This window comes from Cryptotermes secundus, unplaced genomic scaffold (genome assembly GCF_002891405.2).
Source record: "Cryptotermes secundus unplaced genomic scaffold, Csec_1.0 scaffold261, whole genome shotgun sequence".
Lineage (NCBI taxonomy): Eukaryota > Metazoa > Arthropoda > Insecta > Blattodea > Kalotermitidae > Cryptotermes > Cryptotermes secundus.
In genome coordinates this window covers 212,371-273,318 of record NW_019738959.1, presented here as the reverse complement: position 1 = coordinate 273,318, position 60,948 = coordinate 212,371, and the positions used below count along the sequence as shown (strand labels likewise).

General features: G+C 41.7%; 4 protein-coding genes across 6 annotated transcripts; 3 read left to right on the top strand and 1 right to left on the bottom strand.

Moving 5' to 3' along the window:
- The first annotated feature begins 2,300 nt into the window (after nt 1-2,300).
- Nucleotides 2,301-17,168, top strand: LOC111871409. Its single transcript, XM_033754242.1, has 10 exons — nt 2,301-2,452; nt 5,344-5,496; nt 5,732-5,862; nt 6,885-7,017; nt 8,958-9,083; nt 10,306-10,389; nt 11,073-11,228; nt 12,310-12,438; nt 13,305-13,433; nt 17,087-17,168. Exons 1-9 carry the CDS (start codon nt 2,332-2,334, stop codon nt 13,415-13,417), a joined length of 1,146 nt encoding a protein of 381 aa, XP_033610133.1. The 5' UTR covers nt 2,301-2,331; the 3' UTR covers nt 13,418-13,433; nt 17,087-17,168.
- LOC111871419 (prostaglandin E synthase 2) lies at nt 14,387-22,804 on the bottom strand. The gene is made up of 6 exons (XM_023864518.2): nt 22,469-22,804; nt 22,111-22,320; nt 21,163-21,365; nt 20,161-20,272; nt 19,686-19,786; nt 14,387-17,261 (listed from the first exon to the last, which is right to left on the bottom strand). Exons 1-6 carry the CDS (start codon nt 22,796-22,798, stop codon nt 17,000-17,002), a joined length of 1,218 nt encoding a protein of 405 aa, XP_023720286.1. The 5' UTR covers nt 22,799-22,804; the 3' UTR covers nt 14,387-16,999.
- An 89-nt stretch (nt 22,805-22,893) lies between these two features.
- Nucleotides 22,894-39,686, top strand: LOC111871416 (valine--tRNA ligase). Of its 3 annotated transcripts, XM_033754240.1 has the most exons (18): nt 22,894-23,083; nt 23,423-23,630; nt 24,201-24,447; nt 26,384-26,612; nt 28,238-28,417; nt 28,559-28,683; nt 29,013-29,158; nt 29,816-29,932; nt 31,199-31,448; nt 32,661-32,774; nt 33,350-33,457; nt 34,087-34,246; nt 34,564-34,853; nt 35,834-36,043; nt 36,754-36,865; nt 37,548-37,726; nt 38,735-38,884; nt 39,565-39,686. In XM_033754240.1, exons 1-18 carry the CDS (start codon nt 22,933-22,935, stop codon nt 39,646-39,648), a joined length of 3,060 nt encoding a protein of 1,019 aa, XP_033610131.1. In that variant the 5' UTR covers nt 22,894-22,932; the 3' UTR covers nt 39,649-39,686. The 3 variants fall into 3 exon arrangements, 2 of the variants coding, with proteins under 2 accessions (XP_033610131.1, XP_033610132.1); XR_002844018.2 differs by lacking the exon at nt 37,548-37,726 and having other exon boundaries at nt 39,565-39,627; XM_033754241.1 differs by lacking the exons at nt 38,735-38,884; nt 39,565-39,686 and adding an exon at nt 37,797-38,311 and having other exon boundaries at nt 37,548-37,751.
- A 3,694-nt stretch (nt 39,687-43,380) lies between these two features.
- Nucleotides 43,381-47,420, top strand: LOC111871408. The gene is made up of 5 exons (XM_023864497.2): nt 43,381-43,417; nt 44,236-44,571; nt 45,353-45,619; nt 46,037-46,356; nt 46,969-47,420. Exons 2-5 carry the CDS (start codon nt 44,244-44,246, stop codon nt 47,260-47,262), a joined length of 1,209 nt encoding a protein of 402 aa, XP_023720265.2. The 5' UTR covers nt 43,381-43,417; nt 44,236-44,243; the 3' UTR covers nt 47,263-47,420.
- Nucleotides 47,421-60,948: the final 13,528 nt, after the last annotated feature.

The window sequence follows — 60,948 nt, the reverse complement described above, 5'->3', positions numbered from 1 at the left end:
GGGGCTTGTGAAGTCAAGCAGTTAGGACCACGGATCTTTAAATAATATGGTCCTGTTGTGTCAACAGCAGCTGATGATAATACACTGTTACATCTTAGGAATGTTGTGCTATGTTGTTCCCCTATTTCTGAGTACTGGAAGTGGGGAAAAGTTTTAGTACATCATTAGAGAGTTTTTGTTGCTGCAGAAATAGGAATTTGATTATGTTTCATATGCCTACTTTGGAGTCACATTCCCAGCATATGTATTGGCTAATCCATTCTTCTTGCTCTTAAAAATATTTAAAAGAGACCATTTTAAATTTCATTTATCTTTTCTATGCCATTTAAATAGCCTGACTGAGCAGCACTTTATAAAAAATAAGGCAAATGGTAAAGTTGTTCCTGGGATTAATTAATTAAGCACCACGCCATGAAAACCTATGGAATAGTGGAGGTATGACTCCACCACTCACGACCTCAGCACTAGATGGAGGTGAGTGGACAGATTCAATCTTCTACAGCTTTACTCCCAAGGAAATGTCCACCAGTACTCATGAGATAGGAGGCTGAGTGGGCCCAGAGCCAGTCTGGAAGCTGTGGAAAGAGAAAAATCTTGCTCCTGCTAGAGACTGAGCCAAAATATTAACCTCACCAAGAATGCATATAGACATTGTGTAAGACTTGAAGCTTTTGTTATGGATAAATGCACCATAATCTCCTCACAAGATTACCAGTGTGTTGAAGTTGGATTTAAAGCCAACATTTTGAGAATAAGTTGCTGATACATATGTAGTTCAGTCACTATCTTCCCCCTCTTTCTTACTGATTCAAACTAGGAGTGAAAATGCTCTGACTCTGCCTTCCTATTGCCTAGTGCACCAGTAAGGAAGAGGCACTGCACTGACTGAATGATGTTTCAGGAACTGATAGTCATTCCCTACATTGGCTCTAATAAACAAAGCAAATCTCTGACATGTTGGTTTTAAATTCATCTTTGATGTAGCTAATAGGCTGAGTCGATTTTGATACATATATGGATATTATTACATGTAGTTCTGTGTTCTGTATTGATTTGGGATGAACAACTGTGAGTTTGCCCAAGAACTCATACCACTGCTGGGCCCACTGTGTGGCCCTGATCTTACTAGGACTCTTCAAAAAGCTCTCCCTCAGTGCTAGATCTAGAGCCATTCTGTCTGAGGCCCTCATGTTTTCTGTTGGCTCCAACCATACAGAGGTTAAGATTTCAGATCTGTACCTAGCTAAAGCATTCACAAATTATGTGTCAGGAGGGCTGCTTATCCTGTCTATACTTCCTGTGCATGGCACTATCTGAGAGGACCATAATGCATAGGTGCTATCTGAGTATACATACTGGATGTGATAAGAATCTTTCAGTTGATGAATGTATGCTCCTTATCAAATGACTTCTATCTTTCAAGCATTATATGCCATCAAAGCAACAAGAAAAAAGAAGCATAAACATTTGTCACTGTAATACTAGCTATATGCTACAGTGTAACATGTAAGCCTATACTGGAAAATGAGTAATTCTTGTTCCTCGCGTTCCTAATGAATTGAGTCCACACTTTCCCACCATGTTCTCTTTAAAATCAATTTTAATATTCTCTCATCTTTATTATTTGCATCCTATCATTTTAATAGCATAACAGTATACAGTGGACCTCTAATTCTATGGAGGACTTCTAGAGAAGTTGCCAGTTGCTCAGCTACTCAATTTCTGAACATTTTATGGAAACTGAAGGTTCATTACCATGTTCACAAAAGCTATCCCCTCATCCCTCCCCTGAACCAGATGAATCCTGTCCATATCACACAATCCTGTTTCTCTAATATCTATTTTAATATTGTCCTCCATCTACATTTACATCTTCCTAGTGGTCCTTCCTCTCTTTCCCATCCAAACACTATTCATACTACATGCCCTGCCCATCTCATCCTCTTTGACTTTATTATTCTAATTATATATGGTTAACATCTATACAACAATTTACTTAACAATAAGAATACAAATATATCAATATTAATGAATTGTGGTTAGACTATACCACTACCTGTTTTAAACAATTATCAGGTGAATTCAAAATAAGCAAATACAGACTCGCTGAATTGCAGGTTAACGTTAACTATTTCTGCTGCGCTTAAAAGGGTTGATTGTGTTAGGGAATGGGGACACCTTGCAGGTTAAGGTACAGTTATGGCCACTTAAGCAGAGATAAAAAGAGTTTCAGTTATGCCAATTAACAAGGATGTGTCAAGAGGTGTAGGATATATGTGGCAGTGAACTGGATACTTCGTTACCATTCTGTCTACAATACCAGAGGCTGTTATGTTGTCTTTCTTGAAGTTGTTTGTGCTCTGTAGCGCTGCCATAGGGCAGGGCCTTGAGGGGCCAAACTGGACAGACAGAAACTTGAAAAATGAGGCTGGAATGAATCGTGACAACAAGTGTAAGTTGTGTTAAACTTTAAGGCAAATATTTGTAAATATGGGAGTACACAAAACAGGAGCTTGTTGATATAGCGGTAATGCTCCAAGATTAACTTCTACCTATGCAGTGTATTTAAATAGTCTGTTTCTCACAGTAAACAACGAAGTTTCCTTTAAATAGCATTGACATGTTGACTTTTGAAGTAGAGATCTTGTGTGTTTCCTGTGAGGTATGAACTTAATTTTCATATATTATGTAGAATGAAGAATGGTCTGTAACAGAAAAAAATTTGCAGTTTCTTGTAAGAACACTTGGTTCAGAATATTTCTACCTAGGGACCCAAAATACTAGGCTTTCTTCCTGTCAATCTGGTGAAGGAAACAGAGCTAATTAGGAACTGTAGTGGTTTACAATAGCTGGACTGATGGACAGAGTCCAAAAGGATAGTTGTAATCATTGAGATCGCATATTTTCTTTGGTTTGTCCATCTATTTATTCTAGTTCAGTGTTTCCAAAAAATTGCCTTCAAGCATGTTGGTGTAAGGTGATGTATTTTGGAGGTGCTTGGTTCGATTCGTGGTTAGTACATGGGCTACTCTGAATTTTCCTTGATTTTCCTTAGTTCCTTCAGGAATACTGGGATAATAATTCAATCAGGCCACAGTCACTTCGTTCCAAATGTATTCAAATTTATCAGCCTTATCTTTCAATGCTACATGTTTAAATACTAAGAGCATCATAAAGTAACTCACAGTGAATGTCCACACATTCTCAATCTCGGCACTGGGTGGACATGAGTGGTTAGCTTCGTTTCCACTTCACCCGTAAGGGAACGCACAACCAGAACCGACTGGATTCAGCGCCTTCTGCTGCATTTGTTGAGTACCATGATATTGTCACCTGATTGAATATGATTATACATGGGGTTTTAATTGGCGATCCAATTTTTTGGACTCTTAAAGAACGTGTAACTATAAATAACTACAACATTCTCGCTGAGTTACACACCCCAAAGATCATTGTAAGTACAGTGCACATGAAGTCTTCTCAGTCTTCACTAGCCGTTGCTTGGTAGTGGCTTCCAATGGCGAATGTTCCCCGTCTTCTGGATTCCTGAACTGTTCTGGCCTCATACCAGCTTCTGACTTCTTACAACTACAATTCTCAACTGATTAAATAACTACTAGTTATCGTTACATCGTCCCGGCACTGACTGCACAGGGAACGTCTCTTCCATTATTGTGTTCTTCTCTCATTGCCGGAGAAACGACATGTCCACAGAGCTGTTCCCTAGTAATGGCTGTTGTACTATACCCGTTTACACAGCTGTTGCTTGGCAATGCGTCTACATATCACAATATGTCCAGCAACTACTCTTTTTGACTGTTATGAGAGTGAAGAGGGACAGGTTAAGCCATTCCTCTTTTTTCCCTGAAGATGATGGCAACACTTTCTGCAAGACATGTGTACCTGTCCATCAAATGACATGGCATCACACCACAGAAATCCCTGATTTCAGTACTCATTTCTGTGGGGATCTCAGGTCCTTCTGTAAGTATAGAAAAGTATCCTGACAGTGAGATTTATCATGGTGATATAGGGATCATGCAATGGACTGGACGACCAAGGAGTTGGGGTTTGGGTCCCAGTAGGGGAAAGAGATTTTTCTGTTATCCATAACGTTCAGAGCGGCTATGGGGCCCACCCAACCTCCTACACAGTGGGTATCAGGGCGGGTGCGGCATAAAGCACCAGAGACACGAAAATGACAACTCATCTGCAACTAATGCTGCAGTTAAGAGTGGTGTAGCTTCACCTCCACACCTCCATGCATCTTCATGGCGTGGTGCTTAATAATTAATCCTAGAGATAATTTTACTTTCTATTACTCAGTTCCAGGTTACCATAGCAACTAAATATCGAGCATTAAAACGTAGCATGAAGACAAATTATGTTCTAGGTCATGAATTAGCGAACAGGCTTTGGTTTTAATGTATTGTGTTCATACCTAGATTGCTGATATATTTCAATGTGTACATGTAAAGTGTAATATAATGCATAAAGGATACAGTTTACAGTTGGCTATTTGTTCATTTATTGGTGGTAGGGAGTTTTCAACATCAACCTTAACATATCATGTTGTAACATGTAGGACTGGAAAGACAGGTGGGTACTTATTCTCCATTTAATCCTACGCATTGATTTGCATGGGCGTGGTTTGATGGATAGATTTATTTAAAAAGTTTGTCCCCTTTATATCTTAGTTCCAGATCTGTGCATCCTTTATCGCAATTTCTATTGCATATTTCCCTTCGACAAAGTCTACTCTCAAGCATTTGTATAGCTGTAGTTATACTGACATGGATTGTCCAATGATTGAAGCTAGGTCTTTCTAAGGGACCCAATGTAGTACGTTTTTCCCCCTCACCTGAGAATGGAAACAGATCCAGTTTCTGAAAAGTTGTGTTCTCTAGTATTTAGAATACCATATGGTCGACGTAGTCCAAAAACCCAGTAATTCTGACCTCTAGACTAATTTAGAATGGCACAGGCCACGACCACTTCCACACTCTTCCCAACATATAATTCATAATAATTTAATGCTATATAAAAAATCACATGAGAGGTTTTCTAGAATAAACCAAGAAGCAGTATGATGCAGGATTTTTAAAATTGTTTCCTGGTATTACTAATAATATTGGTTATCAATTTTGATGGAATTCATGTCTGTGGTATGTATGTATTATCAAGATTATTTCTTGTAACTGAATATATATGCATGTCACAACAATTTCTTTATGAATTTACTAGCCAAAATATGTCTGATAGTGATATTAAAAATAAATTGTTGTGATCAAGGTAGACGGCCAATTACAAGAAATAATTTTGATATTTTGTTTGTGTTTCAAGTCTTCCCATTCTTCAGTGTGATCCGTTTCAAGAACGTCCAATGTAGTGGAACAAATGGCCAGTTTGGGACATGCTTCTCGAGGAAAGCATGTTCTGATGCGGGAGGTGTAGCATCTGGTAGCTGTGCCCGAAACTGGGGCACCTGCTGTATTAGTAAGTACACTGGTGTCTATCAGGTGATAGAAGAGAAATACACTGATGTAATTGCCATCTGTCTGCTAATTGTCAAAATAACTTTTGACTAAATACAAAGTTGATTTATGTTTGTACTTTTGAAGCATGAGACCAGGCATTGCAATGCCGTTCTTTTCAGCATCCTCTGTGCTTAACTGCTATTTGGCACATAATGTTACTTAAGAGGTGTTGTAGCTTCTCAATGTCTTTGCAGTTCAGAAGTCCTGTGGCGCATCCACCCACGTGAACTGCACATATTTCACTAACCCTAACTTCCCTGGGGCGTACACTGGCAGTGGACGTTGCAACATTGCTGTCTACAAGTGTAATTCTAACATTTGCCAGGTAACAAAAGAAGAAAAAACCAAATAAAATCTTCTCCCAAAAAACACACTTTGATGATTTCCTTCTGTTTGACCTGAAATAGATCAATCAGGTGACAGACTTAAGCTAAATTTTAATGTTTCTAATGATAATGTGTTATAATAGCCATGGTCATTATCTTAGGGCCGCGCCATAGTTCAAGCTGTTAGTCACTGGCTTCCCACCGTGGCGGCCCAAGTTCGATCCTGGGTCTGGTCAAGTGGGATTTGTGGTGGACAAAGTAGCGCTGGGGCGGGTTTTCTCCCAGTTCTTCGATTTCCCCTGCCAATCTTCATTCCACCAAATTCTCCATCATCATAATCACCCAGGGCAGGTACAATAGGCCAATCAGTGGCTACTGTACCGAGTGGACGCAGCTGGACTCCACCCCCACTAAGTGAAAAATGGTCATTATCTTGGACAGTGTCCTTCTATATATTTTCCAATGCAGTTTCTTTGGAAATTTCATCTGTTTCCCACATTAGATGAATGGGACAAAAATATTCCGGGTGGTTGTCATTGTCCTGTGACTAATACTGACCTTTCTGATGGGCCAAAGTGAGTGGGAACATTTCCTGCTTTACAGCTGACAACAGAAACAGATCTAGACCATGTCCAAAATGCAGGTGCTCCTCAAATTATGCAACAGTGGTAGGATCTGAGGTTTACACAGTAGTGGTTAAGAAGAGTTCTCAGATATAGTGCCTTATATTCCATTTAAAGTCAACTAATATTTTGCAGCAACATGTTGCCTACAGATTGCTACCTACTTCATGCTGGTTTCTTGCTTGATTTATTCTTCAACCCTGAAGATGCAGGTAACACGTTCCTCTGAAACATCAGTTTATTTTCAGTGGGCCTAATGGCATTATATACCAAAAGATACAACGCTTCATAACCACCACTGTGAGTACTTCAAATCCTGCAATAATTATGAAATATTGCAAATTTGTTTTTGATTGTTGGAGCAGTCTGTATGTAACATCTGCCTTTCTCTTAAACAGCTACGTATTGATTTACTTGACTTTTCTGTGTCTGAGCCGGATGCCAATGGATTCTGTATTAATGATTACCTTGAAATAGCAGGCGGTGCTACCTCAGTGCCTCGTATCTGCGGCGAAAACACCAATGAACATGGTAAGTTTGTGTACTTGTGAGAATGGAAAACTTATGCGTGTTCTTGTTTATCCTGAGAAAATTTGAATTCAATTAATTTTATTTATTTATTTCTTAATTTGGCTAATTAAGAATGCTGTCAGAATGCAGGGCAAAATCATGATATAAAGACAGCTAACAGATGTTTTGAAAAAGTTGAACAGTTCAAATATTCGGGAAAAACAGTAACAGATCAAATTTTGATTCAGGAGGAACTTATGAAGAGATTGATTTTGGGTAATGCTTGCTAACATCCAGCCCAGAACCCTTTGTCTTCTTGTCTGCTGTCTAAAAACATAAGAATTTGAATATACAAAACCATAATTTTACCTCTGGTTCTGTATGGGTGTCAAACTTGGTATCTAACATTAAGGGAGGAACATAGACTGAGGGTGTTTGTGAACAGGGTGCTGAGGAGAATATTTGGACCGAAGAGAGATGAAGTGACAAGAGGTTGGAGAAAACTGCATAATGAGGAGCTTCATGACTTGTACTCTTCTCCAAGTATCATTAGAATGATCAAGTCAAGGAGGGTCAGATGGGCGGGGCATGTAGCACGAATAGGTGAAAAGGAATGCAATTTGGATATTGATGGGAAAGCCACAAGGAATGAGACCAGTAGGAAGACCAAGATATAGTTGGGTGGATAATATTAAAACGGATCTTAGGGAGATAGAATGGGGTGGTATGGACTGGATTGATCTGGCTCAGAATATGGACCAGTGGAGGGCTCTTGTGAACATAGTAATGGACCTCTGGTTCCATAAATTGCTGGGAAGTTCTTGAGTGGCTGCACAATTGGTGGCTTCTCAAGAAGGGCTCAGTTCCACAAAGTTAGCAAGCATTAAGACTGTATAGTGTCAGATGACAGGATGAATAGCAAGTGAAGAGCAGAAGGTGGAATGAGAATTGGCAGGGGAAACCAAAGTGTTTGGAGAAAATTCGCCCCTCCCATCATAAATCCCATATGACAAGCTGGGATTGAACCCAGGCAACTGTAGTGAAAAGCTGATAGCTAACTGCCTGAGCTATGGCATGGTTTAATGGTTTGGTCTTGTTGTTTGTGACACCATGCACTCTGGCAGGTGGGTACCAGTGTTTCGGAGAACCGTGCTGTTTCCATCTTTGTACTAAATGAAGGTAGAGTCAGTATGTTCCTCCAAAACATTTGTAATCTGCCAGGCTACACAGTGTGACAGTGCATAAGGACATGGTATGACTCTTCACTGTTGCAGAAGTCTCAAATATAAAAATGTGACATACTTCTTCCTGCTTCTCCTCTGACTGGCTCTGAAATCACTACCTTTGGGTCGCCTCAGAGCACAAAGTGAATACTGAGCAACTGATGTAATAGATGTTCTTATATGTAAGAGGCCAATGCTTGTTATTGTGTTGTTATGTATGTTAAAAAGTCAGAGTTGGCAGCAGTGAACAGCAGACAGGATAATACTACAGTTAGGCCATTATCACTTCCAACCAAATGCTTTCCAATTCATCATTCATCACTCATCAAATCTGACACTATACAGATATATATATACTGACAGCATAGTTAAATAAGTCACAAAATAAATAAATAATAAACAGACAACATTGGAAGATATTCTTGAACTGATATACATCTTTACTGAGAAGCATTCATATCATTCCTGCCAATAGTAGTACTTCTTATTTCATATTATTATTCTATCAAATATACTCGTAGTATCTTAGTGTAAATGTTTTCTTTCCAGAATTCTTCAAATTATTGAGATTAGAAATTTTGTGGTTTTGTATTTAGGCAAGAAATGTTGCATGCGCATGCTAACTGCTTTCTCGGTATATTTTATGCTCTAAATTCATTAATGATGTTGATAACTGCAACACTTTCCTATTGAAATTTCTGTGGTAATAGAATAAAAAGCAGAGCTTCTTTGTTTCAGTGTATGTGGACTTCCTCACAGATAACACACCAATTCAAGTGAGTGTTCGAGTTGATCCCTCAGTATCTGTGAACCGCATGTGGAACATTAAGCTTACTCAGATAGAGTGCACTAGTACTGAGCGAGGTATGAACTTGAATACTGAAGTAAAGAAATTATGTGACTATTTTTAAGCTTTGTGCTGCAGAATTCTGTATGAAATGCTGATTAATTCTCATCATCATCATCATCATCATTTGTTTACATTCCATAAATCCACTACATATAGGATAAGGAATTAGTCATTGATAATACAAATAACACTACATAGAAATAACAATATAAGACTCATAACATTATTCAACACCATAACCATAATTATCTTTGATTTGAATATCAATTCTTGTCTCTGGATTTTTGTAAGTGGAGTTTTATGTGTGATTTGGATTTTGGACATCATATAGAATGTTAAAAGGTTTTCCATTTCGACAAATATTGTGGTTCCAATCCTCAGGGTTAATGCCTTTTGGGGGTTTTAATAACTGTTACATACATAGCTATAAATAGATATAAAACTTGGTGGTGGGTCAGTGGTGAAGCTGTAATTGGACAGAATAGATATGTGGGGTGCTATCCAACAGGGGCAACCATGTGGTTATTGAAAAGAGGTTATAAAAAATGTTTCAGTGATCACATGGTTACATTTTTCATCACCTGTTTTCATTAACAAGATGTTTCTTTTTGCTACTGGATAACACCCTGCATCTTTATTTTGTCCAATCACAGCTTCATCTCTGACTCACCACCCACAGTGAGATCTATGTAGCAGCTTCCAAAATCCCCCAGAGACTTACCTATGAAGGTGGCAAATGCAGTGCTTGCCAAAATGCTGGAAAACCTAAACATTCTGCATGGTGTATTATGAAAAGTGTAAGTCACACATTAGAATCTGAATTTATAATGTGACAGTGGTTTCTCATGATGCCCTCACACACATAACTTTTGATAAACCAAATTTTAGCAGAAAAGAAAACAGGACAGTGGAACCCTCACTTAAGGTTTCTTTGGAGAGTAACAGATATGAGCACAGGAAAATCTTAAATGGAGGAAGTTTAGCACTGATATCATTGATTTGATATTACTGAAGCTGACATCCAGCAATGCTACTGATAATTACAGTTTCCTCTTGAACTCTCTACAGGCTTTGTGATGTGAAATTTATAAACTCAGAATAATTCTTGTTATTTAACTGTCAGACATCATAACCCTGGGATAAGTAATTATTTCCGTAGTGCATCAGTACATGGAACTTCAAACATGAAAGAAACATATTTACGTCTCTTGATATTTGTATGTTTGTTTTTTACAGCCCCAACTGGTTGCCTGATGTATTACAGAGATTTAGAAGGCAGTGTGAAGAGCTTTAACTATGGCCCTTCTGGTAGAGGCACTGGTGAGTGAAACATCACTTTCTTCTGCAGACATGTGACATAAGGACTGAGAGCTGTATATATTATAATTGCTAGTGCAGGAACCAAGAATGGTGGAGCTATGCCTCTACTCACCCATATATTTTTATGGTGTGATATTTCATTAATTAAGTACAGAGACAAATTTACATTTTTACATTTACAAATACTGTCAAAGTAAGCTTCAATGGTGAATTTTTATGTCACTGATATTACAAACTCCTGATATTTCCAGTGCAAGATAGCATTGTTGCTAGTAGCATGGGCAAGCCATACCTTTCTGCCATGTATGCCTGCTGCATACTGGCCTAGTAGAAGTAACATGTGACATTGAGCAGGGAGGAGCTGGGATAATTCAATCAGCACAGTGACTAGGCTAAGGTCTGAACAACTGGGTTGATTCCCAACCGGGGCAAGAGTCACATATTCACTTCATTGTCATCTCTAATAGAACACAATCTGTTCTATCACAGTCTCTCATTCATTTTAAAAGTTTAAACATGATACAACAGGATGCTGAAATACAAAGATGTTTCTGTGAACTCTGCCAAACAAAATGTACAGTGTTCATGTTTGATTTTGAAACGTTTAGCCTCTTTTCTTGAGAGTAAACTTTTTTGAGGGTACAGACAAGACATTTATCTTCAAATACTTTATTACTCCTCAGACATGTATGGGACCCGACAGCTAGCCAACACAAACTATGGAGTATGTGTTCGGATGGCACAAGGATACTGTAGCATACAATGGCAACAAAATCCAAGTGATCCATACTCCTTCACTGTATCAGGAGACACAGATGGTATTGATCCCACATTACTTGGTAAGTACAGTAGTCATACAGCTTGTCCAGAACATTTCTAAGGGTAGATCATAATTTAAGTATGTAATTTTACTAACAAAGAGTCCTTTATGTTCCGTGAGGCCTCTGGCATGACAAGTCTCCTTCACACCATAGTTGAAAATAGAATGTAGTCACTTTCTAATGAAGGCATAAGGACATACATCACTATCTGATGGTGGCATAACCTCAAAGATATTTTAGGCAAAGAATACAGGAGCTTGGATAAGTGTATAGACACTTCTTTCTTCATCTTTCGTTCTATCTTCTCTTCCCCCTCCTAGTATTCTCTTCATGTTATAAAGGTCAATAGAAGAGGTCTCTGATCTCTTGTTTCTTCCTATAATATTTCCTTTTTGATTTCTTCACAGCTCTTTCCTCTCTTCTTGAGGTGTTCCAGTGTCTGACTGTACCATATTGTGTGATTAAATTTCAGTTTTAATGCACATTTCAGTATCCTTGTTCTATTCATTATTTTACACTGTCATACGATTGTTGTTATTACTCTTTTATTCTACTTACAAATTTTAAATTCTAATGTCTCTGAAAGTTTCTTTTCTAACTCTGTCCCAATCTGTTTTATGGTCAGTACTTCACAGAAATTTAATACCCATTGCTTGGATCTTGACCTTGTTTCCCCTTGTGAGTGTCCATCAGTTTAAATAAAATTCTAGAGGTCACTGACCAGCATTGTTTTGGGAACCTTGTCTTGTTCTGAACTGCTTTAAAAGAGAGAAGTTCTATCACCTGGTACATCATACCACGTAGTCCAGGGGAAGTCATCTGATATTTTGGAGGGACACACCACCTGCATCTTCAGGGTCACAGAGTAAGCCAAGCAAGATACCAGTAGACACCAAGCAGAACATGTGCTGATGGTGTAGGCAGTGCACTCCTCTGAAATGTCGATGCACTTCTGCCAGATTTCAAGGTGTCACATCTCAGGAGACAGCACTCTCTTATGGCCATCACTGTGAGAACCTCAGATCTGGTTTACCTCAGAATGTGCAGCATCAATCACATGTAAACTGGAGTGTCCTTAAACTCTGTGCTTTTCTTACAGGAACTGCTGCAGTAGCTGAGAGTGGCGCTGTGTGTACCACCGATTTTATTGTAATACCAAATCCTTCCCAGAATTCAATGAGCCTAAACACTGACAGGTTTTGTGGCAATGCATTGGTACCAACCACAAGTAAGTATTATGTACTCACCAGCCAATTGATGCGCTGACTCTTGCCTAGCAATGAGCTATAAACATTTGCCCTATAGTTGAGTGCACTTATGTGAGATGTTTATCATGCCGTTGCCTATCTATACACATTACAGTACATTACAAACATTACTGAAGTACTTATATAAAGGGCATGAGTTCCTTGGTACTGCGGCCTCAAATGGACCTACTGTAACAATCTCTGATGATGCAGTTGTGGCGTGATAACTGGCAGGGGAAAACTTATGTGCTTAGAGAAAAATCTGCCCCAATGTAGATGTCCACTACAAATCCCACATGAACTACCCAGGGATTGAACTCAGTCCTCCACAGTGAGGAGCCAGTGACTAACCTGAGCTATGGTGTGACAGATCTCTGATAAAATTCCCTGTGTGCTCACCCTTCAGTATGATATCCCTGTAAGACACTGTCTTAATAAGAATTAAAATATTTCTCTACCCAGTCTTACTTCATTAAGGGCCACACATGGCTCATGGATTTCTTTTTATAGCCCTTCCCATATAATGAGCAAAAGTATCTAACCTTCTCACAGAAGAACGTGGTTTTAACTAAGACTGATTTTGTGCTTGTGTATTAACCATTTGAAGCCTGGCATTCATCTGAATAATACATAATATATCAGTCCTTACCTCACAGGTAACACACTCTGTCTCCGCTACAACGCCCAACCGGTTAATGCTGTTTAGGGCAACAGTCACTGTTTATTGTAAGAATCATGCAGAACACATAAACACACTGTGTGGGCAGAATGCAGAGTTCTTAGGGTTAAAGCAGGCGGTACGTACAGTAAATTACGGCGCTGTAATGGGCATTTATTTATTTTGCAGCCTCCTCCAAGCCGTTTGTTTTGACTGTGGTAACAGACGACGCTGAACTGACTAACGGGGATGCTGGCAACAGAGGGTTCTGTCTCACTTATCAGCAGATACCCTGCATGTGAACTACAGTTCCTGGAGGTGAACACATTCAAAACTATCCTTACTTACAGAAGGTCCGTGCTTGCGATTCTGTCATCAAGAATATCACAGTCAGAGTTGAGAGTAGTTACAAAGGGAATCAGAACATGGCAGCAATGGAAGATGTTCTAGAGTTAGTATTGCGGTCTTCAACTTTCTCAAAAAGATGTTACTCTAGACAACAGCCGTGCATACTGTTATCTTACCAAGCTTAGTTTATTAGTATAAATGTTGATTATATTTCCGGAAATCTCCCAATTGTCGACGTTAGGTATTTTTTTTAATTAAGTTTGTTTTTAACAATCTTTCATTCAAATTTTTAGGGGCTTTGTGCTGATAAATAATGAATTGACATTAATTACAGTGCACCTGCCTGCAACTAATACAGGGAGAAAATTTCAAATGTTCCNAAAAAAAAAAAAAAAACTTTAAAATCTTCTGGTAAGAAAACTCATAAAGAGAGAAATTCTGTGAGTTACAGAGTAAACCTGACAGCACCAGGTTTCCCTACATGCAGTGCTGAATTTCCTGTATATGACAAAAACTTTCACTATTCTTCCTTATTTATTGTCGATTTAACAAGGGTATCATAGCTCGAATATATGGCATATAGTGGCAGACTGATCAACGAATAATGAATTGGAAAGGATAGGGAAGGGAGTGGCTATGGTTTAATTTCATATATTGTCCCAGTTTTTACATGGGGGGCAGAGTAAAACCACGAAAACCTTAGTCAGGGCAGCAGGTCTCCAGTCCAAGGTTTGAACTGGGACCTTCCAGATAAAAAGCAGGAGGACTGTGCACTTAGTCATGATGTCTGACATGCTTCCCAATGTCTGTGAATTATATAAGAACAAGGGACAATCCCTGGTGGCATGATGCTGGTACCACATTTAATGAAAGTCAGTCAGCTGGCCAAAAACACAGATGTAAAAGAAATGAAGAAACGCAGGTTAAAAGTTTTAATATTTTCTCTTTATTTTTTTTGCTACAGTAAATTCTGTACATTAATTTAATAATTTACTATACAAAACTTGTAAACATAACTCTCCACTATTTCTACACCCATTAATCACATAATATCATCAGCAGTAAAGGACTTTATATCTCTCGAGTAATACGTGGTTGGTAACAATATTTTAGCTTGAGGGTTATTGGTATTCATAACGAAATAATGCAATACTCAGCCAGCTGCACTGTCACATGTGCTGCTGCAGTGCAAGCCCAGTAAGGATTAGCAACTACTTAACTGAGCTTTAGAAATAAATATGAAATGTCTACTTAAAACTCAAATGGACAGCACATAAGGCGTAAACGTTTGTGACGGTGGTACATTAATAGAAATATTATGTTTCTGGACATTATGTGTGATCCTGTTTTTATTTAAAAACACGTTCTGGCGACCTACTCAGTTGGGTCCAGAATTAGTCCCCATCTCCGGGAATCCAGAATCCAGTTTCTGAAACATTGCATTGATGGATAATGTCCAGAAACATAGTATTTGTATTAAATAGATGGGATTAAACACTTTGCACATGCTTCCAATGGAGAGACTACAAGTGAGGATTATGTTAGCGGCAAAGCTTGTGGCGGAATTACAAGCAATGTGAAAAGTAAATGCATCATCATCGGTCTCTCATTCTTAGGAAGCCCTTCATGTGCTCATGCTTTTGGATGAGCAGTGCTGTCTTGTGAGATGTGATACATGGACTCCGGAAGGTGTTTACTGATGTTACACGGGAATGTGCTGCTCTGTCTTGTGGGCAGAAGAGTGAACCAAGGAACTGTGCTTCAGTGGGAACGACAGGAACACAAGCAGTGGCCCTGCTTTCATGGTTTGAAGGCTTCTGCATCTACATACATTGCACAGAGTAATATCCCTATACAGGATACCTCTTCTACCCTGAAGATGGAGGCAGCATATTCCTCTGAAACAATGGTAAAAATCTACTAGACTACTTTGTGCCACATCTCAGGAGACAGTGATCACTATAGTCACAGATATGAGAACCTGACGGAGCGGGACAGGATACCAGCGATACTCTTAGACTCGTATTCGAGAGGTAATCAGTTCGATTCTCAACTAGGACACCTGCTATCTTGACTGACATTTCTCATGGTTCTTCTCACTTCCTCAGGTCATTACTGCTTCCTTCCAAAGTTCATCATTTATGAATCACCCCACATTTGAAGTTGACAGTACCGTAAAATAACCCACAAGAGAAAGTGAGAATGTCAGATCTCACATAGTTCTTGGTTGGCAAGAGGCCAGTTTTGGAAAACTGAAGGCTCGTTATTCTAAGTATAAAAGCTGCTAATGAGCCCTGTTCAGAGCCAGATAAATTATATTTTTCTTTTAAGATACATTTCAGTCTCACCAGGTTGCATTGCATTACTGGAACAGCGCACGTCGTCCAGCTAACCAAGAATTTAATTTTTTCCAATACTAATAACACCATTACCCCAAGGTTAAATATGGCCAGCAGCCCCATAATACCAGGGGATTAGAAATCCCCTATTCCCACACAACAATCTGTCACCTCTAACTTAATAACTGCCTGCAAGCCCCTTAAAATTCAAAATTTTCTGTTCCTAGATGATAAGGATTAGTATTGTCCTCCAATTTATGCCTAGATATCGTAACTGGTCTCTTCCTATGTTTCCCGATCTTTTTATACAAATTTCTGTTCATGCTTTACACACACTCATTCTCATTTAATCACTCTGTTCTTTTAGCTGAATACTGAAAGTTATAGTTCCTTCTTATGTAATTTTCTCCATTCTGATATCATACTTCAAGTACAATTACTGCAGTTAAATCAGTGATCATTAGAAATATGGAACCTGAGAAACAAAAAATGCAAACTATATTAGTTAGGAAACAAACCTGTTCGAAAGCAGCCATCAGTATTACAGAACGAAGTAATGTCGATTGCATCAAACTGGTTCAGGACTGGAGTCAATGATATACTTTCCTGTCAGCTGCAATTAACTTTTAGCACAGTTTAGCCCTTTATTAAAATCAAACTGCAAAACAGCATGTCAACCACTAGGCAAGTGTGAGTCTCAAACTATTAAGAGATCCAACTGAGAAAAGAATTCTAATCTTGGTTTGAAAACTACTTTTGCTTTGCAAAGTAGAACGCAAATTACCTGATGCATCATAATCATTATGGTTGGCAACACTTACATGAATTAACTTGTCAGAAAAATCTTCTTCCCTCTTCTTGCCCATGACAAAAAATTACATGGCACAAGAACTTATTTTTTAAACATAACAAATTTTGAAAAAAAAGTTTCACTGGAAAAGCATCTGATATCAAAAAGGATGGGTAGAACACTAATGCAATGTTAAAAAGCGTACAAAAGAAATTGGTCTAGCAGAGAAAATTCTTGTTCTCATCCCAATTCTTACAGATTTTCATTTTGAAGCAAAAAGCCGTTCTCACACATGCCTGTGGGTTACCATGAATGTCAACTGTCAGTTTCTGACCATGATACAATGGAACTTGAGTCTTCACAAATTTTTAACAAGAACATTATCTACTGTGCTGTGGGATGTAGCTTCAGCCGTTCATGGCGCTGCACCCACTGTGACTCTGAACGCTCTGTTTCACACTGTAGTACCACGTTCCTATGGATGTGTGTTCCAGTGCATCCTGGAACGCATTGCAACCCTCAATACTGTTCAGGACACCGTACACAGCCAAGTCTGAGAGGTTGGGGGACTCTCCGCCCATGAACTTGGTCCCCTGCATCTTCACGGACTTCATCCAGTGATTGCAAGCGTCATACAGGGAAACACGGACATCGTCCTTCAGGTTGTGCCTGTAAAGTAAAGCAACACAGTGGTAAGAACTGTGTCTTCATTTACATTTTCACTCCAAGCAACTCTGCTGCTCCAGGCTTCCCGTCTAGTCCAGACATTTTTTGTTGGAGACTGTTTGTGATAAAAATCGCATAACAGACAATCTACAACGGAACCACCTTTTAATGTTTCTTGATTTAAAGTTTACCTTCACTTAACGCTCAATTTCAATGATCCCAGGTCAATAACCTAAGCGTCAAATTTCCACCACTTACAGTTTTTATCGACCACCTCTGTGACTACAGTTCCTGGCTACAGATCCAGAGGTCCCAGTTTCGATTCCCGGCACTACCAGATTTTCTGAGAAGTAGTGGGTCTGGAATGGGGTCCACTCACCTTTGTGAGGATAACTGAGGAGCTACTTGAATGAAAATATAGCAGTTCTGGTCTAGAAAACCGAAATTAATGGCCATGGGGATTCACTGTGCTGACCACATGACAACCTCTATCCATTAAAGTTGGCACTAACTTCGCTGAGAAGTGGCGGTCGCTTGGTTGGTATAGTGCACTTGCAGACTAAAGCCATGGAGTTTGTTTTGTTTGTTATGGTTTTTATCAGTTTAGTGTTCAAATCCACCAGCCCAAAAAGAAATCTTAAGTATCAGTTTCATTGTATATATGTCAAAGAAATTGGAAGGGATAGCTACATGTTCCACCTAGTGACACCGGAAAAAGAACTATGCGTTCAAAGTGTGTTCTGGAAGAGACATTTTTTGTCTTGTGATGATATGTTACTATCCGGCCTCCACTGGATTTGACAGTCTGGGCAAAGAACCAATAGATGATCGTAGGGTGTGAAAGGGTTAATTGTATATAAAAACCTTCTCCCAGGTTGCAAAGTAGAACAACGTCCTTCAGACTCATCAGAAAGACACTTCTTCCTCAGGAATTGATAATATTCAGATATTTAATAAATTTTGTGTTGTCACAGCATTAAAGCAGTGTCTACACGAGGGCACAAAATGCATCCGTTGTAATGAACATTGTGCGTCCATTGTAGGAATAAACAAGAGAGGTGAATGCTACGCTTTCTTCTCGATCCATTGCAGATAAAAACTACACACCGCATTCTGCAACTGTATGGTGTCCTCAACAAAGTATGTTCATTACAACAGACACATTTTGTGCGCTCATGTAGATGCTGCCTAAAAGGTTTTTTGTCACTGTAAAAGTTGACCGGGTACTTATGTATTAACTGGTGACCCAAGTACCTTTAAAATTTGCTGCCATATTGTCTCCCACATCAGCACAGCCAACCTTAGAATTTATCTCTAAAAACAAGACCCCCAAAACCTAACCTAAGAATTTGCCTCCAACATCAAGTCCACAAGGTTTAGGTTTTTATTTTTAAAAGGTTAGCCCTTTGTTTCTATTTTGAAAAGATTAGGCTTCAGGTTTCGTATTTTACAAACAAACTTCTACGGTTGGTGGCGGTAATGTGGCAGACAATATGGCAGTAAATTTTGAAGCTACCAGGATCATCGGTTAATAATTAGATACTGCTGACCATCTGAACTTGTAGAATCCAGTTCATATTAAAGTCCATATCAATATTATATTCCCATTTTGAATATTTTCTAAGTGGCTTCTTTCCATTCCTGCTACGTCTGGTTTGTTTTAACTTTCTTGATGTAGCACCTGCAATAATTGTATAATATATTTTTATTTAATGACTCTTTCAGTAACCCAGGTTACAGAGTGTCAAGTGGTAGAATAATCAGTGAATAATGAATTGTAAAGGGTGTGCTTGTATGCTAATCTGAGGTGCCTGGCATTTGTGCCTGGAGGAAAAACAGAGAAGCATGAAAAATCTCTATTGTAACATGCTGTTTCCTGCGCAAGAATCAAACTGGGTACATCCTGAGATGTTACAAGTGAATATGGTACAAAGATGAAACTTTTCCACCACATAATTTTCTTGATTTTGTTGTCAGTTCATCCCTCTCTGTAGCCACTAATATTGTCATGAAATTTTGTTCAGGGGGCATTCTGTGGCACCCTTGTTATGGCAGGTAATGAATGAAATTATGTTTTCATTATAAATGTATTCCACACTTGGCTTGGACTGTGTGACTCTGGCCCTTGAGACTAGGCTGTGTTGAATGTTGAGGGTTTTCCAATGTTTCCGCAGCTATCACACAGGCAATGTATCAGAGGTGAAGTTGTGATTGCATCAAGATGGCATCTGCAACGTTTGCTGAAAGATAAAACCTTCAATGTTCAACTTGGGCTAGTCCCAGAAGCTGAATCCAGCACTGACCTCCAGCAGCAAAGAAACTCAGGAATCTTAAACTTACTGCATGTCCATAGTACCTGAAATATGACTTGTAAAGACAAGTTTTACTGAAACTATTTTCATATGACAATCGCAACCTGTCACTCACCTTTTCTTTAGTCGCTTCCCAATGATCCACATGGCGTAAGCTCCAACATAGATGACGAGATACCTCTCCCAAGTCGAAAAATGTTTCTCCCATTCTCCGACCTACAACAAATACAAGTGAACATCTGAGGAGTACTGCCTTTTGAGGTGTGATATTACATGAACTGGTAAAGTTCACACGTTTTGGAGTAAGACACTGCCTCCATGTTTATGACTGATGAGTACGTCACACAAACCACCAGCAATCAGATTGCTGTTAGCTTCCTAAAGCTCACTTGGCTCACTCTTCAGACCTGAAGATGGAAGCTGTATATTTAGCAATCTACATGGTGTCGCGTCTCAGAGGACAGTACTTTCACAGTCACTGCTTTGGAAACCTCAAATCCGAGTCCAGAACAAGACCTGCCAAATGCTGAGCTTCAGTGTCAACCGTCTGACCCTGACATTTGGTATTTTGCAAAACTGAATTTCCTTACTTGTGAAAACCAAGTGAAGGCCTGTAGTGCCTCTTCTCTTGTTCGATACACGTTAGGAGACAGCATATGAACCAGCACATCATCTACCCACTTTCGCCATTTACGTTCTTCCCTGCAAGCAAGACAGGATCATAAGGTTAGATTGAACATACAAGCAGTTTAAATAGCAATGTACTCTTCTTTCAGGGGTACAGGATTTCAAACACAAAAATAACACCGTCTAATGTGACTATTTAAGTTTTATCATTTAAAGACTCATCACCCTTACGTGTTTCGATCCCTATGGATCATCCTCAGAGGGCATCAATACTTTTTTCGGAAACTACTATTACAATAAATGTTAATTATATACATATATAATGTCTGAAATGCAAAATGTACAGTGTTCAACCTTTCACATTCACAGCAGCCTTCCTGGTCTTAAAACTTTTTAAAGATTTTTTTTTAAACTTTTTTAAAAACTTTCTAGTTCAAGCTTAAAATTTATAAACCATACAGGTTCATGTCAATTCTCCTATTGTTATTCTTGGAGGTGGCTGATCCTGTGCCGCCCGTCTATCTTGCGAAAGGAGATTCTTAGTATTTCCGTGTTTATTCGTGGCCTGCTGCGTTGTTACTTGTTTACTCAAAATACTAGGTTTCATGCCCAATATTATATAGCTGCAGTATATATACTATCATATTTTTTTTTTATTTATCTTAATATTGTCGAGCCAGGAAAGCGCAGTCAGTATAGCGACTAGCTACTGGCTGGATGACTGAGGGGTCGGAATTCGAGTCCCAGTGGGTTCAAGAATTTTCTCTTTTCCACATCCAGATCAGCTCTGGGGTCCATCGAACCTCCTAACCAATGGGAACCACGGGCTCTTTCCCTGGGGGGGAAGAGCCAAGGTCAAGAAAATGTGGATCTATACATCCACTTCCCTATACTCCTTCATGGCATAGTGCTTTTTTAATTAAGTACAGGGACAACTTTACATTCATCTTGTCACAAAAACTTACAATATTGCTTCCTTTGTTTTCCCTTGCGGAATATTTCCTTGGTACATTAGAAAATAACGGTTCAAAATCTCATTTTTTAACTTTCCATCATCGTCAGTGAACGATACGGTGGGATAACACTTCACAATATCAGTCAGCCCTTGACCTCTATCATGGAGATACGATGCTAAGGCAGAGATGATCATGGAACTGTCATTCATTTGCTGAAAGGAAGAAAGTGTATTTAATGCATTTTCTGAAGAAATTCATAAAGCCTTGGACTTCCAGTCACCCGCTGTATTATTTTGCAATTCTTTACTGTAACAGAATAACATTTCTGTTCTTTTTTATATGATAAACGTCTATAAATGAACAAGCATTTACATGCTTAACAGTTCAGGTTATTGAAATGCACTTTGTTCATGTTCTTCTAAATAAAACTTCTATGTTTTGGAAATCGGTTCCATTTCTGTCTCCTGACAGAGAAGACTTGAACAGGTTTCCAGTCTGTTGGTTCCCTTGGTGCTCTTGTACCCTGGTCGAGAACCCATTTCCAAAAAGTAGTTTTATATAAAAAAATTGGTGCAGATATTGGGCGTATTTCCTTACATATGCATTTTTTTTAGGGGGATCATCTCCATAAATTATTCAGATTTAATCAAAATCATCAGACCTATGTTTGAGGAAATCAAAATTTTGTTTATTGGGGCTCATCTTAAGAACTCGCTTCCCTTTTTAGAGTTAGAATTGATATATAAGGCCCTGACTTGTGACATATAGACTCTTAAATAGTAAATATGAATAAAATGAATTGGGTATCATTTAATATGCGACTTGTATACTTAATTGTGAACATATCCCTGTATTACATGGCCTAACATACAGTCACAGGCATTTACACCTTCATGTCTACAAGATTTCATACATGATCCTCGTTATATGGAATAATTTAAACTGTCAGTTACTTACTTGATAAACACCGTCAACGTTTGCAAGAACTATTGGAACCTTCTTGTATTCAGTCCACTTAATCTGTTGCCTTAGAACTGGGTTCACTTCGACTATATTGTAAGAAAAACCATAATAATCGAGAACCGCTCGAACCTTGCAACAGAATGGACAAGTGGCATACTGGAACAATGTCAGCTTCAATCCAGTATTGTCAGAAGGTGCAACAATCTGAAAATAAACACGAAAATATATGTTACTAAATATGCTGTTACTGCATAATGCTATGAATGGTAAAGTGACGTAAAACAAGTTTACGTGTTTACTGCTGAAAACACGCGCAAAAATATGAGTAACAGATCAAGCATGGAATGCTCGCCTCTTTAGAAATCTGAATATCTGGTGGAGTTTCCAGTACAGCATTTGTTACGCCCACATTTTTATTTAATACGGCGGAAGGTTGCGTTTGTGTCTTCTTATAATATGAATAACCGGCACCAACCAATGCACCCATGCTAATACCTAGGACTCCAAACATTAGTGTACTGCTCTTTTTCGAATCAGACATGTTTGTCGCTCTACGACTCGATAATAGTCGTACACTTGTAAAATCATTTCTGCCTAAACTATAAACTTCTCTTGCTCTATAAGCACAGAAACCTGCGTTTCTACAAGCTCGAACACACTTCGTCAGTTCCACGCCTGCCATGTTACCACGGACCGCCACGGACTACCAACATCGAAATGATCAAATGAAGAAAATGCAATCACGGAGATCACGGATATCACGGACGATCCCACCATCCCACAGACGTCCGTTGCCGCTACCGTGTGGGAGGGAAAATGGGGTGCCGAGATGTAATTTCAAAATGCCGCATTTTTAACACGTGTAAAGAATATTTGTTATTTAAAGCAGTGTACAAAGCACATGAGTGTCAAATAAGGTATTGTAGTGATCGTTGTGCTACTACAGACACAAATCGGATTGTTAAAGGTACGGGAAAGAAACGTCGGTGTTCTCGGAGTTGCTGTTTTTTATTTATTTATTAACGAATGCAAAACATAAATACTTAATTTAGGTTAGAAAAATCTACTGGCATAAGGCCACTTTTTGGATTTAAGTGGACTTTTTAAAATAAGTATTGAAGGTATGTACTGGATTGAAATTACTCAAGTACATTGGTGGACGTTCAAATAGTCATCACCCCAGAGGTTTTATTACAAAAGGAAATATCTTGAACCACGTAATATCCATCAGAGGCGCGCTCACCATATTTTAACGAATGCGTGATTTTCTGTAACAAATTCGAAGTGGTGTGTATTTTTTTTCCAGGTGCAAGCTCAAGATTTTCAGCAGTGTACAATCCAAAGGATGTTGAGAGTAGCTGGTACAATTGGTGGGAGAAACAGGGCTATTTCTTACCGAATACAGCAGCCACAGCAAAACCATATAGCATGGTTCTTCCTCCTCCAAATGTGACAGGCAGTTTACACCTTGGTCATGCCTTAACATGCACGATACAAGATGTGCTGGCACGATGGTAATTACAGATACCTTATCATGCATTTTTGGACATTTAAGATTATGTTGTTCTGGTATACCCTGAAGTTGGAAGCAGTGGGTTCCTCTGAAATGTTGGCAGATTACAGGGTGCCACACCCCAGAAGGCCATAATTATAATACGTTTGGTTCTCAACAAATGAATGCATGACTTATGAACGTATGTACGCACAACTGGAGTAAGAACTCCTTCCTATAAGAAATAATTAGAGTTTTTCCTTTCAGAACAGTGAACTTGCTTGAGATACATGAACTATGAGCTCATCTCATGATGAGAGAAGTGTTTTGAGGCTACAAGGAACAGTGAGTCACTCATCGGCAGTATGAGGCTCACTGTTTCAACTTTGGAATTACTCGACTCACAAACAGGGTTTTGGCACATTTAGGATAGTTTCTGAAAGAAATCCTGCCTTGTGAGCTGATACGCAGTGGTGTAACCCAGAAGAGTGTGGTATGAAGGCGGACTAGGAATTCTGCATGACGTTTATTCACATAACGTTCCCAGTTGATCCGTTCATGACGATATTTGGTATCATTTTGTTCTCTTCAGGCACAGAATGCTGGGCCATTCGGTTGTGTGGGTCCCTGGCATGGACCACGCTGGCATAGCCACTCAGGTTGTGGTCGAGAAGAAGTTGTGGCAGGAGCAGAAACTGACGAGACACGATATTGGCCGCGACAGATTCATGGAGGAGGTCTGGCGATGGAAGGAAGAGAAGGGGAAACTGATTGCTGCACAGCTTAGAAGGCTGGGACTGTCGCTGGATTGGTCGAAGGAAATGTTCACGTTGGACCCAGTGGGTAATCACTAATGTTTCGTTGTTCAGTTCCTTGTTGCTTTGTAGACCATTTCTCTGCTACTGAAGGGAATCCATCTTTATTGCAACCCAATTGGGTTGGAGTTTTCTTGTTGTGACACTGTGTAGCTCAGTGAAAGTTTTCCCATTATTAAGCACTTACACCCTGAAGGCATATAGGGAAGAGTTGTCCTCTAGACAAAGGTGAGTGATCAGCTTTATATCCCAGCCACTTTATCTGGGGGGGAGGGTGGGGAAGGAAGACTCTTGCCCCTGCCAGGAGTCCAGTTATGATTCTCCAGTTGTCAAGCCTGTGCCTTAGTGTACTGGCTTCCCTTTATAGTCCAGAAGGAGGGATATACTGCTGTCATCTTCAGGGTGGAAGTGAGTCAAGTTAGAAGAGAGTAGGTTGCGTGCAAGGCAGTATGTTTCTCTGAGACTGATAACCATCGACCAGGTTTCACAGTGTCACGGTATGTTTGTTTGTTAAGGGCTTCTGCTGACCTGGGCAGGTTCATAGAATCCATATTGGAGGATGGGGCTCCAGTGGGGTAGATTCTGTTACCCCCAAATGATACGGTGATCATGAGAGTGATGATTGGCAGGAGAGACAGTTTAGCGTGGGCTTTGAGCCATGCAGAGCCCTGTATTCTACACATTGTGAAAGTTGTAGCTTATATTTGTGAGGATAGAGATCTGCGCACAGACCTAACTGAGGATTAGACTCAGAACCCTCTGACTGAGAGTCCGCTGTCATATCCTGAAACCACCAGTGTCTGCCTCACTGCTGTGAAAACCTCAGACCTCACCTTAGTTTCCTTTGTATGTGTTTCATGATACCAGAGATGTGTAGATCTTGCCTTGGGTTCAGAGGTCTCTGGTGTGCTGTGCAATTCACAGGAGCAGCTTATCAGTTCTCGCATCACGCACAAATGTGAATTAGTTGAGAGAAGATGGTTTATGTATGGTAAAAGGGAAGGAAGTGGTAGTGGACTGTTTGAAGGTACTTTCTTGGCATTTGCTTCTAAGACATGACAGCTGATGCACGTGTCAAGTGTTAAGCCAGGTACCTCTGGTCTTATTGTTCAGTGCCCAATTTCTTCATATAATATCATGGTACTGTGAGCTGGGATAGCTCAGTATAGCGATTGGCTGTGGGCTGGGTGACCAAGAGGTCGGAGTTTGAGTCCTGATAGAGTTAAGAATTTTCTCTTCTCCACATCGTCCAGACCGGCTCTGGGGTCCACCCAACCTCCTATCCAATGGGTACTGGGAGCTCTTTCCCTGAGGTTAAAGCAGCAGGGGGTTGAAGCTGACCACTCACCTCCAGCTAGTGCCAAGGTCAAGAAAATGTGGTTCTATACACCTGCTCCCCCATACACCTTCATGGTATAGTGCTTAATTAGTTAAGCACAGGGACAACTTTACCTTACCTTTAATATCATGGAACTTCTATTTAATGTTCAGTGTTTTCACATGTTTACCATTCAGTTTAGATGATCCAAAGTCAGTAATCTCTGGATTGAATTTCATCCAATGAAGATTTACCTCAGCTGGGTGTTCAGATACACTGGACCCCAAACAAACCTCAGGTAGGGGTTTCACGGTGTACAGCGTCAAACCGTGGGAAGATTAATGAGTAATTAATTGGGAAGGATCTGGAATGGATTGGCCGTGGCCAACATTTTAGGTACTATCCTGTCATTTGCTTGGGAGAACTGAGGAAAACCACTGATAACCTCTGTCAGGATAGATGATCATGAGGCTGAGGTTTCGTTGCAGGATGTCCAGAACATAAAGTGGGAGTGGTCTTTGTTTGACCGTGGTCTCAAAGAATGTGTTGTAGCATTGTGTGTGTGTGTGTGTGTGTGTAAAATTTATTATTATTATATAAAGCTGTAATCATTCAACATTAATGGAACCTAAATTTGTGCAGGTGCAGTCAGAAGCTGTCACAGAAGGCTTTGTGCGTCTGTTTGATGCTGATCTCATATATAGAGCCAATTCTCTGGTGAACTGGTCATGCTGCCTGCAGTCAGCAATCTCTGATATAGAAGTAAACTTCAAGGAAGTGAAAGGAGCCACAGCGATCAACGTCCCTGGCTACGTGGAACCAGTGGAGTTTGGGGTGCTTACCAACTTTGCATACAAGCTTTGTGACAGAGGTACTGACTCATTTACTTTGCCATTTTTTAATAAGCACAACCAAAACAGTGACAGATAATTTTGTATTCCTACGGAGTATGGATTATCGCTTTACTGTGGTGAAACAAGGAGACAACTTTGGTAACTCCGCTCTTGACATCATCACTAGTAAACTGCAGATACAAAACCTCTTATTTTGCGAGCCTAGACCATTATATGCTCACTTCCTCGTCAGACACACAGAACTGCAGCAGAAAATAATATCTAAAAGTTTATGACAGTGGTATATTAATACAGCTGTTGTGTTTCTGTACGTTATCCATCAAGCCTGTATTTATTTAAAACATGTCCTGTTTTATGTTTAAAACACGTTTCAGAGAGTGGCTCTTGTCTCCGGAATGTTGCGTTTTAGATAAAAGCAGGCCCATGCATAATGTTCAGAAACACAACAGTTGTAATAGCAAACAAATTTTTCTTTTACCCCTCTCAGTAGCCACTGAGGTTCCTGTTGGCCTCTGAGACATATCTTTGGTAAAGAGGGCGGGTAAATAAGCATGTTAATCACAGAGAAACGAGTACACACAAAGAGTAGGTTTGAACTGAGGAGAGCTGTGCATTATTGAAACAAAGCAGCCAACTGTGTTGCCACATTTCAAAGAACAGATGGATTTATGGACATGGGACGAGATGTTTGGTTCTATATTACAACTTTCTTCTTCTTATTCTCCTCCTCCTCCAGTTCCAAAGTTGTTCGTAAGAAAGAGATATTGCGTACTGTTTCTAATACCAGTATCTGTTGTTCAAGTGACAAAGTTGGTACAGTTTTCCTATAATACATTTTCGAAAATTCCACCGGCAACGTCAGTGCATTTTGCACCTCATGTGAGGACATGGCGTGTTGCTCGTCTGTACAGTGTATTCTGTATTGAAATAGCTCTGTCTCAGTGCAACTCGTGTGAGGACATGGCGTGTTGTTCGTCTGTACAGTGTACAGTGTATTGTGTAGTGAAACAGCTCTATCTCGGTGCAACTCGTGTGAGGACATGGCGTGTTGCTTGTCTGTACAGTGTACAGTGAAACAGCATTATCTTGGAAACCGTTCAGAATAGGACACGTGTACATATACACTTTTCTTGCTAAGAATGACTGATACTGTGACCTCTGAGAATATTGATCTCTTGTCCAGGGACACCCATGTCACAGATCTCTTGATATTTAAAAGGTTCCTAACTTTCCGGAGGGCACACATTGCCCCTGTTTCTTGTGTAGAAGCCATAAGGGTTTGAAGATGGAGGTAGTACATTCTTCCAAAAATCAGTTTACTTTTACTGGAATACAAGACATCACATCCCATGTTGTCAGCGTGGAAGTGATTGTAACACTATACAGAGCCAGCAGGTTATCCCATAACTTGTCTCCTGTCTACCAGACTACACAGCATCACATCACCATTCGCTGCCATGGGAACCTCAAATCTGAAATGATGTGTAGGGAACATCAAGTGGTGAATAAGAATGTCCCTTTTAAGGGCTGCAGTAGCAAGGATTGAGGGCTAGAAAGAGAGGAACAGAAGACCCTTCCAAAACGCTTTCGTAAAGTTGATTGTATTGTTGCTTCTTCTGTTTTACCATACAATCTGTTCTAGACGGAGAGATTGTGGTATCCACCACACGACCAGAGACAATGCTGGGAGACACTGCAGTTGCCGTGCACCCTCTAGATTCCAGGTACAAGAGTCTGATTGGCGAACATGTCTGGCACCCTTTCCGAGAACAGAGAATCCCTGTCATCTGTGATGATTTTGTTGACCCAGATCTGGGAACAGGTGACTACACAAAGTATTTTTACTGACGATGGTTATGTGACTGAAGCGTTCTGTTGAACGGACTCTCCGCAAATCTCCTATATGTGATTACTGGATACAGTATGAGCTAAAAATAGGTAAGAACTGTTTGTCTGCTTTCAGGAGCTGTTAAGATAACCCCGGCACATGACTCTGTTGATTTTGAGGTTGGGAAGAGGCATAACCTGGAAATGGTTTCCGTTATCAATGAAAAAGGGGAACTGAATGAGAAGTGTGGTGTGTTTTCTGTGAGTATTGGTGTCTTATCTGTTGCATCGTCACAGTGCATATGTCAACATGTTACACAGGCTTTGCATGACTCTCATAATTATCTTGTAATTCTGTGTAGTCCATTAGATTGACGTCAGTATTTCAGAGGAGTGCACTTTGACCCTGAAGATGTTGGCAACAAGTCTTTCTCTGGCGTTTATATTCACGTACAAGGGTATGCTGTGCCGCAACCGAGAAGTCCACAGGCTCAATACTTGCTACCATGAAGGCCTCAAATATTGTGTAAGATTTTTAAGGGTTTATGTCATGAGAGGAGGCCAGTGAAGAAAGTGAACCAATATTTCAGAACTTGAAGCGGTTTGAAGGAAGGAAATGCATAGTGGAGCAGTTGGCTGCACTGGATCTGCTGAGAGGGAAGCAGAATCACACAATGAAGGTTCCATTTTGTAGCAGATCAGGGGATGTCATCGAGCTGCTTGTGAAACCTCAGTGGTAAGTGTCTGACTTTGTGAATACGCTTCATCGTGAAAGTTAAGGAATTGGCACTGCACCCCAGCATGACTGTTGGGCATTTTGTGGAGGTATCACGCTACGCTTTCTCGCCCTGAAGTGTTAGAAAGAGGTGAGTGGTCAGCTTCACACTGTGGCCAGTTCACCCAGGGTGAAGGAGCCTGCGGTAGACTGGATGGGAGTCTAGATGAACCACAAACCGTAAGGAAACAAAACTCGCCCATAGGGCTACCATCCATCAAGGTCACTAGACGTGTAAAGGGGGGAGGATTTGGTCACTGTTACAGATATTGTAATGTGGGCTGAAATAATACTAACACTACAGACTTACAGTGAGTAGGTGCCCAGTTCGAATCTTGGTTGGGATACAAACTATCCTTACTGAATTTTTCTCAGCCCATCGAGGCACACGCTAGGACAATACCTTAATTAGGCTGTCACCTGCCACTTCCTTCCAAATCTTTTCCAATTTATCAGTCATCCCACGAATCAGTGCTTTATAATCGAGACGCTGACAGCGTTATAAATAAATCATGGGGAAAGAATATAGAACTGCATTAAAAGTTGTGTCTTATGCCATAATATGTAAGAAACATGCTGTTTATTTAACTGTGGCTGAGGCAATGGTTTGCTTTTCAGGTTTGTTAACGTGAATGAAATGGCATATCGGGCTCTCAGAGCAGTGCAAGAAGGAGAATTAAAGATTGACCCACCCGAGTTCGAGAAAACTTGGTACGATTGGCTGCATGATGTGAGGTAAGTCTGTGCATCATCAGAGTTCCATTGTAATGTTGTGTTCTCACCCGTGGCATTGTCTTCTTTTCACATTTTTTGATACTTGCATACAACCCAAGTAACTTTAAAATATGCCACCAAGTTGTCCGCCATGTTAGTTATGCTGTTGTTGGTAAAGCTATAGTTGTCCCTGTGCCATTGTTAGTTTTGTAAAAGCAGACATTGAAACCTAACCTCAGAATTTGCCTCCAGTAACATGTCCACAAAGTTAGACTCTGGATTTTGTTTTTAAACATAAATATCCATGGTATGTAGTGGCGGAAAGGTGGAGAAAAGGGCATTATTTATTTTTAAATTTATTGTCATCTCATTAGCCTTTGCCTGAACCAGGCCTCATGCCAATATAGAACTGTATGGAAGAAACAAGGTACTGCAACAAATAAACTGTAAATCCAGAAGAAGTAAATTGATATAGAACATAGAAAGGTAAAGTAAAATTGTCCCTGTGCTTAAGTAATTAAGCACTATGCCATGAAGGTGTATGGGGCAGTGGATGTATACATCCACATTTTCTTGACCTCACCACTAATAGGAGGTTTGTGGTTATTTTCATGCCCTGGCCGCTTTGTCATCTAGAGAAAGAGCCCCCAGTACCCATTGGATAGGAGGCTGGGTGAGCCTCAGAGCCAGTCTGGACAACCACGGAGAAGTGAAAATTCTTGCCATTTTAGGCAATTTTTCTTCATATGTTTTCTGAAATGTGAATAACATGGAAGTGAAGTGCTTTTTCTTTTCTCCTTTAGGTCATTTTTTAAATATTTTCACGTCATGAAAATCTGGGCCCTGCATACTACATTTTTGGGTCATATTTTATGTAATTTTTCTGGATTTTTTTGGTCATTTTTTTAAATATATTCAGGTCGTCAAAATCTGGGGCCTGGTCATAACTTACAAAATTTCAGTATAAATCTTCTCCTCTTTGAAAATCCTAGTCTTGTATTTTGAAGAATTGTTTAGCTGCTGTTGTATTATGGTGTAGTGCCACATTCTGGTGACAGAATATGAATATGTACTTAAGTTTTCTGTTTGTATGAGATAAAGTCTGAAAAGGAAATGAATTGGAAGAGAGCGAGGAAGGAAGAGACTGGAGACTTTTGTCCGTCGACCTATGTAAAGTAGGAATGATACCGTAAGAACGTAAACAAGAATCCTGTTACTGTGATAGCCGTGAAGCACATGATTTAAAAACGTGTTACTCTGATATTTAGTTGTAGCTCACATTTGCAGAGACTGGTGTGTGTCTCGTCAGCTGTGGTGGGGGCACCAGATTCCAGCATACGAATGTTCGAGCATCATGAACCTCCAGTCGAGTATCTGGGTCGCAGCTCGAAGTGTTGATGAGGCGAGACACAAAGCTGCCAGAAGGCTGAATGTGCTCGAGTCTGACATCTTGAGTGTACGCCAAGATGTTGATGTTCTTGACACCTGGTTCTCCTCAGCCCTCTTCCCATTTTCGGCTTTGGGCTGGCCAGAAAAGGTGTGAAACAGCTGTAGTTTTATTATTGTCATAATTCCTGGTGACAGTTTTGATGATTTCTGTATATCGTCAAACACAGCTGTCTGTTTCTTGTATGAGCAAATGGTTTTCTCCTGACAGCTGGACTTCAATGTTGAACATATTATGGGCATGTCACTAAAATGGAGTGTAATGGCTGGAGTATATGTTTCCAAGGAACTTGCTGATTCCATCTGCAGTGTCAAAGCCATTTATTTCAACTGTGTTTGTGTATAATTGCGGCACGAGCTGCTGTAGCTGCTTGAGACACTATGCTACAAGCCAGAAGGTCATGGCTTCGATTCCTGATGAGGTCACTGGATTTTTCAATTGACGTAATCCTTCCAGCCGCACTATGGCCCTGGTGACAACTCAGCCTCTAACAGAAATGAGTACCAGAAATTTTCCTGTGGGTAAAGGGCTGGCTGGCGTGTGAGGCTGACAACCTTACTGCCAACTGTGAGCCTGTTGTCTAGAAAATGTGGGAGCCTCGACAGTAATGCAAATAATGAGGGGCTGCTCTCAGTACATATAGTCATTACCTTCATACACAATTAATAAGAAATATTTATTTAATTTTAACAATGAGATTCACAAATATAAAACTACAGCCCTCAATAATTTATATTTACCTGCAGTTAACCTACCAAAATACAATAAAGGTACATACATAGCAGGTATTCAAGTTCTTAATCATCTTCCTCAAACAGTAAAAATGTTGGCTACTGGTGAGAAAAGTTTTTATATGATCATTATTTTTATTCCGTGAATGAATATTATCAACATAATTGGTCATAAGTGTGTAAATTTGTAATGTATTTAATTCAGTTAATATAGCTAATTTAAATAAAATTGTATTAATTCAAGTTTTATGTTTATTAATTAAAATCTTATTACATTTTTCACTTTATATTATTATTTATGTTAATTAATGTAAGTGATTTTGATTATGCGACTCATGTAATTTTGTATATGTATCTTGATATATCTATTTTCAAAGGAACCATTTCCACATCCTAGGTTTGTTACCTGTATGGATATATGGAAAATAATGGAAATGAATGAATGAATGAATGAATGAATGAATCTGTCTCACAACCCCGGTGGGATTCCGTGGCAGTAGCTTTGCCTTTTGTGTCTGTGATGTAGTGGCTGCAATGTTACTCTTAGTTGAGGTCAGTATTGACTTTGCAGACTGACAAGTATTACCCCCTGACGCTCATGGAGACTGGGCATGACATACTGTTCTTCTGGGTGGCCCGCATGGTGATGCTCGGAGCTCAACTCACAGGGCAGCTGCCATTTAAGGTATGCAATGTGTAGAAAATGACATCAGAAATTTGTATCTTTATTTTTAAGAAAAACTCACTGTGTCATATTTGTCAGGTGGCTAAAGTCACATTTTTAACTTTTCTATTTTACGATGCTGTCTGTGACTAGACTGTGTGGAGTCAAAAAGTGGGGTGATGCATTTGAAAGGTTTTGGAAAGATGCAGTGATAGCCAAAATTTGCCTGGAGGGACTGAGGAGAACCACCAACAAAAGACAAGTTAGTCAGGATGGCCAGTGCTGAGGTTGAGATTCAAGTTGATCAGCTGCTGAACACAAGTCTTGGGCCTAACCTGTTCAGTTTCTGGCTTATATAAAAGTGTAATTTATATTTGATCCATCAGCTTTGGAACCCATCTTGTGCTCGCTTAGCAACAGCAGCGTACACTGCTGACATTGACATTGAGTTGTAAGTGTTCACTCATAGAAACAGTGGTTTTACAGAATAAATTTGTCAGTGTTAATGTTCACGTGCTGGGTGTCTGTTGCTGTGTCGGAGAGTGTGTCTGGAGTCACTGTGTGATAGGATCTGATCAGTTGATTTTCTCTTGCAGAATATTTTGCTGCATGGAATTATCTGTGACTCTCAAGGAAGGAAAATGTCAAAGAGCCTAGGAAATGTTGTATTTCCTGAAGATATTATTTCAGGCATCTCACTGGAGGTACGGTTACAGCTGGTAATTCAAATGGGGAACAGTAAATGGCAGACGTGTGGAAGTATCAAATTATGAAAAGAAAAAAACCTCGGTTCAAACGTTGATTTTTCATTCTTGAACTTTGCGGGTTTTCAGATAAGTGCTTTTACTTTGCGCATTTGCATGCAGACTGATCTATCAGAGTGATAATGACTGTCAGCTGTACCATGAACTAACCAATCAACAAAATGTCTCCCCCTCCCTTTTCTTTCTGCCCATGGTGAAACATTGCTGTAGAATATATGGTTTTTAATACAGAGATTTATGAGAGGTTTTAGTTGAAAAAGTAGTACCATGGGTACATTCTGAAAAGGTCACTAATGATACAAACTGTGATCACAGAGAACAAGATTGGTCTAGTAGAAAAAATTGTCAGCTCAGATCGTAAAATATTTGCAAATTCTTGCTTTGAACTGATAATTCATTCTTATTCATGTCTAGTAAATAGTTTGTTAACAATGTTTTACATGGATGTGAAACTTGGTCATGTATCCCCAGGCAACTTTGGCATTTCAGCAGGTAGTTCTTTGGGTGAGCTTGGCTGAGGGTTAACTGCAGCACTGTTCAGGTTAACAGGTTCAGATCTCTTTCTCCAGGACCTGAACCTTCAAGCACACAAACATTTTGAGTCTGGGTTGCTGTCTGCATCGGAACTGGAGAAGACGCTAGACGGTCAGATGAAGATGTTCCCAAAAGGAATTGCGGAATGTGGAGCAGATGCCCTTAGATTCACTCTCTGCTCAGCAAACATTAAAAGTAGGTAAAATGTTCAAAGGGGAGAACATAAATTGAATAGAATTCTTTTCATATATTTGTCAAATTTTTTCTTTCATTTAACTTTTATCGTACAAACATCCCTGAATTATCCAGTTTTGATATTGGCAAATGAGATGGCGCTATCGGACTGAGCTTTATGCTGCTCAAACTTATCTGTTCTGTGCTGATTGTAGGAGAGTGTAAAAAGTTCGCATTCACAAATCGAATATCTCGAAACAGCAACAGAGCAAACACACCAGAATCATTATGCTTTGTGTACGTTTTCTAACTTATTATCTTAACATTTATCTTTTCAGGTCACTTCATCACTTTCGATGTACAGCAGTGCCATGCAAACAAACTGTTCTGCAACAAGATATGGCAAGCCAGCAAATACACCAGAATGCATCTCGAGAGATTTCCTGCTGCTTTGTGCTGTGACTTGGACACTTCCCGAGGAGACCTTAGTAAATTGGACAGATGGATTCTGAGTCGCTTAGCTCACATGGTGTCGGAGGTCAACAAGGCGCTGGGCACATCAGATTTTCACTTTGCTACGTCAGCCCTGAAGACGTTTCTGTATAGCGAATTCTGTGATATCTACCTCGTAAGTAAATATATGGGGAATTGAGACATGGCCATTAGTGGTGCCAGAGAAGCATAAGCAGAAATGACTGCTTTTTCATTTCTCCCACTGTTTGTTGGCGAGAAAATGTGAAGTTGATGGTGGGATGTTGACCAGTGTCGCCAGGCACTGTAGATCTGACGCAGAGGTGCCATTCAATTTTGTGTCAGCTGTGTAGAGGCACAGATATTTACTGGGATGTGGTTTTATTTGGGTTACGGCACTGAATTGTCATTTGGAGGGTTTTGAGTTGAATGTCTGGTCAAGTGTGTGCGTAGGTTTTCTTCTAATGAATTCAACTCCTCATCTCTAACAAAGATAAAGCTTCCAGGAATGTGAAGAATACCAGACACCCCCCCCCCCAAATAGCTTGTAGCCCATTCCCCCTTGGCAAACGCCAGGATAGTGCCCGAATTAGGTCATGAGCACTTCCTTCCACATCCCTTCCAATTCGTTGTATAGATAGAGGTGCTGACAGTGTTATCAAATAAGGCTTAGTGAACCTCTATATGCCTCCATGCATGAAGTGTTTGAGGAAAAGCAAGAAGTAATGGGATTAGAAATGAAGTCTCTAGAGAAAATGGAGTTCAGTATATGTTGACATAGAAGAGATATAATTAAAGTGATTTGGACGTGTAAGAGGAATGGACAGAGCAAGGATACAGAGAAGGGGATTCAGATTCAAATTTAAAGGAAAGAGACTAATGGTATGACCTAAAATAAGACTGTATAGCCAGGTACTGCAAGACATCAACAAGAGAGAGAGAGCTGGCAAGGAATCAGAAAGGAAATATTGCAGGAAGAAGGAAGAGATCAGTATTTTTGTTGATGGAGATGTTTAAAAGTAACAATGCAAGAAGAAGAAGAATATGGTTCGGAGAATCTTGGGAAAATGGTGAATAATGCCATTAAGGGTGGGGGGTCTTATGGCCATCAAGTACACCGTGCCGTTCTTGTTACAGGAGACCACAAAGCCAGTGGTGAAAGGGCCAGACGTGCAGGCAGCTGTGATGGCATGCAGGACATTGCTCGGTTGCTTAGATACGGCTATTCATGCCCTAAGTCCTTTCATGCCGTTCGTAACGGAGGAGCTGTACCAACACCTGCCCCACCTCGAGGGCCACCACTGCAGCGAGAGTATCATCGTGGCGCCATATCCGACATCCCAACAGGTACAGTCCGCTGGCAGCTGGTCTATTGAGGGCACTTCGAATGCATGTCTGCATGTGAATGTCTTTCTAGAACTTCTGCGACTGTGAGTCATCATCAGATAGTGATTTAGGTTGTTACGTCGTCATTAGAAAGTCACTAGAATCTGTTCTCGTCAGATGATGGGAACCAAAATTGCTGTACCTGGGATCTCATTGAATGCATAAGACTTTTCTTCCATGAGGTTGTTTGTACAGTGCATGATATACCCCCAGAGATGTTTCAGAGAGACAATATGGGAGTTCTGACCAGAAGTCGTAAACCGTTTGAGATTTGTTTGAGATAAGTTTGCACATCCACTGTATTGTTATTACTGGTTGCAGGAATTTGAAATCATCATGCTGCGATAGCATTCCATGGCTTAATATTCACATTAAGCTGATAAAAAAAGACACAGCTGGTTCAAAAGTTTAAGACAGACAGACATTGACCCCACCTGAGATTCAGAGCCAACATTAAGTTAGAAATTTCTTCACTAGTTGAACAACTTTTAGCTTCTCAAGAAGGTCTTTGTCTGATGAAGCCAGCAAGGACATCATGCCTCATGTAACTTGAAGAAAGCAGTCTTCTGGGATTTGGCACCGTGTATATGTGGTCCAGAAGACTGCTTTCTTCATAGTCACTGCTGTGAAAGCCTCAAATCTTACTCATGTAACTTGCTTGTGTTTTGCAGTGGGAGGTCTGGAGAGACGTTAACTTGGAAAATGAAGTCCAGCTTATGATAAACATGATCAGTGCCGTTCGACGCTTGAAGACAAGACACAGCATCAGAGATAAACCAGAAGGTTAGTTATTAATGGTTGGCAGCAGTGTCAGAATGAAATAGTTTGCTATGTTCTGGTAAGAATTTAAAAAACCTCGTTTCGCTTTGGTAATGTTCATGCGCATGTAACATGGTCAACTGGGAGACTGAACCTGGGATCCTCTGTCTAGTGATGGAGTGAAAATAAAGAATGATTTTTGCCAGAAAAGGACTCTGCAGACTGAAAATGGGTACCAGGGATTAAGTGGCCAGAGTGTCAAGCTGTCACTCACTTCTGTCTAGTGCAAGGGTTACAAATTCCTGTGACCGTACCCCCACTCTCCCCATGTCCTTATGTGGTGCTTAATTAAACAGGGACATTTTAACTTTTATTCTTTTGGTGGGGTGAGACTGAGTCCCTTGGTACACAGGCTGCAAGTGGGCCCGAGAGTAGAACATTGTTGGAATGAGAATTGGTAGGGGAAAACGAAAGTACTTGTAAAGAAACAAGCTCCAGTTGCCATGTGGTGTACCATAAATCACACATGGACTTCCCTGGTATTGAACGTAGGCTTTTGCAGTGAGAAGCCATCAACTAACCACCTGAGCTGCGGCATGATTACGTGTATCTGTCATGTGGGTTTAAGATGTTACCTCCCCAGTCTGTGTTCACTGAAATTAAGAAATTCTCTGTCTGTGTGAAACAGATTCATGTTTACTTGTAGTTCACATTGTGACATCCTCAGCGTTGGAGCAGGAAGTGTACAGCGAGCACTTGCTTGTCATGAAGGCATTGGCGGGTTGTGGTGATATTGTCTTATCAGCATATGAATCTCCAGTACAAAGGGACAGCTGCGTGTCTGAGGCTGTGGGACCAAGTGGCTGCGTGCATCTCGTTGTGAAGGTAGTCTGCTTTGTGTCTGTCCATGGTCAGCTTTTGTGATTATATTAATGTGGCATCTACCAGTAGAGAGGTCAGCTTTTGTGATTATATTAATGTGGCATCTACCAGTAGAGAGGTAGTTAGGTTGGAGGTAAGTACGTAACTATTACCACATTTTCTTAAATACCTCATGGACTTTTTCCTTGGAAGCCTGAAGTGCATGTGAGGGAGTGTGCTTCCCTGTGGCCGCAGCATTCCTGAGCTTGGCATCTCTCAACCTGTAAATACATGTAACTTAAAGGGAGAGAATCCTAGCTGCAATGTGCTGTGCCATCTGTTATCATACACTGCGGTCAGCATACATGAAATACATCATGTGACACCTCCATCAGCATTCCTGGAAGATTATTGCATCTGAAACTGAATTGGAGCAGACAGTACCATATATATATATATATATGTGTAAATGTGACCAGAAGGTAGGGTATGAATCTTATTTATGATGACTTCTCATTCTTTGACCGTCTAAGAGTCTGTTTTTCCTTTTGGTTTATATTTTATTTATGTTTTTCTACCAAGACTGCCTCCGTGGTCTAGTGGTCAGAGTTCCTGGCTACAGAGAAAGAGGTTCCGGGTTCGATTCCCGGCGCTACCACATTTTGTGAGAAGTACTGGGTCTGGAACAGGGTCCACTCTGCCTCGTGAGGATAATTGTGAAGATATTTCAAGGAAATAGCGGATCTGGTCTAGAAAACTGAGATTAGCGGCTGTGGGGATCTGTTGTGCTGACCACGTGACCTCCTCTATCCGCAAGAATTGGCACTAACTTCGCTGACAAGAGGTGGTTGCTTGGTCGGTATAGTTCGCTTGCGGACTACAGGCCACAGAAAAAAAAAATCTTTCATCCTTTATTATAAAAGTTTAACCTGCTTTTTTCTACAGCATTCCCCTAGTTCTATAGGATTTTATAGCATTTCTTGTGGTGAGTGGTTTCTGTATCTCATGCCTGTTGTCTCGACTCTTGGGCAGCGATCGGTAGCTGCTTCCCAGGAGGATGCACAGGCCTGCAAGCAGGAGGAGACATTGATGAAGGAGCTGGTGAAGATGACGAACATTACCAGTGCTAGCGGCTACAAGAGTAAGGCTCCACGGCATGTGCAGGAGGCTCACTCGCTCAAGGTGAGATATCGAGTGTAACAGTCAAGGTGTTCTCTGTAAAGTACTGCCAGGTAAATTGGAAGCAGCACGTAAATAGGATGCGAGATAGCAGACAGCCAAAAGCAGTAAACATACATCATCCCAAAGGAGAGCGAGACATCTGAAAACCTAGAAGTAGATGGAAGTATCTGTTATACATGTTCAGGACATCAGACTGAGCAAGTTGGGTGAAGCTGTAACACTTCAACTTATGTTCAGCTCATGCTCAGTTCATATCTCAGCCAGTGACTGTCATGATTCATGCTTTTCATGGTCACAAGCAATTCCTTTCGCATTGATTCCTATTCATTGTCACTGACTGTCCTACCCTTTGATGCTATACAGTCTGGATCAATGATGACGTCATTAAATAAACTGTACAAAAATAATGCTCCAGACTTATACAGGAAGCACTTGGATCAAATTTTGACTGGCACTTTGGCTTTGGCATATTTTTGGTTTGTCTCAGTCCCTCCAGATAGTTCCTCAGTTAGGCTGCATCTGCTTCTTCCAAATCTTTTTAAATTTGTAATTTGCTGTTGTTTTTTTCGCTGTGGTTTACATAATGATGCTCTGTTAAGTGCTGAAACACGTGTGGTGTTAGGTGCAGAAATGAGAGGTGTAAATGGCAGGATGGTTATGTGTTCTGTTTGTGTCCGCAGATCCAGAGTTTGAGAAACGAGCTGAGATGTGTGAGAGAACTGAGGGACTCACTGAGAAGACAAGTAAATAATACAGACTCATAATTACTTTATGTAAATATAATACAAGTTTTCATTCTCTTTTTACGTGTTTTATGTTACCTGATGTTATCCTTTCTTCATGTCATGTTGTCATAGCTTCTCATTCGTCGATAGAATCTGGTTGTGGGGTGCTTATAATGGCACTGAACTGTCTCACATTGGCTAAACATTGGTCATGTACCAGTTTTTATGTTGTTCGCAGTGAAAAGTGTTAAAAATGCTTCACTCTGTCTGTCTGCCGGAAGCAACATGAAAATAGATTTTTCTTAAAATCACACGCTTTACATCAAGAGCTTTATGAGTCTATGCGAGTGTTAGGTATAACTTATTGAATATTTATCGGACTGGAAAATGCACTGAACAGGAGTTGTGTAGAAAAATGAAACACATTTTATGTCCAGTACACTTTTTGCTGCTTATATTATGCCTTTTGAGATAATTTTCCTCATTGCAATTTTTTTTTTTTTTAATTCAGATAAATATTCAGAGAGTTACAATCCACGTGCAGAAATGCACGTGGCTCATACTGTCCCTTACTAGAGAAGTCCCTGAACCTATTAAATTGAATGTAGCACTCTGAACCTATCCCTGTGGATTTAAGGTCCATTTGTCATACAATATTAAAAATGGTTAATGTTTACAGTCACCACACGATGAAGGCCTACAGGAACATTTACAGGCAAATCTCTATTCATTGTTATCCTCAGGTGTAAATAGTGGTAAGTGCTGAGTTTGGTCAGGTCAGGTAAATTGTTCCTGCACCTCATCAGCACAGTCATTCTTGTTTCCCGCAGGATTCCTGATGATATTTTACTGTGTCACGACACTGGGAGTTACTTTACCCCTGGGGAGAGAAACTCTGACACTGCAAAGGAGTCTGACTGGACTTTGTAGTCATTAGAATGACAAAGGAAATACCCAGGCTTGTGCTGTAAATCAAACCCGCGTGTTTCGGCCCATCACATTACTGACGGAGCTGTTGTGTGAGGCTTGTTCATTTGAAACCCTTTCTGGACAGAGAAGTAGAGGCCAATAAAAATAGTTGCCATTGGCACTGAGGCAGGCATACTACTGGCATGTCAGCATCTGTCTTGTGTGTGGCCAAGAAATGCTGTGCTTCATGGGCTGGAAGGTGTTGGATCGTCCCCATTACAGCCCAGACCTCTTACTGTGTGATTGCATGTTTTTGGACCCCTCAATAGAGTGCCGAAAGGCCATAAATTGGGGTTGGATGAAGACGTCAGGGTCATGGTGGTGCAATGGTCCCAGGGAGCTCTTTGTAGATTGGGGTCCATTGGGCAATTTGGCCTTATTGTCCATGGAGGTGATAGCCCAGTTGCTATACCGACTGAGCATCCCAGCCCATGCAGGATGGGCGGATATTGCAAAATAGTCAGTGTAATGTGAACTGCGCTTTCAATTCATCTTTGTACCTGCCTTTCCATTGTTTGCAAGTACCCTGTTGACTTGCAGAATGAAGTATAGTAGAATTTACTGATATCAGATGTCTTTCCAAGGTCATTTGAAAGCAAATTTGTGGTACTGTAAAACAGTTGATTACACAGACCTGATGTTCATTTCCACGACGATTTACATTATTACTTCGACTATAAGGCTCACATTTTAACCCCCCCCCCCATTGAAAAATTGACGCGTGCCTTAGATGCGAGAAGGGCACTATGCTACAAGCCGAAAAGTCGTGGGTTCGATTCCTGATGGGGGTCACTGGATTTTACAATTGACCTAATCCTTCCAGCTGCGCTATGGCCCTGGGGTCGCCTCAGCCTCTAACAGAAATGAGTACCAGGAATCTTCCTGGGTGTAAAAGGCGGCCGGCAAGTAAGGCTGGCAACCTCATCGTCATCTGTGAGTTGATTGTCTAGAAAATATGGGAGCCTCGACGTCTCACAAACATGTGGGCTTCCACGGCCTGTTACAGGGATTGTTTGTTGTTCTACTTAACTAAAATTCCAGAAATATGCACCTTTCTAATTTTTGCCCCGAAAACTCACATTCAAAAACTGGACAAGTCTTAAATTAGAGGGCGCCTTATATTTGAAATAATAGGTACACCCGGTATGGAGCCGGGGACGAGTACCTTCACTGCAGCCCTGCAGTCGTTGGAGGTGACGAAAAGCGAACCCAGTGCCTGGGGCTATAACCGGGGCATCATGTCCCTCGGAGATATGAATTGATGGGCCTAGCCCTCCAGGTTGTGGAGTCTCGAATCTGAGACAGTAAAATATAGTTAGGAGTCCCGTGGGACTCGGACCCGAGACTGACTGCGCTGGCGAGGGCCAGAAGCAATTTTAAACCGCAGACCCGCCCTTTGGTCAAAGACGGCGCCCCACATCAGCAGACCTGCAACTGACAGTAATAAAAATCTGGTCATGGGCCCCAGATGTGTGCTTGACACCAAGACAGACAGACCGACTGGCCGTCGGTCATCACATAAATTTGTCTTTGGTTGAGTCAGTTGACAGTTGCAGTTGAGAGAAGTGAGAAGCCGGTAGCTGAGGCAGGAGACAGTTCGGGAGAACCAGAGGAAGGGGAACATCCGCCGTTAGAAGCCGCTACCCAGCAACGGCTGTTGAAGCGCACTTTATGTGTGTTGTAGTTACAGTTACTTTTGGAGTAAGTTAGTGAGACTGCCGTAGTTACTTGTAGTTTCGTTCTGTAAGTGTTCAGTAAATCCGATTACCAATCCAAACCCCGTCCGTAGTCACAGTCACGTGACAGTACTTTAGCTGTTTATTAAAAAATTGTTCAACTTGATGGCATTTTAGTCTTTATGCATTAATTAATTGTGACGATGAAGATGGACGTTGGAGCTCCCGTGGCTCTCTGGTTTGAATAGTAATTAGTTCCAAGTTTTGAATTTGATTTGAAGAGTATTGTCTCCTAGGACAGTGTTTCTCAACCCCTGGGCCGCGGCCCGGTACCGGGCCCTCGTCATATAAAAAGAATTTGCCGGGCCGCGGTCTCGCAACGTTTGAGAGCCACTGTCATAGGATGTTCTGACGCGTTGTCTGGTAGAAGTTGACAAGTTCAGGAGGAAAATGCTGTCTCCCTGTTCAAGGTCGAGGAATAAGCTAATCAAGTTATGACGAAGAAGCAGGCGTCTAGCTGACCTGGGCTTACTCTTTCGACCTTAAGACAAATGCACAGTAACCGCTGTGAGAAAACCCCAAATCAAACGAGATTTTCGCTTGTTTACTTAAATGAAATATATATGACAGGTCTACCAATTACGTGGTGCAATAGTTTTCTGTACTAAAGCCACGCGCCAAACAATGAAGGAGTGACTCAGCACTTATTAGTATTATCTGAAGTGTGTCCTTATCTGTGCTCAAGTGGTATAAATATCATTTATATGGGTTCTGGGCATCACAGCTAGATTAAGCAGACTGCAGTTACCAGGTAAGGAAACCTGTTTCTTGAAGCTCACAATACTAACCCTTTAGTCCTCTAAAGTACAATGCTTTCTACATGTGTCACCTACTTTAACATTTAAGAACTCTGTATGTTTCACCACAGGGTGTTTTGTAACAGAATATTTGGACCGAAGAGAGATGAAGTGACAGGAGGTTGGAGAAACTGCATAATGAGGAGCTTCATAACTTGTACTCTTCTCCAAGTATAATTAGAATGATCAAGTCAAGGAGGATGAGGTGGGCAGGGCATGTAGCAAGAATGGGGAGAAGAGGAATGCATATAGGATATTTGTGGGAAAGCCAGAAGGAAAGAGACCACAAGGAAGAACAAGACGTAGGTGGGTGGACAATATTAAAATGGATCTTACATGGGATGGTATGGATTGCATTGATCTGGCTCAGGATAGGGACCAGTGTAGGACCCTTGTGAACACGGTAATGAACCTTTGGCTTCCATAAAATGCTGGGAATCTCTGTTTGTTCAACGAAATCTCCCATATAGGGATTTTGTTTCTCAAAATATGCTGAAATTTGAATGTACTACGTTACGTCTGGCGTTTTCACAGTGAGGATTAAGGTTATGGTACCGTGTTATTTTGTGGCAGATACCGCGGTTTCGGAGGAACATGCTGACACAGTCTTCAGGACATAAGCTTTCTTGTACCCTGAAGGTGTAAGAGGCGCCAGGCTCCTCCAAAACGTCGATAACTTGCTAGCAGACTATACTGCGTCATACCTCAGACGTTAGTAACCTCAGTTACTAACTAATTAATGAATACTTTATGTATTCTAGAAAGCATAATGTGAACAACAGAATCTCCAATGCTCTTACCGTCGATGGATAATAACAATTAGAAATTAGTTGTACAGTGACTATGAAGGCTACGATTTTTCCGGGTTATAACGCCGTGTAGTTCGGATATAGCCCGACGTTTCTGAGAAATATATTGCTACCATCTTGAGCGCCGAAGAGAAATCGAAACAAGAAGCCAGCAGTTTGCCACCTTCATATGTTTGTTTCTTACAAGGTTTACGCTTCCATCTTAAGCGATTTGTTTCTCTCAGACTTCGGGCGGCGCCCATACTTCAAGGTGTTACGACTCAGAAAAACGTACTCTTATTAGGACTGAATTACTGAATGTTGTTTGTGTACTAGGACAGGCAATGTCAGAAGCAGAGACTCCAGTTCTACCACCATGGATGGACAAAAAGACATTGGAACTGTGGCTACGGACGCACTACGGCGATTTGACCGTCACTGACCTTGAGGTGAGGAAAGGTACGAGCAAGGGGGATAACTATCTCAGCAGCATGCAACGTTTGGTTGTGAGCACGAAGTCCGGGGATTCCCACCACCTCATAATCAAGTGTCGCATGGAGGATGGGGAGGCCGCCAGATTATTCAGTGAGAGCAGCATCTACAGGAGGGAGCAGGAAATGTACGTCAGCACGCTGCCCAGGATGTCAGCACTTCTGCAGAAGGCTATGCCTGGTAATGTCGCCTCTTGCGTCCCTGTTCCTTTTGAATAAGAAGTAAAATCTTGGGAGATAAACATTATCTTCACCCGTGTAATCTTTTATATAAGTTATAAATGTCACGGAGAAACCTGCTGCAATTATCTAAGGGTTAAACGTCAGTGTGTATCTTCCACATTACATAACGTCTCATCTCACAAGACAAAAATAGTTACGTTGAGTCTGAGGTTCACACAATGCTGATAATGCTTGTCGCCTGCTTCTTATTGGTTTCTAGCTTAGTTTAACCCTTTAGATCCCAGTGGTTGCTAAATGTACCACCCGCATTATTATATAAAAAACTATGATTCTCACAATAAACAGCATTAACCCTCTGGCGGTTGTCATGGAGACGGAGTGTGTTTCCTGTGAGGTACGGATTGAAGTTCCATATAAACTTCAGTCCGTACCTCACAGGAAACACATTAGATTAACATAAAAATCCTCTGTTTTCTGCCTACAGAATGTGTTTCTATGTTCCCTATGGTTCTCACAATATACAGTGGCTGTTTCCCCAAACAACATGAACCGATTGGTCGTTGTTATGGAGATGTAATGTGTTTCCTGTGAGGTACGGACTGACTTTGTATATATTGTATAGATCAGGCTTTTAAGGGTCAAAATGGCAATGGAAATTAAAATTGTCCATGTAAGATTTGGGGGTTCTCACGCAAACGATATAAAAACAATAATCTTAGAAACTGTGCATTTTGCTTAACAAAATGTGACAGTGCATCATGGACATTTCTTCTTTACAGGAAATTTTGAACCCATTTCTCCGAAATGCATCTACGCGTGCAAAACTTTCCTGGTTCTGGAGGATCTGTCTGCTACAGGATTCGGGATGGGGGAAAGGCGTAAGGGACTGGACCTGGACCAATGTCTGCTGGTCATGCGCACTCTGGCCAGGTTCCACGCCGCCTCAGTTGTCCTTCATGAACAGGTCCCTGACTCCATGAAGGAATACGACATCAACTTCATCTCTGAACCTGTTTTCAGTAAACCGTGGGCAGACTTTTTCGCAGGTACAGAAGGGATGGGCAGTTAATAATGAAAATTATTGTCTTTGGAGATGTGACGCCCTCATAGTCTTGTAGGAGGTTACGAGCGTTTTTGGAAGAACATACTACCTTAATTTTATGCCCTGAAGATGGAAGTAGTAAGTTCGTCAGAAAAGTTAGTAACCCACCAACAAACTAAACTGCGTTACATCCCAGAAGACAGCAGTCATATTCCCCCATCACTTGAGCTTCAAATCTCGCACGCCTTTAGCCATGTTTTGGAGAAAAAAGTAACAGTTAAACTGTGGGTTCTGGTATGAACCGCATAAGCACGATAGTGTATATAGGTAGGTGCTGTACATACTGGTCACTCCATTAATATATTTTCCTAATAATGGAACCTTAAAAATAAGCACACTCTGTACATTATGCTTCCGGAAGGTATGTCACGAACTCTTGCGGAGGAACTGGATACTTGGCCCAAGGAGTGGCAGAGCTACGCCGATAAATTGAGAAACCGGGCGGACTTGGTGATCGAGCTGGTACTTCAGACGGTCAAACGACGGGAAACGGCTTTCAACGTTCTGACACACGGCGATTTGTGGGTGAACAATATTTTGCTTCGGGGTCACGCGAGCGCAGCCCTGTTAGTGGATTTCCAGCTGGTTCACTTCACATCACCCGTGTTAGACCTACACTACTTCATCACGACCAGCGGCACGTTAGAAGTGCTCATCAACCATATAGAGCGACTCCTAGAGGTGAGTAGCTTTCATACAGAGTGATTCAGAGAAGAATTGCACACTAAATAACAATCGAGCATACAAATAGAGTGTTAGAAAAGCGTGGTGTGAAGCCAGGTATGTCACAAAATTGCAGATGTTTTAACACGGCGCTCTTCAGTCCTTCAGTCGCAAACAGTAGAATAATGTGTACACGAATTATCTTTTGGGTTAATCTGTGGGAGCGTGAGGTTGTTGAAACAGTTCGCGGATATCGCGGTTGAGTGTGTATTCTATAAGTCCCGGGTTCAGATCTTGGCCCGCAGATCGGCTATCCTGACCGATATTTCTCGTCAGTAACGTTGCGATGTCACGGGTTGTCACAGGCCTACGCAAAGTTACGAGATAAATTTGAGGGCGGAATTGTCTCTGCATCTAATTACTACAACAGTTACCGAAATATGCCCGAGAAATATAAATTTGACCTCGAGTGCCTTACCGAAGTACTCATTTTTTTAATTTCATTTAAATTAAATGTGTATAGCATAGGAATTTGACTATTTTAAAAGTACTATTTAAGATTATTTAAAATTCACACACCCTGTATATTTTTAATTTTTTTTTCAGATTATGATGTATTTATGATTGCAGGAATATCACACGGTGTTGTGTGACACACTGACAGTTCTGGGCTACACACAGACACCGATATCTCTGCAGGAACTGCGTGAAGAGTTTGACAGGAAAGCGACGTATTGTCTGTATTCATTGCTCGGGCCTTACGCCGTGATGCAGTCTGATCCTGACTGCGGATTTAATTTAGATGACGCCATTATCAGAGGCTTGAACCCTGGACGTTCTATGTACGGTGAAAATTACAAGATTGCCGTCAGGTATCTCTTACCATGGCTTGAGAGCAGAGGCGTATTCAAGAGCAAGAATTGAACGAAGGAGTGAATTAAACATCCAATTATCTTGGTTAAAGTATGTTAAATTGTTATTTTATCGTTAAAGTAGCATAAAGTCCGTTGAAATTGCAACGGGAAATTTATGTGATTAACTTCATTATTGTATTTAGAGCAAAAAATCTATTGATGAAATCATTTCTGTGTAACTTTGTTTTGAAGAACACTCCCCCCAAATTGTACAGAGATACAACTCTGTGAGCAGTGCTGCTGTCTAGCGGTACGCTACGGCATTTCTTTTCTCCAGCATTGATTAACATCGCTTTAATTACTGAAGCGTACCTTCTAGTGCCGTTTAATGCTACCATCTGTTGCTCCTATTCGTAACTACTTGCTGGTATACACATATGTGTCGTCACATTAAGGGCAAAGGTTCGTCAGAAGAATGTGAAAGCGATTTGTATTCATGTAGTGGCTGGTTCGAACCTCGTTCTTGTCACCGGCTATCGAGACTGGGGTTTTCCATGGTTTTCTTCAGTCCCTCCATCCAATGCCGGTATATTACCTCTATCAGGCGACAGCTTCTTCTTTCCGTCTCCTTCCCAGATGTTCCTACCTTCGACGCCTCACGACCCGTCGCGCTGACGCCATCGTCAGGTAAGGTAAATTTGTCCCTGTGCTTAATCAGTTAAGCACTACCCCATGAAGGTGTATGGTGGACCCACCCGGTCTCCAATCCATTTGGTATCGGGGGCCTTTTCCCTGAGGGTAATTCGGCAGGGGCGAAGTCAAGAATACGTGGATCTATACATCAACTCCCCCATACGCCTTTATGGCATGGTGCTTAGTTAAGCACAAGGACAACTGTACCTTTATGAACTTAAGGGCATAACAGGAACTCATAATCATCAAATTCATTCTTAAGGACCCGAAAATAAGGTGACCCCTCACTTCTTAGAAGCAGTATACTCAGGTTAATACGATATATGCAGTATGTATTGATTTAATGACTCCATACCAACTTTGTCGTTTAATTAGAACTAGCGAGACTTTTGTGAGTTGTAGCATGTTGCTGCAGTGTTTGAATATGACATTGTCGCGTGTTACCTATGTAATGTTGTTGCGAGTTTCCATGATAACCTACTTCTGAGAAACCAGTAGTCACGTGTCTCCTAGGTAACGCGACGAACAACTTCCACCGAGGTCAAGGATTTAGCGAATATTTATTGGACTCTCGCTTTTATACAATCAAGTACAAGTACAATTATCATCACGTTCAATATCACAGTTTTTCTTGCCTTGCTGATCTGCTCTTGGCAAGTCTCTGACCACAACTGACTGATGTCCTCCTCTCGTTTCATCTGAACTGTTTGAGTCTCATGAGTCTTACGTCACGACTGACGGTCAGTCGGCCAGTCTCTCTCGGCATAAAGCACCCATCTGGAGCTTACGACCAGATCCTTATTACTGTTTGCAGCTATGGTCTTCTTTTTTGTGGGCGCCCTCTCTGACGAGAGGACGGGTCTGTCTTTTGTATATGCTTCTGGCCCTTGACAGCGCAGTCTTTCTCGGGTCCGAGTCCCTTGGTACTCGAGACCATATAATACTGTCTCAGATTCGAGGCTTCCCTCTTCATCTACTCCTACGACTTCCAGGGTGACGGTGGAGGTATTCGAACCCGCCTCCACACTGGCCGAGTCCTTTGTCAAAGTCAAAGTCACATTGCGATTGACGGTCAGTCAGATGGGGCTCAACCCCTTTATATACGTGTTTTTCGGACTGCTTAGTGAACACCTTTCTCAACTGTTCGGTTTCATCCGCTATTACGCAACGATCCCTCTGTTGTCCATCTCCGGGGAAACGCGTTTGTGTTTGGGTCATTCCCATGCAACGGTCTGTTTTTATTGCGTTTCCATGGAAACATGGCTTCCAGATTCCAAACACTTGACAATACACCTTAACAGAATCAGAGCCGGTTAAATCAAATTTGAGAGACGAACGCTGAAATGCGCTTCAACGGACCGTGAAACAAAGGAAGGCGTATTTAAGGAATTGAAACTGAATGAACATCGCACAAAAATTGAAAGCATAAAACAAACCGGACTCAACACATCGATTCTGCAAACAGACTTCGCATGCTTTTTTGTATAATAGTTTGGCCCCCTGTAGTGTTATTTAAGGGGGGGTGATCTCCATAAACTACTTAAATTCAATCATAATTTTTGCAACCGTTTTCGAGAAATACTTAATTTTGTGTTACTGGTCAGCTCTGAAGGGCCCTTATTTTCGGAGCTGCAATGCATCGGCCTATGATGGACGAACTCTTGAATATCGAACATAAACATAATCCATCCAACATTTCAGGTGCACTACTTACATATCACCCTATGGCCGCGCCATAGCTCAAGCGGTTAGTCGCTGGCTTCCCACCGCGGCGGCCCGGGTTCGATCAAGTGGGATTTGTGGTGGACAAAGTGGCGCTGGGGCAGGTTTTCTCCAAGTACTTCGGTTTCCCCTGCCAATCTTCATTCCACCAATTGCTCCACAATCACCCTCACCTATCATCTGGGGCTGGTACAATAGGCCAGAAGTGGCCGCAGTACAAGGGACTTAGTCCCACCCCATTAGCAATAAAAAAATACGTACATATGGACCGGATTCCAGAAACGAATTTTTCTTATTCAGAGTGGACTAAAAACACGTAAATCCACTAAATCCTCGATATCGAATTCTTTACAACCAAAATACAGCCCCACACACGGGCAGTGTGCGGGGAACAAGAACTACGAACTCGGTTGATCACGAGGTGTACGATGTAACGCGGTCTCTTCCGTGCAAAGTGAACCGACGGGGTCTAAGAACGTGCGAATTGAGAAACCATCCACATAATTCAAGCTGGTTTCTTGCTTGGCTTCTTCTTCGATCCTGAAGATTGACGTGGTATCTTCCTCCGAAACGTCCGTTAATTTTCAGGGGGATAACACGACATTATGTCCTAGAAGATAGAAGTATTCATAACCACCGGTGTCAGGTCCTCAGCTCCTGCAGGTTACTGATTAGGAAACCAGTGAAGACGTTTGAAATGGCAGTTTGACTCAGACAGGTTAGCAACCGTTGCAACGTCCTGACTGCAACATGATGATATTCATGCGGTACATGGTTCGAATGTAGGCCGAGACACCGCCTATCGTGAATTAGGGTTTTCCGTGGTTTTCCTCATTCCAGTCTAATAAATGCCGTAATAATGCTTCGATTTGAGGCCATTACCGTTCCCTTCCAAATCCCTTCCAATTCATGCAACATTTTCTGACGGAGTCGAAAAGTAACACAGGAGAGAAGAAGATCGAGATATGGTTTAGGGTAAATTGCTACTGGTCCTCGACAGCACAGTCATTCTTGGTTTCCGGCTACGCGGGACTCACAACCGTATTTTTCTCTGTATCATCGCTTTGCTTTACGGTGACAGTGCTACTGATCGAGAATGTTCCTACAAGGAATAGAAAGAGGAGATATTTGCGTAGCATTCGAACCCAGGTTTCGGGCATGGGAAACGGCGTTCTGTCTCGGATACACCGGATGTGAAAACTGCCAGTCACTACCCAACACAGTACAAAAAGATAAATGTGTCAGGAAAGTTAATGTACGCTTATATTTTATTTTATTTGCCCTGCTCTCAAAATTAGACTAATTCAGAGACAAATAAGGCCCCCATTATCTCCTGACTTCTGTAAGAAATTTGCTCACGTGAAACGTTTTTACATGTTGATATAGGAACGATATTCTTTTGTCTGGCAGTTCTCAAGATAAATATTGCATAACCTGAATGAGAAAATGTAATAAAATACACGCAAATAAATCACAAAACCTCCTCAAACAAGTGCACAGTATTTCGGACGCGACGCCATGTAGTTTGGTAGATCGGTACAAATGTTTCTTAGGAGCTTCACAATTCTTACCCTACACAAATGTTTCTGGGGCGACCACATATGAGTAAAGGAGGACCAGGAGACGTAGCGTGTAGCACGTTTGAGAGATGTGAGAAAGGCACACAGAATTTTAGTCGTAAATTATGAAGGAAAAAAAAAAACACTTGTAAAACCTGAACTTAAAAGGGAGGATAATATTAAAATGTTTTTTTTATGGAAATAGGATATGAGAATATGGACTGGATTCAAATTTTTGAACACAGAAACCGGTGGCAGGATTTTATGAACACGGTACTGAAACTTAACGCTTCATAATAATACTTTTGTTTCTAATTTCTGTCCTTTTTTTTAAATATGGCACCATTAGACTCTGGACTCTGCATCTTCAGAGATGAGAGTAGGGCGAGCTGACAGGGAACAAAGCTATTCTGTTTGCTTGGCTTAGTTGTCCAACCTGAAGAAGGAGTCAGTACGTTGTTCCGAAAAGTTTGTGACTACCCCTCAGGCTACGTGCGTCATGGTTACCGTTACAAATAAAACTAACATGTCAAAAAGGGCCCTGCCATGGCTCGGGCAGTTAGTAGCTGGCTTCCCACTGTGGCGACCCGGGTTCGAGCCCAGGTGAAGTCACGTGGGATTTGTGGTGGAGAAAGTGGCACTGGGGCAAGTTTTGTCCGACTGCTTCGGTTTCCCCTGCCAATTATGATTCCACCGACTGCTCCACGCTCATCATTTACCATCCTGGGCTGGTACAATAGGCCAACAGTGGGCGACGTACCAATTGGACTCAGTCTCACCCCATCAGAAGAAAATAAAAAATATTTGAAAATTTCGTGGTCGTGAGGCTATTGTTTGTGAGGGATTAGATTGAATTTATCTGTCTCGGGATAAAGACAAGAGTTCTTGAGCAGCTGAGCAACAGTAATGTCCTCATGAAGGTCTCTCCTCCACGAAGTCGGTCCGTGGTAAACACATCTTCGACTTCCGCTTTTCCCTGCAATTCTGGACGTGGGATGTTTACTTCACGAAGTTTCGACGCATTGTGTCCCTTCCAGACGCCTCTACTCCTGGAACGGCTTCCTGGTTCTGGAAGACATGTCCACCTCAGTACTCAGGATCTCTGACCACCTTCAGGGGCTCGACTTGCGCACTCCGCCCAGGATCTTCGCCCCCTCAGTTGTCCTGTAACAGTAGGACACTGACTCCAAGAACGCGCACGAGGTTAACTTCTGCAGCGAGCCTTGCCTTCACTATTCCCATAAGAGGTTGTTCTCTGGTGCGCCATCTGCTTCTTCGTCCTTCTGTAATGTTGTTTCCAACGAATTCACTATTCATTTCGCTGATTACTCTTTGCCCTAATTAACTTCTGTAGTTACCCCTTCAGTGTAGTAATTCCCAAAATGCGCAGTTGTTCTATCGCAAATCAATAAATTCGTCTATGAAAACCCAAGCTATTGAGCATTGCTTAGAACCTGGATGACTTCCATGCACGAATTCCCCACCAAGTTTCTCTCTCTTTCCTGACGATGCAGGTGTTTAACAGGCCGCTGCTGGTTGTTAATTTGGATTCGAAATAGAAGAATGCTCTTTTAAAGTAATTTTAATTCTTGGTAGTATTTCATTGCGTGTTTTTTTTTCTTTCGAAAATGCAGAAGGGGCAATTGTCTGGCTTGCCCCCTCACCCTGCCGGCGCCGATGTGTGGCATATAGCCAATATGGGGCGACATGGCATTAGTCCAGTTCGATACAAGGGCCACAGACCTGCCGTCGAGGGCAACAGCAGCTGTAGTCGGCCCAGTTGGGGCACGTCGGGGCAATTACGGGAGCCATAACCGTTTTCCCGGGACTTTATGAAACACGGCCGAGAATAGCTCACGTAGCCATGGTGGCTGAAACGGGGGTTAGTCCATCTCCCCTGAAAGGCCAGGGGTTGTAGGTATAATTGTTACGAAAATTTGCAAAAATAGACCAACCATCTTCGCCGTCTCTCTTTCTGCCTGTCCGCGCATAACTCGACAACTGTACTGTGTACGGTACAGGGGAAGGGGGTGGGGAGATGAAGTGGTCACATGATCAGACCAATAACTGATCTTTTACCGAGATTAAGAATATATGGAATTCTGCTTTCATTCCCCTTTTACCCCTTTATGGAGTGTTGTATCGATCCAACGACGAACTTTATAATTTAGCCTGTCTTCCTTAAAGAAAATAAACCAGACCTGTTAGATCGTCGCGACGTCTGTAGGCGTCTGAATTTTGCGCCTTTAAGAGACGTGGAACGGGTCCACTTATCCTCGTGAGGATAACTGAGGAGCTATTTGAATGGAAAAGTAGCGTCTCCGGTCTAGAAAACCGAAATTAACGGCCGTGGCGATCCGTTGCGCTGACCACGCGACAACCTGTATCGGCTAAAGTTGTCACTAACTTTGACGACAAGCGGCGGTCACTCGGTCGGTAAAGTAGCTTGCGGACTAAAGCCACGATTAAAAAACGTGAACATTTAGACACTGCATCCCTCTCAAATGTTATTAACGGTTCAGTCTGCATAACATCAAATGATGAAGTTAATGGTGAATACTGAATTAGAAGGGATGTGGAAGGAGCGGTCGTGGCATAATTTGAAGTACTATCCCAACATTTAGCCCCACGAGAACCGCTAATAATCTTAGCAAATATAGACGGTGTCTGGGCAGAAATTCGAGCCCGGAACCTCCCGATTACAGAGCAGACTTTTGACCAATGAACCGCCACATTCGGAGGACTTAATCCCCTTGTGATGTGACGGGGCTTCCCCGTGTTCTTGCCACTAGAGCCACCTAGCGGCGCTCATACAAGCTACACAACGAGCAGGAATATACATAGAACAGAGAGAACGCGTTATCAAGCGTCCCTATCGCCTCGCATGTCACTGAGCTCATCAAAGGGCGTAATTGCATTACAATGTCACTCGTTCAATTTTAACAACGGACATCGGTCACGGTAGTGACAGGATGCACAAAAATGTAGTTCTTGTTTCCTGTCTGTCATGATAAAATCCGCCAGTGTCTTCTGTCCTCCAGCTGTTCGCTTCTGCGCAGAACTGTTCCAGCTTCTCAGGAAGGCAATGGGATTCCCATGGATCGACCCCCTCCACAACTCCCTCAACCTGTTACGCTTCCCCCTCCAATTCACTTCCCCTATATTCCCCTCTAAACTTCAGGCCTGTTCACACGAATGTTGGTAATAGTGTCATTCGCTGCGGTGGAACCGGACCCCCACTCTCCTCCTACTCCACCCCACTCTTCCACTTCCGCTGGCTGGTTTACTCGTTCTGCAGTAGCGTTACGGGAGGGCGTGAGCAGAGAGGCTAGGGTGGGGAGTGGGGGAACGGATCCTCCCCTCTTAGGAACTCTTTATCCCTGCCCGGTGAGAATTCTTTGGCCGGCTCGGCTATAGCTGCAGTCCATCCGGGCTGGTTGACATATGCCAGACGGGACTGAAGGGAATATAAAGGAAGGCGAATGAGCCAATCTGTCAAAGCTGTACGGTATATTGCAGATAACCTTCCTGAGGTTTGCTGCAGTTGTCCCATTCGCTCTCGCCACATTCTTGGATAGTAAATTAAAGTAGGCCACGATCTTGATATCCCGAATAAGAATGCTTGCTTCTAAACGGTTTCCCGTTCATCACGCTTCCTGCCTTGTGAACCTGCTGTGACGTCACATGTGACGCTGTGTAGTTTTGTAGGACTTCAGCAACTTGGAGAGGAACTTGCTACTTCAGCCTTAAGTGTAGAAGATGGAGGCATCACGTCGTACCGAAACGTCGGTGAATACCTGAATGTTAATACTACCCTGAAGCCGAGCGGTCTAAGGCATGTACTGTCTTCGCTCCCTTGGCAACCGGGATCGTGAGTTCGAATCCCACTCAGGGCATGGATATTTAGTTTGTTTGTGTGCGTTTTTCTGTGTATGTCTACAGGTAGAGGCCTTGCGACGAGCTGATCACCCGCCCAAAGAGTCCTACCGAACGTGTAAGATCTAGAAAAACCGAAGTGAACGGAGAGGTTCATGGAGGTAGGCCTAGGCCCACTGGGGCTGTAGTGTCAAGGAAAAACAAAATACTACCCTGAAGATAGCGATGTTCGAGAAAATAAAGCATACTATCTTGTAGGGTGTGACGCTGTGTACTGCCGTTATTTATTCAATGTCGTTTCGGAAGATCATATTGCTTCCATCTTCAGGGTCGAAGGGGAAACCTAATAAGTGGCCAGATGGAAGATGTGGGCAAGAAGAGAAGCAGTGATTTCCTCCGCAATATCTGCGAAATTTTCTACCAGAATGCACGGCTTCACATAATAATACTCTTCATAGTTAGCGCTGTAAGAACCTCAGATCTGATTCTGCTCATGAAACGGTTTGGATGAAAGTGATCAGGCTTCAAATTTATTTGTAGCTGACTTGAACCCCGGCATGGGAAACGTTTTCCGAAACACCCTATTGGCAATAGCTACAGTTCCCTGCCCATCTCTCTCACAGAGCGAACTGTTGTGTCTGTCCTTCACAGAAGCCAGAGAGAAGTGGTTACTCGGAACTACTTGCCAGGCGTTTAAAAATTTATGTTCGCATGCAAAGACGAGGATCATTCTTGCTTGTAGGACCCTCACTTGGCACTTGGATCGATTACAGAAATCTAATTGCTGTCCCACCTCAGTATTTCGCAGCTGTTCGTCTCTTGGTTTTCCTCTCCTTCGTAACTTTCACCAACTCTCGAATAACAGAGGACCATGTCATGCAGGGCTCAGAACTGAACGCAATACAAAAGAAGACTAAAAAGAAAATACGGTCATGTGTCCCAACGGGACTCGAAGCCGACCACAACTCTTGGTGTAGACCAACAGAAGACTACTGCTCTGCTCTGCACTGAACACACGAAACAAGCCCTGTAAAAGAAGCACGTAGAATGTGTCAAGTTAAGAAAGTGCACAGACAGAGACCGAAGTTAGGGTTCGCGTATTTAATGCCGGGCTGCTGGCTAGAAGTCAGTTTTCCTCGATCCTAGAGCAAATGCTCAGTTGGCACCAAAATTCCACATTACACTGCACACTTCACACGCGGCTTTCCCATTGGTAACATGAATATTTCGCTCTAATACAGCCCTCCAAATGTTAGATCAAAATTTCACTGTAACACAGCCGTTAATATTATCACGATTTAGCTGTGACTAAACGGGGTATTGATTGGGGAATGGATTTATTGACCACTTATACATACACGAGTCGGGACTACAAGTAATTACAGCGCTATCGCTGATCTCCACAATTCATATATCACTACACACTGTCTTCTCCAGTCTGCAGTGCCTTTAACAACCGTTTCCTAGCAACGGCTTCTAACAATGAAGATTTTTCAACTTCCCGCACTCAGGTACCATCTTCACATCTTCCCATGCAGAACCCAAATCTCAACTGACAATTGACAACTGACTGGGTCACCCAAATTGTCTTCCTTATAACCACTTTGCACGGACCGAATAGAGCCACAGAGAGGCAGAGGCAGAACCGTAACCCTCGCCCAAGGAGTCCCACCATCAGAATAAGATTACGAAACTGAAGTGAAAGGAAGCGTTTCATGGATGCCACATGCTTTAAGTGGGCGCAACAGGAATAGACAGATAGACAGGCAGGTGGGTAGGGAGATTGATAACGGAAGGAGAGCAAAAGGGCTCTATTATATTAGGCCTAACATCTGTCACTAGGTGTCAGCACAAGATGGACTCTGCGAAATAAACTAACGTTAGTGAATGAACATGTTGATAACAGAGAAATACAAATTAATTAAGAACTCGTTGGTAGAGTATGTGACGGCTGCTTACCACTCCTTGTTTTTGGACAATTAAAAAGTAAATTAAAAATTACATGGAGCTGAGGCCTTCTTGAGAATCTGTCAGTTGTGCAGCTACTCAACAATCGCCCAAAATGTATAGAACCTGAGGGTTTATTACCGTGTTCACAAGAGCCCCGAACTGGTCCCTATCCTGAGCGAGATCAATCCAACCCATATCTTCCAATCCTATCTCAGATCCACTTTAATATTATCCGCCCACCTACGTCTTGGTATTTTAGTGTTCTCTTTCATTCTGGCTTTCCCACCAATATCATTTAAGCATTATTCCCACCCATACGTGCTACATGCCCTGCTCACTCATCTTCCTTGACTTGATCATTCTAATTATAATTGGAGAAGAGTACAAGTTATGAAGATCCTCATTAAACTTCAAAGAACGGTTAGAATAAGTTGGGTTAATTTCGATTGGACAAGGGTGAGCTAGTCAGGGGGTTCCCCGGATTCATTCCCCGCAGCTTCCTTCCAGTTATTTATTCATTACGATTTGAGCTACTTAAAGCTACTTAAACTTACTTAAACAACAGATAAATAAATATCGGTGAATAATTCATGAACACTCCTGTTTCGACTGTTGTAATTGATAACTGAAATCCTCCGTATTTGACTCGACAGTGTCAGAATTCATATCGCCAGGTAGTTAGGCAACCCCTCCAACACCTTTGCTTTGCGTGTAGCCTCACATACACCTTCAGGCAACTGTGTCTCTCTGTCCTGCGTTCCGGCAGCCCAGCGGCTTGCACACGAAACGCACCGCTTTTAGCGCGCATTAAACATGTTTATGACTCTGTAATATACGTGTCATCCGCTAAATAGCTCAGTCGTTACAAGAAGAAAACGCTTTCCAACAAATGAAGCACTAATCTCTTATTTATGATAGCTCAGTCAGCATAGTGACTTGGAATAGAGTTCGATTTCCTCTCCACAGCTTCCAGACCGAAAGTGTGGCCCACCCAGCCTCCTATCCGATGGGTACCGGGGGCGGTTTCCCTTTCGGTAAAACGGCCGGGGCGTGAAACAGATTACAACCAGCAATGGCGTAGGGTATGAGTACGTGGAGTTATACATCCACTCCACTATATATTTTTGTGGCGTGTTGTTTAATTAATTAAACGGGAAACTTCAGCCCTATCTTTGTGCGCGTATTTGGTTAAGTAGTGACATCACGTACTCACAGCGCCTCTGGTGACGTAACACACAAACTAAGAGGGCGCGTCAGTAAATAGGTAACAAATGGATTACTTACTTACTTATGGAGCTGAGCCCTTCTTGAGGAGAAGCCAAATCTGCAGCTACTCAAGAATTTCCTAGCATTTTATGGAACCCGAAGGTTCATTACCGTGTTCACAAGAGCCCTCCACTGGTCCCTATCCTGAGCCAGACCAATCCCCTCCATACCATCCCATCCTATCTCTCTAAGTTCTATCTTAATATTATCTGCCCACTACGAGTACGTCTTGGTATTCCCAGTGGTCTATTTCCTTCTGGTTTTCCCACCAATACCCTATATGAATTCCTCTTATCCCCCATTCGTGTTACATGCCCTGCCCATCTCATCCTTCTTCACTTGATCATTCTAATTATACCTGGAGAAGAGTACAAGTTATGAAGCTCCTCACTGAGCAGTTTTCTCCAACCTCCTGTCACTTCATCCCTCGTAAGTCCAAATATTTTCCTCAACACCCTGTTCTCAAACACCCTCAGTCTATGTTTCTCCCTTAAGATCAGAGACCAAGTTTCACACCCATACAGAACCACCGGAAAAATTATAGTTTTTTTATATTCTAATTTCTATGTAATGGATGTAAAACATGTGATATTCGAACTTGAAAAAATACATCTATTTCTCGACATATCCTCCACCAACATTGGTACACTCATCCCAGTGCCTCGAAACCCGCAGCATAAAAGTGTTTTGCCTGTTGTCTCAGCCACTTCCGCACCTCCGTTTCCACCTCTTCGTCATCAGCGAAATGTTTTGCCACTTTTCCGGAATAGGGATCAGTTGTGATGCTTAACTGACCTCCTTGACCCTATGTACATGTTCCACTTCCTTTTGTTCAGTGATCCATGTTTTGTGACGTTTTGACGGTTAATGTTGACAACACTGCGATATCAGTTGTATTAACTTCCTTGTTTTGCAGCTCATGGAAATATTATGAGTACAGTCTCTCTTCTCAAAGAAAATAACCGACCAGTCACTGTTCCTCTCATAATTTCATTCCAGTAATATGTGGCAATTTATTTCGCCTTTGTTAGTCAGTTGATTAGAGCCACTGCTGTTTCGCGATCCGCAGCTTGAACATCTCTGCCTTGCCCTAATGGCGAAGTTCCTTCATTGCTTTTCTGTGACCCAGAGGGCAGAATGAGTACAGCCAGTCTTAACCTTGAGTTGTGACCCCAAGTTGCAAGGGGCTGGCTATCCATCCTAATTTCATGCCAGTCTGTCCCTAGGGATTAGGGTCCCCTCGCAGCACTCAAAACAATTGCTTCCTTGGAGAGAGGCTTTCTGTGTTACATGGGCTCGCTGTATCAACTACCATGACTTTCTTCATGACGTTATGGCTAGTTGAAGCCTGAGATTAGATTCAGATCTGAGCGTGCGCACAACTCTCTCTTCTTCGTTCAGTGTTTACTTTGCAGTGCTGTAATGAGGCGTGGGTCGGATGGGTTTCGTATTTCACATGTCTAACAATTTAAAGCAGTGGTAACTATATGTACCACTTATTTAACATTTAAGAATTGTGTGCATTCTGCCCACACAGTTTATTTATGTGTTCCGTATGGTTCTCACAGTAAACAGCGATTGTTTCCCTAAACAGCATTAACCGCGTGGTCTTTGTTAGGGAGAAGTAATATGTTTTCTGTGAGGTACGGACTGAAATTCTATAATATTAGCTACATTAAGGCATTGTAGTGACCTAGTACCTAGGGGTATAACTGGGCCACCCTGTTCCTGGGGGATATGAATGTGGGAACCTTCCTCCAAGTTGGGGGAGTTTCGAATCTGAAACAGTAAAATATAGTCATGAGTCCCGCGGGACTCGAACCCGAGAATGACTGCGCTGGCGATGGCCAGCAGCAATTTAACCATCCAACAGACAATGTAGGGAACAGGAGTTGCACCACTCAAAGAGTCCTGAAGCAGTAGAATATGGTCATAAGTTCTGCGGGACACGGAAACAAAAATTATTGTGCTGTCTAGGACCATCAACTGTTTATCCGACCGACTGACAAAGAAACAGACTACAAATTAATATTTCTATCTTCTGGCTGGCAACTAACCAGGGGACGCTATTCATGTTGCCTCATAGCAGCTGTCTGTCTCCATGCTTAACAGTGTTAGAGGCCGTCAGCCCACGGCCCAGAACTCAGGAACACAGACGTACGTTTTATAAATGACTGCTGGGGTGTTCAGCTGCTCGGGGTCCGATTATCGGTTTCCAATACGGAACAGCGTAACAAAGGGAAATAAACTGAAAATGGCCCGTCGTGACAGCGCGGACTGATCAGAAAACACTTGGTTCAACTGTGCCTATTGGTTATTGGCATTTCCCTCGTTACAGGTACTTTGCAGAAAATCGAATACGATGGATGTTGCTGTGATGTATTCCTTGCAGTCCAGAGGTCTACAGTTCATAACCCCGTGCTTAGTAAATGGGGTTTTGTAACGATTCCGTTATGCTTTACACGAAGATTGTTTGCCCAAGCAGGGAGGCCTTCAAATTGTATCCGGAAGATACCAGATCCGAATCTCTCGGTTGGGACAGACAAGTGTGTTAGGGGAACGCGTGAAGCATTCACTAGGGCGGCGACTCTGTGCATATGCTCGTAAAAACTTCGAAATGATTTCATCAGTTTTCTATAGAGCCAATGTAAAGAGAATTGCAGCTACCCCTCACCCAACATTTGTTTCCC

Excerpts from the sequence above, each read along its gene's own strand:
- LOC111871409 (XM_033754242.1), top strand. The coding sequence starts at position 2,332 with ATGTTGTCTTTCTTGAAGTTGTTTGTGCTCTGTAGCGCTGCCATAGGG. Across the intron at positions 9,084-10,305 it reads GTGCACTAGTACTGAGCGAG|CCCCAACTGGTTGCCTGATG; the intron begins GTATGAACTTGA and ends TGTTTTTTACAG. Across the intron at positions 10,390-11,072 it reads CCCTTCTGGTAGAGGCACTG|ACATGTATGGGACCCGACAG; the intron begins GTGAGTGAAACA and ends ATTACTCCTCAG.
- LOC111871419 (XM_023864518.2), bottom strand. The coding sequence starts at position 22,798 with ATGGCAGGCGTGGAACTGACGAAGTGTGTTCGAGCTTGTAGAAACGCA. Across the intron at positions 21,366-22,110 it reads ACGTTGACGGTGTTTATCAA|CAAATGAATGACAGTTCCAT; the intron begins GTAAGTAACTGA and ends TCTTCCTTTCAG. Across the intron at positions 17,262-19,685 it reads GGGAAGCGACTAAAGAAAAG|GCACAACCTGAAGGACGATG; the intron begins GTGAGTGACAGG and ends TTTACTTTACAG.
- LOC111871416 (XM_033754240.1), top strand. The coding sequence starts at position 22,933 with ATGGGGTGCCGAGATGTAATTTCAAAATGCCGCATTTTTAACACGTGT. Across the intron at positions 26,613-28,237 it reads ATACAAGCTTTGTGACAGAG|ACGGAGAGATTGTGGTATCC; the intron begins GTACTGACTCAT and ends AATCTGTTCTAG. Across the intron at positions 33,458-34,086 it reads TTTCAGGCATCTCACTGGAG|GACCTGAACCTTCAAGCACA; the intron begins GTACGGTTACAG and ends CTCTTTCTCCAG.
- LOC111871408 (XM_023864497.2), top strand. The coding sequence starts at position 44,244 with ATGTCAGAAGCAGAGACTCCAGTTCTACCACCATGGATGGACAAAAAG. Across the intron at positions 45,620-46,036 it reads GTGGGCAGACTTTTTCGCAG|GTATGTCACGAACTCTTGCG; the intron begins GTACAGAAGGGA and ends TGCTTCCGGAAG. Across the intron at positions 46,357-46,968 it reads ATATAGAGCGACTCCTAGAG|GAATATCACACGGTGTTGTG; the intron begins GTGAGTAGCTTT and ends TTATGATTGCAG.